Here is a 72,089-nt window from a genome sequence, read left to right on the forward strand (position 1 = left end):
TTCTCATTCAGTCAAATAACCTGTTAATTAAATTATATACAAGGATTTCTTGATTAACACAATCTAACAAAGGGGAGTAACTCTCGTTTTCTTCACTTATTACGAATGTGTACTAGTGTTTGCCTCCTAGATACTCAGGAGCAAAGAAAAGACACATTTACTTATAAAAATATTTAATACATTTATATTGGTATTATTTCATTTAGTTTGTTTGCTAAGTACTCAAAGGCAGAGGAGAAGATTTTCAAAGCATTAATGCATTTTTGCTAATTAATCAATAGAGCCCCATCAAAGCACCAGAACCTCTGACCCAGGGGCATGAAATTCACAATTTTAGAAGATGCACTCTTCCTCATCATAACTATGTACTTAGTTCCAGGGAACAGAGGAGAAGATTTTCAAAGAATTAATGTATTTTCACTATATTACCATTAGAGCCCCACCCTAACACCAGAACTCCTGACCCTGGGGCCATGAAATTCACAATTTTGGAAGAGGCACTCTTCCTCATCATAACTACGTACTTAGTTCATCAGCTTTATACCCAGGAGTAGAGGAGAATTGATTTTTGAAGAATTAATGCATTTTCACTATATAATCATTAGAGCCCCGCCCTAACACCAAAACCCCTGACCCTGGGGCCATGAAATTCACAATTTTGGAAGAGGCACTATTCCTCATCATCACTTTGTGCTTAGTTCATCAGCTTAATACCCAGGAGTAGAGGAGAATTGATTTTTGAAGAATTAATGCATTTTCACTATATAATCATTAGAGCCCCGCCCTAACACCAAAACCCCTGACCCTGGGGCCATGAAATTCACAATTTTGGAAGAGGCACTATTCCTCATCATAACTTTGTGCTTAGTTCATCAGCTTAATACCCAGGAGTAGAGGAGAATTGATTTTTGAAGAATTAATGCATTTTCACTATATAATCATTAGAGCCCCGCCCTAACACCAAAACCCCTGACCCTGGGGCCATGAAATTCACAATTTTGGAAGAGGCACTGTTCCTCATTATAACTATGTACTTAGTTCATTGGCGTAATATCCAGGAGCAGAGGAGATTTTTGAAGAATTAAATGCATTTTCACTATATAACCATTAGAGCCCCGCCTTAATACCAGAAACCCTGACCTTGGGGCCGTAAAATTCACAATTTTGGAAGAGGCACTTTTCCTCATTATAACTATGTACTTAATTCATTGGCTTAATACCCAGGAGAAGAAGAGAAGATTTTTGAAGAATTAATGCATTTTCACTAAATAATCAATTGAGCCCCACCCTAACACCAGAACCCTGACCCTGGGGCCATGAAATTCACAAATTCGGAAGAGACACCTTTCCTCATCATAAATATGCATATTGTTTGTTTGCTTGATACCCAGGAGCAGAGGAGAAGATTTTTAAAGAAATAATGCATTTTCACAATATATTCAACAGAGTCCCGCCCTAGCACCAGAACCCTTGACCCTGGGGCCATAAATTTCACAATTTTGGTAGGGGGCTCAATGCTTATTACAATCATGCCAACAGTTTGATTGCTTGATGTCCAGGAATAAAAAAGAACAATTTTAAAGATCGCATTAATTTTAGTGGTTTTGGCCCCTTCCCTCAGGCCCCGGGGGGGGGGGGGGTAGGGACCATGAAATTCACAAATTTTGTTCCCTTTTACTCATAGATGCTGTATGCCGAAATTGGTTGAGCGGTTTCAGAGAAGAAGCTGAAAATCTTCAAATGTTAACGCACGATGCACGACGACGGACGCAAACAGATAGCAATAGGTCACCTGAGTAAACTCAGGTGACCTAAAAATGAATGGGCAAAGAGAAATAACTGCCTAGAATGTGCCTATTGTAAACTGTGAAAGCTGCAATGAGTCCCTTGGGATTAATTAACTTAAGTTTCCTCTTGAAGAAAATCCAAAGCTTTATCTTTATCTGTCACATTGAGATTAATTACCAAGCTTTTTCTGCAAATGAAGTTTGTTTTGAAGTTAAGGTCAATTCTGAATGCTGTGTACATTCTCTGAAATGTGGATTTAGATAATGTTCTTTCTTTATTTTGGTTAAAATACCGCACACAATGAGTTATGATGTTATTGGATTTTAAAAACAAGATAAAGATAAAGATCTATCTTTTTTAATTACTATTTTATTTTCTTCCTTTTTCTTCCTTTCTCTTTTCTTTTTCTTTTTTTTTTTTATTTTTGGCTGCCTTATGTAAATTCAAGAATACTATTCATTTTAACAGGTAGTCAGATAATAACCCCATTCTATCATTGCTGAAAAATTTCTTATTGTAAATTCAGAAAAGGATGAGAGAGAACCCTGGTATTAATTATCTTGCTTGCTGAAGAAAATTTAGTAGGCTTATCTTTATCTGTCACTTTAAGATTGATGAACACCTTTGTCTGCAACTGATGTTTGTTTTGAAGTTAAGGTCAAGCATTGGTGAAATTTGCATTTACTGAAGGCTGGCTTCAGTGAATACAAGGATACTATTTACAAGTGTTTGAATTTGAAAATACAGTTGCTGTTGCTTATTCTTCTTCATATATTTTTGAATTTTTAAAATCAAGCAAAATTTTTATCCCGTAAGCTGCACCTTTATATTTCTACCCCTCGGCGGGGCCTTTGCTGACTGGTCAGTTATGTAGTTAATTTAAAGTATATATTTTGAGACCAGCAAATAGTTCACGTATTTAAGTTGAATATTGTTGGAAACATCATTTATATAAATAAAAAAATGGAAGTGATCTTAAATCTGAGCCTTGGGGAAGCTAAACAATGGAAGTGGTCTTAAATAATATATGGAGATAACGAACAGTATTCAAGCTCAAAGTCCATTTAGACAAAACAAATCGCGAGCAGGGCAAACACGAACCTCCAAAGACATCACAGGTGGGATCAAGTGCCATGGAGGAGTGAGCATCCCCTGCCGATTGGTCACACCCGCCGTGTGCTCCATGGCATAATCGGGGGAAATCCGTAGACAATTCAGTATGTAAACAATGGCCTAACAATAAGTATGAAAAACGTCAGTCAGCATTTGACCAATGATGGGTTGTATTTGCTGACAAGGTCATTGTATCGACCATAAAACTTGCAAAATGATGACTTCAAACGAGACTGTTGATATCCTTGTTTTATCCACTTGTTTGTCAATAGCTTGCCTCGTTTTATAAATTTTTCATACGAAGAGCTCTTGCTCAAATGGGAGACCAAAAAAACCCATATGCAGGTGATAAGGGTATAATGGTACATAAGTAAGGGAAGTTGACGATTGAAATATTGAAGTCATCGCCTTTATCATAAAGCTTTGTTGTTAGGTTACCATTAAAGTCTTTTTCTAGTAAAATATTCAAATATGAAACAGATGTGTTAGACACTGTGGCATCTTTCATTTCAAGCTCACTGGGATATATCGAGTCGACATATGAATGGAAGTAACCATTGTTTACTTAATTGATAATAAGTCGTCGATATATCTAAATATCAAGTTGAAGGCCACAGCAATTGCATGTTTTCTTCTTCTCATGTAGAAGTTTTTGAATAAATTCTGCTTCATAGGTCTGCTAACAAGGGGGCGCAATTTGTACCCATGAGAATTCCAACAGATTGTTGAAAGACCTGATCTCCAAAAACTATATAGATATTGTCAATCAGAAACTCAAGCATCTTTTTAATATCTACTTCAGAGTACCTGTGTGTACAATCAGAATGCTTTTTTATAAAAATAATTTTGCAAATGACCAATGACAAGGTAAGTATATATACGAGTTCCATTTATATTGAAAAAGCAGCTGTCTATGATGTCAAAAAGACTGAACTTTAATTTATCGTGGGGAATGGTTGTATAAAGTGTTGAAAAGTCGTAAGTTTTGATGTAATTGATTTTGTTAAAATTTTGTGATTCCAAATTTTCTAAAAGTTCCTTGGAGTTTTAAAGTATTCACATCTGATTAACACCACTTCTCGAATATATATTGTTGCACAGTGTTCCTGAAGTTTCTCCTTCATTGCTGTAAATATTTTAGTGAGGAGTAAAAAAAAGGCTTGGTAGAACATTTACTGGAACCCGCTGTATCTTTGTAAGGATTTTTATGGAATTTAGGAATCCAGTATAAGTATGGCAATTCAAATTCATTTTGATCGTTGGGAATATTTAAAAATACTTAAAACTGACATATAGTTTTGAAGAATTTCTTTCTTAGAAAGGGAGCTATGGGTGTAAGTTGGATTACCACTTGCAGAATTAAATCCTAGTTCTTCTAAAATACAATTCAAATAATGAGCCTTACAAACAAAAACCTAACAAACAATGTTGTTACCTGCTTTGTCTTGGGGACAGCTAAACACTGGAAGTGGTCTTATACGTGAGGGATGTAAGGGAGTTAACTCTAAAAACAGAATTCCTTTTGACAGTCTTGTGAAGTCAATTTTTATAATTTTAATAAAAGTACTTCTACTACATATACACATGGAAACTACGCGTTATCGATGAAAATCTGACGGCTAAGCAAAATTATATTTACCAACATAAGACTATGTTCAGCTAAATGTTCTAATTGTGCTTGATAATAGCTTGTCGGTGTAATCTATTCCTCCGTAAACGATTGCTTAGTTACTTGCATTAATTTTTTTTCTTTTTCGAGATGAAAATGTCAGGTTTGTTCATGGTAAATATGTGGGAATACCTTATTCTTCTAAACTTTTCATCTTTCTTCTAAAGATTTTTTGTCAAAAAACATCTTTTTGAGAAAAAAAGCACGTGTTCTCTTTTTGTTCCTTTGAAATATGATTTGGGGTGTGTAAAAATGCTATTGTCTGATTGGGCAGAAAAATATTTACGTGTATATGATGTATATTTATAGCAATTTTCAGTCATCGTTCTTGACTTCCATATTTGGAAATCGTCCAGCAGGCATGTTCACGAAACGTTCCTAAGATATGTCCTAAGATTGTTCCTAAGATATGACTTAGGAAGAAAGTTAGGAACATCCTAAGATCAACCTAGGACATATCATAAGATGTAGCTCGACGGTATCTTAGGAACATCTAAGTTAGGATATCCTAACATACGATGAACACTATTATTTCTAAATATATATAAAATTTGGGAGACATTTGCAGCCAAAAAAAACCTTCTATTTACATAACAAAAAATTTATCCATTTACATGAGACTTCAGTATAATTCAATGTTTACATCTTTAAAATTATAAATTACGAAACCAGCCAATTTTTTCTATCAAAGTGAAAGATTTAATTTCATTTTTATTTTAAAAACGGTGTTTCAGCAATAATATCTACAATATGTTGGATAACTCAAAAGTTAAAAAATAATCGTGAATTCAGTAATTTACCACAATGAAGATTATGAGATGACGTATTATAAAAGTCGGAATTATTTTTTGAAAAATAAACTGATAAAAAATATGAAATGAATTTTGCAGGGCTAGAAACCATCTACTATAGAATTCAAAGGGGGAAATTTTATGTTTCACTATTTTAAAGGCAATGCTTAATCCCCGAATTTTGGAACTCTCAATGGTTTTAATTGATGTAAACCAAAACAATATACCCCAATTTACTTATATCAAGGCGATAGATAAAAATAAGAGAATAATTTGCACTTTTGGTCCCTTACACATATTTTAACGTGTATGAATGTTTTTTTTCTGTCTTTTTTTAATAGCTTCATTGTCTCATCACAGCACGTAGTATATCGGAGAGGGGATGGGGCTGGCTCCTCATTATTTTTCCGAAAATAGTCTCTTACTGTTAATTTAATACAGAATTTTTTATTAAAAGGCTGGTCCCCCAAACTTTCTGTTGCATTATGGACGGACCCCCCCACCCACCCACACATTACATGTAAGTAGGTTTTTGAGTGCGGACAGTTTTTTTTTATTAATTTTTTTATGTCAAAGTTTTTCAGGGAATTTTATATTTTGGCTTGTCAATTATATTTTTCTGCCCCCTTACCCTAAAAGTCAAATTTTTTTTTCTGCCCCCTTCCCCAATTTGAAAAGGGATCTGACGTTCCTGTATTATGAATAAGAAGAGGAAGTGAAAATCTTCAAGTACAAAATTCAGGTGCTTTTTGATGAGGTGAAAAAAAATAAATTATCGAACATTGTAACTAATGTTGCAAAGAAGAGGGCTTGGGATAACATTTGTGAAAAAAAAAGATTTGTGTAAATCATCAGCTTATACGCAGACTAATGAGGAACGAGAAATTGTCGCTTATACTTGCGATACTGAGAAAAATAAGCATCACTACAAACTTAGGATGATCTTAGGATATGGTTTGTTGTCCTAAAGTTAGGACGAACTTCTGGCGAGGTCCTAGATTTAGGAAAGCTTCGAGAAACTGACTTAAGACTAAGATATTTCCTAAGACGCTCTTAGGACACATCATAGTCCTAAGATAACTTCGTGAACATGCCTGCAGACCTGTAAAAAGTTAACCATAATCTTATGATTTCCATCTGCTTTCACCCCCCCCCCCCATCCCCAAACACTTTAGATGACCTGAGTCACTCAGGTGACCTACCGTATTGTATTTCTATCTGTTTTCTTCCGGAGACATGCGTCGTCCGTCATGCATAAACATTTGAACATTTTTAATTCTTTCAAAATTTTCTCTGTTCCTGGGTATTAGGTAGATAAACAAAGTGGATGATTATGATAAGCATTGATGCCTCTTCCAAAATTATGAAATTCATGGTCCCTGGGTCAATGATTCTGGAGTTTGGGTGGTGTTCTATTGATCATATAGTGAAAATGCATTTTTTCTTTGAAAAGCTTTTACTTTACTTTTGAGTGCTTACATGTAGCAGAGAAACTAAGTGCATGGTCATAATAAGCTAGAGTGCTTTTTCCAAAATTGTGAAATTCATGGCACCTTGGTCATTAATTTTTTGAAAGTCATCTTCTTTGCTTATGAGTATTTAGCAGAGAGACTAGGTGATGATGATATGGTTATGATGAGCAGAGTGTTTCTTCCAAAATTATGATATTCATAGCCCTTAGCTTGAGACAGGAGTCCTAGAGTTAGGGTTTATGATAGTGTATGAGAATATTTACTCTGCTATAAGAGAGGTTATTCACCTTTATTATTCATATGCGAGTTAAATATGTCAACATGCGAGATTTGTATGTTGACATGTATGCAACTTATTATCTTGCATGTTGACATAAATATCTTGCATGTTAAAATATAACTCGTATGTTGACATAAATAAGTCGCATGCTGGCATAAATAAGTTGAGTCTTTCTCTGCAAAATTCTACAGGGACAGCATTAATTAATTCAATGTGACGCTTATTCAACAAAGAATGGTTCACTGTGTGTAAATTAGCAATTGTCATTTGAATACCAGGGATTTGTTCTGAACGTCCTTGTTCATTAATAGACATTATCAAATCAACTACTACTTCCTGATAATGAGGAACTTTTGTTGTTTTCTATAGCATTACGTCCTCCTTGAACAACCTCCATTAAAAAGAAAATAAATTTAAACCGCGTATACTTTACTGGAAGGTGATATGCTCCAAAATATTTTATTGTTTTCGATGGCAAAGCCACTAGGCCTTCAAATGTTTTGTTTGTTTGTTTCTTTCTTTTGTTTTTTTTTTTACCTTTAGCTCAAGTTCAAGTTGCTTCTGATAAAAAACATATTTAAACCTCATATTGTAAAAAAAAAAAACATATTAAAACTCCATATTGTAAAAAACATATTAAAACCTCATATTGTAAAGCAAAGGCAAACTGCAATTTAATTAAAAAAGTAAAAAAATAATTAGTTTTACGACCTAGATATAACTTATATAGAATCAAATCATTACTTGAACAGGAACAGGCCACTGTTTGTAGAAATAATAATTCATATCAAAACATTCAAAAACTGGTAGCAGAAATTTTGTAAGGGTGTCACTATAATGCTGTGGTCATTTGATAATAAATATTCATGAAATCTTTTTTTACCACACACTCTTGGATACTACAGAAAGAAATATTTTGTCTGATACAAAAGCAAAGCATACATGTCTTGGGATCAGCAATCTTTAATTGTATTCAGACATGGATGTGTCGTCAAATGCATTTCTATTTTAGGATTTATATAACATGTTCCAACAATGAAGAAATGTATTACACTATTTTTAAATATGTGTTAATATTTAATCTTCTAAGAAAATTCTGTTAGACGATGCTTGTTTAATTGGAGATCTCTCCTTAAGTCAAAAATTTTGCCAGGTCAAATATTGAAGGAAAGCGAGGAGAAATCCAGTGGTGGCTGGCGAAGATCCGCCCGACTTGGTGCTTGTCTGTGTGGCCTTTGTTGATGCAGTAGTAGTTACCGTACTTTCCGAGGCTGTTGTCGAATTTCCTTCTGAAGAGAAAGTAAATATTATAACAATTCTAAATAAATACCAGTTCAATTTATTGTTTTTTGGGAATAAAACTCCGTTTACATCTTTTCACTTTACTCAAATTTTTGACAGTAAAATATAAACTGAACCAGTTAAACACAGACCTGAATTAGCACTCACAAGGAAGTTCATCAATAATATTGTCGCAATAGTATGAATAAGATATTTTCCCATCTATAAATTTAAAACAAACATAACTCGATTACAGTTAAAAGAAAAGTCATTTTACCGAAAGAATATATATATATATATATATATATATATATATATATATATATATATATATATATATATATATATATATATATATATATATATATATAAAATCAACGAAATTCTTTGAAGAGAATAAAAAAATCAGCATTACTCATTAAAAATGATATTCCAAGAAATTGTCCTCAGTGTTCAATTGTTCGACTTGCTAATATTTAAAAAGAAATAGAATGATTTTTTTGGCACTCACCAAGACATTTACATTCTGGAGAATATATAAGGACAACACACCTTTGATAAGTTTCTTAACCATTCTAATACTGCTGCTTACCTTGATAGTGTGGCAAAATTCTATATCCGGCAATGAATAAAAATTAAATTTTATCACTTAAATTAGTTTGTCTGTTAGTCCAAGTCCTCTCTATCCAAAAAATAATCTGAATTAAGGAAGATAACTTAGGATCTACGATGACAAATACCTATAGAGCTAAGTGATCTTTTACCGGGTTTACGAGATCAATTTACATACAAATGTAAAGTTTCCTGGTTTTGCTGTAATTTTAAGTAAGTCAAGAAAATGAAGAAAACCCCCTCAGAAATATTACAGTTACATGATCTAAAGATGATGAAAACAACACCGATGAATTGAATGACAATAGATATTGTCGAACTGTATGTAATTAAACTCAACCGGCGCAATTTATGCATCTATATTGTGAACCAATTATTCGCAATATGTACGAAAGCCCAGAAGGCTCATTCGAGATTCGAGTTTCTAAATACGGGATTCGAAATTCAAGATTCGAAATTCGAGTTTCGAGATACAAGATCCAAACTAACCAATCAAAAGGCGGTTTAAGATTCAATTACTCCCCTTTGCTAAGTTTTGACCTTCAAGAAATCGTTGAATTTATTCAAACTGAAGAGGTCATTTGATTATATTACAATGCAAGAAAGAGTGTTATATATATCAGAACGAAATTAGAAAAAAGATTGGGTTTTTGATCTGCAAAGTTACTTTAATTTATATAATAACTTCTTAGATATTATAATAGATTTATATCAAGAATATCTATATCGTATTATCTTGTTTGTTAATAGGGTTTGGGTCATTATAATAAATATTGTTAATCGGATTCAAAGAGCAAAAGGGGGGGGGGGGGCTTATTGTAGTCGATGAGAATTATTAGTGTGCTATTAAACAAGTGACTAGCGTTTAATGATGAAAAGTAATAAAGGTTTCAAAGTGGATATAGTTTGTGACAAGGTATTAGAAAGTGACCAGTAACCAATACGGGTTTCAAAGTGGATATAGTTTTGTGACAAGGTATTAGAAAGTGACCAGTGACCTAGTTTGTGAAACCAAGAGACAGCCCCTTAAGTACGGATGGCTAAAATATACATGCTTAATCAAGATAATGATTTCTCTTTGTTCAGGCCCGTAGGAAATAATAAAAATGTAATGTAAAGACCCCCCCCCCCCCAAAAAAAAAAAAAAAAACAAGGGTTATCACGGTTATTAGACGTTATTTTTGAAAGAACGCAAACATAATAAATTTGCTATGTTTTCTATAGTATATTATATCGGTAAAAATATAAGGGGAATGTGTGTGTGTGTGTGGGGGGGGGGGGGGCACGTGCCAGGGTCCTATGGCTATGGTGTTTATTTTGTTACAACGGTAGACAAATGTTCGGTTATCAACATTCAGTGTCAATCTTGCGATGCATGGGCAAAATAATTATATATTTGATAATTATTTATAAGGAAACCGCTCAGGTCTCGCAAGATGCATAACCAATCAATACACAAGTTTCAATACATGATGTAATGGCCATAGAGAAAAAAAGATATAAAAGTGTTGAATAATGATAAAAAAATAATTATTTTAACAAAACAATGAACTCTTTATACACCTTTAGGACTTCGAAAAAATCATATAGCCTAAAGGAGTTCGTATTAAAATTATTTAGTTCATGTATGCCTTTTTAGTGTACACAGGAAATCTTGAAAGACATCGTAGTAGAGCTTTCTTAATGTTGTGTATTCCATATATGCAATAAAGCTGTAGCCTACACATCATTTTCTTGATATAAAAAAAAATGTTTATTTATACATGTGTTTGGTTGAAAAATGGGTGGAAAGTTGATCATAATTCTTATTTATTTACCAGTTACTAGAATATTTTTTCATTCAATGCAATAAAAGTATTTTTAGCAATCCACACTTTTATGCCTATCCAATTTTTACAGTATACAAAACTTTTGATTTTTATAAGTGGTTAAATCTAGAATTGAAATGTTATCTTGAAGTCTATTAAAAATGACAGCCGCAGGAGTCTACGATTAGAACAGGGAATAGAAATTAGGAAATATGTTTGGAATTGTAGGAAGTCAAACATAAAACATTTTAAAAATTATATTTTGATTATTCAGTAAAGAAGTTTCCATAATTTCCAAGCACTGTGTAAGGATTTTAAAATTTCTCAATTTTATTAGCAGTGGTCATGAAGATTTTAATTTCTGAACAAGTAATACCTTTTCAAAAAGCTTGCCTGACTAAGGCAATCAATATCTATAGAACCTACATGATAAGTAAAAAACGTTTACATGGGGGGGGGGGGGGGTAATTAGTTATGAAGACGTTGCACAAAACATCATGCATTAATTTTAAGTTGTTTGCTACTCATCAGAGCAATGGAAAAGGAACAAATTTTAAAATGTATATATTGTTTGTATCTCATACAAAATATGGAATGTACAGTACATATACATGTATGCATGTGGATAATGTTTTGAAATATGAGTATAGTTAATTTAACATGATATTGAGGATTTTTGATACATATAACATTTTTTTCTTGCATTATTATTAAAGCAAATGACCCATTTGTTATAAATATATTCAGTGATTTCTTGATAGCAAAAACTTAATAAAGGGGAGTAATCAAATATTGAATCTGCCTTTTGATTGGTTAGTTTGGATCTTGAATCTCGAAACTCGAATTTCGAATCTCGTATTTCGAAACTCGAATCTCGAATGAGCCTTCTGGGCTTTCGTACAATATGAAAGATATAATGCATATTCCAACACTTGGACGTCAATTCAGTTTGAATGACGCTATTTTGACGTTACAAAATGAGCCCGAATTTTGTGCGCGATGTCTGTACACATCCTCTGAAATGAATAACCTGCTAATATTACAACGACTTTTATGATGTTTCAAAATATCGGATATTGATATTTACAGAACTGACACGAAGTGTTTTAGAAATATACTGAAACACAAACTTAATTTGAAAGAAAAAAAAATCACGAATCAAAGTATTGATATTAGAAATATTTGAGACTTTGAAGTAGACCTTTAACAGATGCCAATAACCCGACTTCTGTTTTTTAACAATCATTTACGCGGCACCTCAATGACAACAATTCATAAAGAGATATAGTCAAACAAATAGACTAAGAATACATTTCACTTAAGATGGTCTCTGTTTATTAGTCGACTACCATTTTGAAATGACTGCATAATTCATTAATTTGATTTTAATTCTTAAAGACAGAAAACCGAAAGTATTCGAGTTTTATACTTTAGTTTTCATCAATAATTGTTCGTTAAAAAATGACAATTTTTTTTTTACCGGAATAATTGTCTGACATAATAAATTGACATAACACTATCTCTCCTTGGTGTGTTTTCATTGATTTACTACGTAGAAACATTAAACACTTTTTGTATATGTATATGTACATGTATATCAGTGAGTTGGATAGATAGGAGTATTGAGGGATAGCATTAGGAGACAACAGACGATGGATAGAGAGAACAGGGAATGGAATGGGGCGACAGGCGATATCAGGGGATTACAGGACATAGATCGTTCATAGCGAAATTGTGATGCCAGGGTCTAAAACGGTAATCTAACGGGAAAATCAGTGCAGTAGGGTACATGCTTGAGGTTTAGATCTATATGTTCCCAGGAACTGAAAACATTCTTTAGCTTTGCAATTTCCAAATTTTATGGAAAAGGGAGTTTGATTTCTTTTTGCACTAGAACTGTTTAACTATATAAAAAATGGATTTGATTCAATGCGTTCGATTCTTTGCATCTTTCTGATTGTTATACATATCTGATAAAATCCAGGAAGAAATTCCACGATTATAAGGCTGAATAAAAGTAGTCAGAACTAAGTCCCTCTTAAAAACAAGGCTCAATTGTATAAACTTAATAGTTGATTTCTATACTACTAGTATAAGAAGTCCCTGATAAGGATTCATATTTTGTTTTTCATCGGTCGGAATTTCATTCTGATCTTTTTTTGTGTCATTATATACATGTAGACATAGAACAAGTTTCCATAGGCCCTTATGGCCTGAAAACAAATACAGCATTACACTTGCTGAAATATATCTTGTTCAATCATATAAATTATAAAAACAAATACATGTATTAGTAATAGTATTACTTACATAAGTAAGTGTTAAATTGATCACTATACTCTAAACATGCAGCATGACGTCACAGAAAAAAAAAACTCGCATGTGGAAGAAACAAAACATCATTTTGGCATCGCAATGTACCTGTATAAGCGCATTCGTCGCAATGTACATGTATAAGCGCATTCGTCGAGCAACAACTATTCGCTGAATGCAATATATTTCCTAGACAGAACATTATTTTCGACATTTTATAATCGACTTGAAATATTTGTGACGTCACAGTTTGTTCAAAATTTGTATTCTTTTTCCCGAGTTGCTATCTTCTTAATTTTCTATCACTAAATTTCTGAATTCGATCGTCTTGAAATTTTAAGACAAAAGTTAATGCTCTTCACACCTACCTTTATGACAAGGTTATACGTACTTGTAAGCTCCCCCCCCCCCCCCCCATTTTTGCAAAGGAGAGACATCAACAGAACATGCTTTATAAAGTTTTAGCATTTTCTAGTAAATTAAATAGGGATTGCAAAAAATGAGTACATATTTTGTGCTTTTATTTTTTTCTGCAGATTTCAGATTTTAAAGACCGAAATATTGCCTTTCAACATGAAATTTGGCAATACTTAAGAAAATACTTTGCATCACAATTTGGGTTTACACAGATCATTCTAAACTATAATTCAGTGGTTACATTTTTATTATAATTTTAAAAAAGTACAAAACGTAAACATATAATCTTTAATATTCATATTTGAATAAGCCTAGGCCTATATGTTGGTTGACTGGTATGCCTTTGAAATCGAACTTGTCAATAACTTCAGATCGTTATTCTCAGTAATAGTGTAACAAATGTAATAAAAGTCTTCCCATAGCCATGATTATGGCAACAAAAACACTTCCGGTTGCACTAGTCCTTGGACCACCACCTCCATTATTGTCCGTACCAGTTGCATTTGTTGCTTCTGAAGAAAAATAAAACTTAGATTTAAATGACATAACACAATAACTGATTTTTAAGACTAGTAACTTTTTTTTTCTTTTTGCAAATTGTATTTCAAAATATGTATTTTACCCTTGGAAAATAAGCTTAAATGCAAAAGAAGGTATTCTTTAGCTAGCTGCTTGAATACATAGAACTTCTACGGAACAACTTTAACTTATACAAAGTACACGTAGATTTGCATTTTTTTCAATCATGGAAAAGTTGTTATAAAAGTAGTAGAAATGAAGCTACGGGAGAATTTTTAACGCAAAATGAAAAGGCTTAATGATGTGAGAAAGAGAAATTCGTTATAACATGAAGTAAAAAGGCTTAATAAATCAGTCCAATAAATGAGTAACAATGCGCATCAAAGGCATTATAACGCAAAACCAAAGGCGATATGATGGAGGAAAAAGCCTTATCATGCCTTTCATGAAATATAGGGAGATAACGAACAGTACTCAAGCTCAAAATATCCATTAAGCAATACAAATTTTGGAGCAGAGCAAACACGGACCTCTAAAACATCAGAGGTGGGATCAGGTGCCATTGGGGAGTGAGTATCCCCTGCGGACCGGTCACACCCGTCGTGTGCTCCTTGTCACGATCGGGAATTAACGGAAAAATCCGTCGACAATTCAGTGCGTAAATAATGGCCTAACAATAAGTATGAAAAACGTCACTCAGCATTTGACTCAATGATAAATTGTATTTGCTGACATTCATTGTATCGACCATAGAAATTACAAAATGATGATTTAAACGAGACTGCTGATATTCTTGTTTCATCAACTTGTTTGTCAATAACTTACCTCGTTTTAGAAATTGTTCATACGTAGAGCATGCTCTTGCGTATCGAATCAACTGAGAGATATAAACCCCGTATGCTGGTGATGAAGGTATATTGCTGCATAAGTAAGGGAAGTTGACGATTGAAAAGTTAAAGTCATCACGTTTATCATAAAATTTGGTTGTTAGATTAACATTTTTTTCTAGTAAAATATCCAAATATGAAACAGATGTGTCAGACTCTGTGATATCTTTTATTTCAAGTTCACTGAGATATACCGTATCGACATAAGAATGGAAATAACCATTGTTAATTGACAATACGTCGTCGATATATCTTATATATATATAAAGCAGTTGTTAATGATATCAAAAAGCCGACTTGAATTTATCGTGGGGAATAGTTGAATATAAAGTTGAAAAGTCGTAAGTTCTTATGTTGTTGATAAGGTTATTAACGCGGAGATAAAAGGCCTTTCTCTTCGTCTTATTGCCTTAAGGACATTGGCAAGGTTCCTGGTTATAGTATAGAATTTTTCAATAACTCTTGAGTAGGTTTAATTGTACTAAATAGGCTATATTCTGGATTGTTTAACCTACCAAGCCAACCTTCTTTTTTAGATTTTGTCAAATCAGTGTTTTTGCAATTCTCAATGCATTTCCTATGTAAAATGTTGATAAAAGGGAGCTACATAATTTTTCACCATAATATTTTTCAAAAACCCACTTATTTCATATAGTTTTTGTATTATATACATTATTGTATCTTCATTTCCTATGACTTCTAGATATTTTGGCTGAAAATATATATATAGAAACAGGACAAGAACATACCGGCACCGAACTTTATTTTTGAGTTACTTCCCTTAACAGCTATAATTACATATTATTCATAATGGTCAAGAGAGTCAGACTGGTTGATTGATTCTATCATGTAATTGACTGAATTGATTGAAACACATAGTCATAAAAATATTGGCATGGATTTATTTCAAATTTTATTCGTAGTTACTAAATGCTGCTTCCTTCATACAACCTGAGAACTGATCTCAGTCGGTCTACCTTTCAGCGTATGTCACATCTTTGCCCTTCCCAGCATACTGAGCATAACTATGGTAAATGACAACCTGTTGGATCTTGGTCCCCTGAATACAATTCACAACAAAGCCATTACTAATTTTCTTTCTTGCTGTATAGATGATTCTACCCGTTGAAGGAAGTACATGTGCTTTTGTTTACCTCTGTAAACATATGCTTTATTGGTTTTCACCGCTTAGAGAATTCTACACGGGAGATCACTCTCAATCACTATTTCATAAGTGAAAAAACCCATGTATTAAACCTTTTTTCTCCGGAAAACCTTGACTTGCCAATGTCCTTAACATCGTATTTTTCATAGCCTATGATTTTTTACTTTGCTTTATTACTCCTTTTTAAAATTCGCATTAACCCCTGTTCACTTCGCTTATTATACCTTTTGAAAGCTAGGCATAATAACTTTTTTGTGCCTTATGCTTTTTTTTTTTTTTTTTTTTTTTTTTTTTTTTTTTTTTTTTTTTTTTGCGTTATTACGCCTTTTTATTTCGAGTCATCACGCCTTTCGTGCATTTTTTTTCACGCAGTTTGATCCTTGTAGGCTTTCATATCTCAGTACATTTTCAGCTAGAGCAAGGCAAAATTGTAACTTGTATTTACAAAGTAATTACCAATTAATCATATGGTGTTTCAACAGTTGCTGATCATTGTCACCGTGTTCAGCTAAAACAATACCTCAGATTCTAGATTCTTGCAAGTTTTGTTTTAAATTAAATTGATTTAATGCAAAATTAAGTTCTGATGATGCTTCAAAAGGTTTACATGTTCATTATTTTATTATGATAATTTTGCAAATGTAAGCCAATTGATAAATGGAATTTGTATTTATTATTGCAATCATAATCAGGGAACTTGATCATCAAGTTTTATTATTATTTGATATCGAACTTTAGAAGAAACTTATACGCATAACTCAAATAATTATTCCTTTAGTTCAGTAAAATCTATTCAAAATACAATATTTAAATGGTATTTATATGATCTTTTGTTATATTTATTCTCTGTTCACTTGAGCTGAAAATTCCAGGTAAAGGTAAATTATGTTTTATTACATTCATCTTATTTTAAAATTAATTACCGTAAAAAAAAATTAATTACAAAAGTACAGTTCTCATTTTCTACCATCATTTTTCAGCCAAGGCGAAATAGGATGTATGTTTTACATAGTAATAAAAAAATTATTACTACGTAGTATGAACAAAAATTATAACTACGTAGTATGAATAAAAATTATAACTACGTAGTATGAATAAAAATTATAACTACGTATTTATAATTTTTATTCATAAAACGTACATCCTCTTTCGCCTTAGCTGAGAAATCCAGGTAGAAAATGGAAATCATTCAATTTTTCTCTTACATTTTGAGACCACTAATATTAAAGGCAAACATCCATATTTAATAATATATCAACTCCAAATATTTGTTTGTGTTTGTCAAATGACATAAACAAATATTTCTTACATTATTTTATATTATTTCTTGCATTTCTTACCTGAAAGACCAAACAGCATTACAGAAAATATAAGGAGGGAACCAACAATAATGATATGTCTTTCCATCTGAATGACAGGTGTAAAATTCTTTGATTTGCTGTATTTGTTCAACAGTTACTGTCTCCACAGAAAGATCTCTTTCAAAAAATTGATGAAAAAATGTCAATGTGCTCTAGGAAACCTCAGTGTTGCTGTCGCCAGTTTTATTAAACCAGGAAGATATTTCCATTTTATAGCAGTGGCAGAAAATCCACCTTTTAACATTCATATCCTTAATGAACACGTAATGAAACTGTAATTATAAGGTATGCATTGAAAAATGTTTTAATAATTCTAACAACGGATTTATTCTTGGTTTTCATAGACAGCTCTTATTGATCATCTGCCAACCTGAGACTAAAACGGATATGACAAACGTTTCATTAAGTATACAGATTTCTTTGCGATGACCATACATTAAGGTATTTGGTGATCAAAGAAAAGAGGTCCACAAATATTTTAATATATTTTCAAGTTTCAGAACTGTTGAATTCAGCTTTTAGTACAATTCTTTGTTACCCTTGGACTTTCAGTAAGGCAAGACATTCTCGACGCTAAATAATTAGCGTCTTACAAATGGTGAGCCAGATTCTCATTGGTTGCTAGCGCATCAATATTCATAACATATTGAATTTATACAGTTAGAGAAAAGAAAACGCGAATTTGTGGAGTGTCCACGAGTTGTCTAGTTTACAATTTTTTAAAATAAGTATGAATAAGACTTCGTTTTTCAATGACATTTAGTTATTTAACTTTTTTGTGGCAATAAACAGTTCCTGGCGTGGGAGCACTTGCGCTTGAGACATATTTAGGGTCCTGCATTGCAGGCGTTCACTTTGAAGTTCAATAGATACTTTCCAATACGTTTGTTCAATAGGAGAGGTCAGGCCCGTAGCAAATGTTTTTTTTTTTAAAGTAAAGGGGTGGATTGGACAGATTCTTAAAAAAATGACTAGAAAAAAGAGGAAAAACTTCCCCAAACTGAACACCAAGTCTAATTAAAACCCGCTTAATATAGCATAAATTTAGATTTTAATATTTCTACAGTAAAATTATTACGAGGTTAAAAGTTTTGTGATGGACTTTTCAAGAGGGACTACCGTCGTGAATGATGATCAACGGTTCCTGTTAGTCCTATTAAAAGGCATCAAAAGACTAAAACGTCTTTGAACTATGAATATATAAATCTATAGAAAACTAGTCATACATACATACCCTTTTCAAACTGCATACACATACATCCCCCCCCCCCCGCCCCCTACATCCGTCTCTCACCATCGAAACTTTATTCCCTATTTTAACTACAAAGCAATAGTGTGGTCTGATGTCGTATTTGGAATTTTGGTTTAAAAATCGGTTAAATTACATAGGTCGCCAAAATGACATTTTTACGTAAAAGAATATCAGGGCATAGATTTCAAATTTACAACGGGGGCCAGCACTTAATTCTCTACAATTTACCTGATCATTATTTTTTGTCAATGAAAGTTAGTATTCTAGAAAGATTTACCATCATACCAATAGCCCAACATTGATTACACCTTTCCGTAGACAACGAGAAGAATACTGAATAGGAAAACTAGGCACGGCCTTTCCATATGATAGCAATGACAACATCGATAGTGTTGGGAATCTTTCAAGTCAGTGTAGCAATGGGAATGTGATGGGACTTTTTAACAATACACAGAGACGTTAGCGTAGTCATGGACATCAAACTTAAAATAAATCTAAATGTCTCTTTTTGATTCAATACTACCTTATGTAAATAAACAGTTAGGTCTTCATCACATTCGCAACAAACTTTACTCTGTCCCTTTGAAAGCTTTAAATGGTCTATTTGTAAAAGACAAGGAAGGTCCGTATTTGGATTCTTCGACACATGAATACAGCCTTGGATCTGCAATTATGGATATTGCAAATCATAGGGTTTTTTTAACCGCCACGTTTTACGGAAGAGAATACTGCTCAAGTAACCCGTTTGTTCCTTAAACTCCAATTGCCAATAAAGAAATTAATGCAGTAAATTTTAGTAACATTCTTAATCACAATAGAGTCCAGTCTTGTATACCACGATATTTCAAGTTGTAGTTCACTCCTTGTATTTGTTACAAATATGCATCGACAATTGCTTCCAAATTTTTTAATTACAAAAAAAAAAAAAACAACAAAATTTAGGGAACCCCGATCTTTCAGCTGGGGTCATATCTTCATAAATGTTATGGATTCTGAAGATTACTCCAGGTCATGGGCCAAACGTGAAAAAGAAGACCTTGACATTTGTAAGAATGGATTAAAAGTATCTGATGGATGTTAAAATCTCGAATTAGGCGGCTGAGGGGCAATATGAAAACCATCTATCCTTCTGTCTTCAGTAATTCAGAAGTGAAAAAGAATTAGATCGATTACACGATCAATATGTACTGATCAATCCCAGCTGAAAACAGGTAACAACGTTATCTTTGTTTGCAAGCTCATTATTTTAATTGTATTTTAGAGGAATCGGGATTTAATTCTGCAAGTGGCAATCCAACTTATACTGAAAGTTCTCTTTCAAAGGAGGAAATTCTTCATAACCATATGTCAGTTTTAAATATTTGTAATATTCCCAACAAACTAATTGAATTTGAATTGCCATACTGAATTCCTAAACTTCACAAAAATCCTTACAAACAAAGATACATAGCGGGTTCTAGTAAATTTCAACCAAGCCTCTTTCTTACTCCTCGCTAAAATATTAACAGTAGTGAAGGAGAAACTTTAGGAGTACTGTACAAAAATATATGTGAGAAGTGGTATAAAGAGATGTGATACTTAAAAACTCTAAGCAATATTTAGAAAATTTGAATCACAAAATTTTACTAAAATCATTAACATCAAAACGTTCGACTTTCTTCAACACTTAATACAACCCCATGATTAATTAAAAAATCGAGGCTTTTTGACATCATAGCTGCTTTTCGAATAAAAATGGAACTCGTAAATTTACCTACCCTGTCATTAGTCATTTGCAAAATTATTCTGTTGAAAAACATTTTGATTGTACACACAAATACTCCGAAGTTGATATTGAAAGGATGCTTATTCACAATATCTATGTAGTTTTTTGGAGATCAAGTCTTCCAGCAATCTGTCGGAATTCCCATAGATACCAACTGCGCCCTTTTATAAGCAGACCTATTTTTATATTCATATGAAGCAGAATTTAATCAAAAACTTCTACATGAAAAGAAGAAGTCTCTTGCTGTTGTCTTCAGTTTAACATTCAGATAGATCGACGACGTTTTCTCAATAACAATATTCATTTGCATTCATACATTGATTTGATAATTCCTTTGAACTCGAAATAAAAAATACCATAGAGTCTGACAAATCTTTTTCATATTTGGATATATTATTACAAAAATAAGTTAATGGTAAAAACAACAGAACTTTGTGATAAATGTGATTACCTCAACTCTCCTATCGTCAACTTATTTATGTAGCATTACCATTATTACCTGCATACTGCTAAATGACTTGTTTTCGAGGGGTCAAATTTTTGTGGTTGAAGGGAAAATTCAATTTACCGTAGATTATTTCGAGGACTTCTTGATATTCTTAATTTTTTTCGAATAAAAATATTACATTTTTTAAGAATTATTTCCAATTATTTAATCATATCCTATTAAAAGGCTGAACTATACTTTCATAACTTTATCCTAAAATATCCTTCCCTTTTAAGGGGACCGACTGGAGTTTTCAATGCGCAATACTTCGCACATCATTTTAAAATCAAGATATTTACAGTTTTAAAGCAACTATTTTTACATAACTTATCAAATTCCGTAAATTCCGGCATATGTTTTAATTACATTTTTGGACACTACTTGGAAATGTTGCTGATGTTTAGGTTATCTTATTGGATTGGATTTTGTGAAATGGCATGACATGCAAAAAAGGCCGAATCTTTTCCCTATGTCAGTCACACCATGTTTGCTGTAGACTGTTTCAATGACAAACATCAAAAACTTTAAAAATTAAGTCTTTAATTTTTGCTCAATCCAAGAAGTTTTAGACGCCCCTCTCCCAGGCACTGTCTCGGACTTGCTGGGGTTATAGACCGACCCAAGTCGCCTTGCCTCGCTACAAATCTGGGCCTAGTTACGGCCTTTTTAGAACAGCACATCCTTCCGCCAAGTCAACAAGGCAAACTATATATGAAATCATGTCCTCTTGAACTTTGTCAAAACTTAAGTTACCTTTCTTTGTTCAAGTAGTAACTTTGTAGTTTGTTTGTTAAACTCCCTTTTTCACTCATATAGTCCAAATTTTCACTCATATTGGGACGCCACCACTTGCGGTGGAGGGCTGCAAATTTAGATCTGTACCGGCATAAGGGGCCTTTGAGCAGTGAGCGATCGTTTTCCTGCCAACACCTACTGCGACACGGGACCTCGGTTTATACTGTCTCAATTGGAGGACCGTTTTCCACGTCCCACAGTGAGATCCGAACCCGCGATGTAAGGATTAACTCCTTACTCCTCAATTCTAGAGCAAAGTTCTAACGACTGCATCACGCGGGCGACTTAACTTGGTAGTATGCCCAAAAAAAAAAAAAAAAAAAAAAAACCAAATAGTCTGTATCTTTGACCAAATTCCTACATAACTCAAAATCCAACAGATATATCTCTCTAAACCATGCTCTTTTTCCTTTAAAATTTCACAGACTTTACGTTTATATGTATACAACTCTTTGAAATAGCATATACACAAACAAACTTGAACAACAGTAGTGCCTTTCTGTTTTATAGGTATAGCTGTGTTGGGAAACTGCTATGAACGTTGTTGCATCTAGAGTTACATTTTGTAGTGAAGATGCAAAAAATCCTCTAAGTACAATTCAACCAGTGGCATAATTTTTGCTAAACATAAGAGCACACAGTTTCACTTTCTTGTTTTGGTATGTAGATGCTTTTCAATGAAGTAAGTCGTCACTACTGATCAATGATAGATATTTTATACACCTATCTATGTTATCTTCCAATCTAGAGGGTACAATGTAAAATACGAGTAAAACATTGTGGTTTTTCATCTGCAAATTTAGAGATATTATAAATAATAATATTATTATAACCACTATAATCACAATAAGATAAAGTAAGTCCAAGGCTTTTTATTATTAATTCTAATCATGCAACCAGCAGACGTCCTCAACCACCCCACCCCCACCCCGGACCAATGTTTTGACTTCGTGTGTTTTCGTAATTTGAGTATACAAAAAGACTGACAGAGAAGGGTACTTAAAAAATAATATTTAGCTTTTTATCTCTACTTTAAAAGAGGTAGATCTGTTCTTATGATATTTTTTTTTCTTTTATGTTTAATGAACCCTATATAGAGTATAAGCACAATATAAGAATATTTTACCTTTGTTTTCTGAAGAAATCTAGATTAGACTAAAAGATAGATAAACTTGAAAAAAAAACATGTTCGTAAGAAAATCATATAGAAAAATATATCAAATGTATAAAGTACCCCATCACCTTATACATTCGATCTGATCACACTGTTGCGGCAGGTGAAAATACCTTTAGACACTTGATATATCGGTTCAAAAGGTTTATATACATGTGCATATATTTGCTTTCTTATTTTGAAAAAAAAAATCGATAAACAAATGGGTAAAACTATTATTATACTTGAATTCTTTATGCTTTTAATTCTTTGAGATTTGTAGACGATTTTCAAAGGCTTATTACGATTTTTTTAATAACATTAAACATGGACTATTTTACCGTAAAGTGATATCAAATGTGATTTTTTTTTCTTGTTTATATTTTGAATAAAGCAGATAAGGCAGATTTGGGTAGACTAAGACAGATCTGTCTCAAGGTAAAACATGCAGAGAGTCCCAGTTTTTAAAATAAGATCTTTATTTGCAGATGTCAAATAAGGCTATAAGATTTCAGTAAGTCTTATCTTTCATTGAACGATCGAAGGTATAAAAATTTTACACAATTTATTTTGAGGAGCAAAAATATTTCTATCACTCCTTTCCACAGTACGTCTCCTTTAGTATAAATCCGAAACTCCTCTCCGTGTAATAATTCCTAAATTTATACTGATTAGACTCAATTCATTTGCTGTGTAATGTCAGTTTGAGACAGAAACACTATGGAGATGATATAAATGTTGATACATTTATAAATTGGTGACGTAAATAATTTGAGTCTCAAAGTATTTGGGGTTGTATATCCTTTTCTGAACAATAGTATAATTATAATTATGAGAGAGAGAGAGAGAGAGAAAGAGAGAGATTGCTTTAGTATTATGAGGTGATTGACCATATTGAATACATTCTATTTGATTATTTGTTTGAAATGAACTACATTTTGCCTTGAGTCTATTTGTTGTCAGAAGTGATTTGGGTAGACTGGGGTTTTAAAAAAAAAAACAAACTTGATTTCAACAATAAAAAAAACAAAACAAATTAGTATCTTTCCTCCATCATAAACTCCGGTCATTGAAATGTTAAATACACTGTTCTTATTTATGATAAAAGAGAAACGTAATGTTTCTTAAAAAAATATTGAAAAATAAATTTTTAGAAACATTACGTATGTGAAACACAAATCATAAGAGACTTGAGGGTCATCTGAGTTTCAAACAGGACAGTTCTTCCCATACTCTTGAGAAATAAAAAATAATGTAATGATAAGCATAAGGTTTCAAGTGACATGTCTTCTACACTTTTGATAAGCCTAATACTGTTATTGAAATACCATAAATTGAAAGCACATTATTAGTAAGACAATTTGAGAGAACTCCATTTTGCTTACCAATTGTTTCTGATCCGTTCCTCTTCTCACAAAGGAGTTTATCATAAACACTCCACTTATGGATTTCAGACTATTTGCGTTAAGCATTTTTTTTTTCAAGATTTTCATTTCATTGACATTTTCAAAGATTTCAATATCATTAAATTAACATGATTCAATGCATAAATATACGTACATTATTACCTACTATCTAATTTTAATCATAATGATTATAAAATTGATTCCATTAGCCATTTCGTTTGGTCGATACAATGCCCTTGTCAACAAATACAATTTATCATTGAGTCAAGTGCTGACTGACATTTTTCATACTAATTGTTATGCCATTAATTACACACTGAATTGTCGACGGATTTTTCCGTTATTTCCCGATCATGACAAGGAGAATGTGAAAGTTTTGCATCATAATACTTCTACATTGTATATAAAAAATTTCAAATGTTAATTGTTTTTGCAGTTGCCTCTGGTACTTTTTAATATTCAAATTTAATAATTTTTTTTTTAATTTATGTCTACTTTACTCTTAAAAAATAATTTCATCTTCTCTTCCGGACATAACTTTGCATTAGAAACCAACGTGTACGTGTACTTGTACGTGTAGGTGAGAAAATATGTGCATTACGTCATCACTTTTGCTAATAATGAAATTCTATACCTATCTATGTACTTGTAGATCGCCGATTACCCGTAATAGTAAACTTGTAGCGTATATTTTATTATTTGTTGTTTATTTCAATCAAAGTTTGTGTTTTTACTGATACAAGGACTTTCATGTATTTATGGTAGAAATATTTTATCAAGTATAAGATAAAGTAATCATGTTTCAAAACATTATTTTACGAATTCAGGGTATAAGTAATCTTTTTAAAATTTATTTTTATAAATATTTGCATCTAATAAATAAAATCAGTGATAAACATTATAAATTTAAGAAGATAATATTACCCCGCCCCCCCCCCCCCCCCATGAAATTATCCGAAGATAAAGGCTTTTGTATTTAAAGCATAAATTTACAAGTACACGTACAAGTTATGTTGCATAACGAGAAAAGTGACGTAAACGCGGACTTGTATTTCTAACTTGTACTATACACGTACATGTACACGTAGGTATGCGAAACCTCTATAGTATGTCAAAAACATAACATGTACCCTTTACATTTTTAATGTAAACTTACCTTTGTCAACAGTTCTGCGATGATGAATAGGTAACGTCTTTTATAACTCTGAAGCAATGAAGCATATGAAACGCCTCGGATGTCTCCTTGATTGTTGAGCTACGTAGAATTTCACGGTATTGATTCAGTTTCATTCTTCAAGTAGTTTATACAGACCTTTTCACTCATATTGATACGCCACCACTTGCGGGCGGAGGGCTGCAAAGTTAGACCTGTACTCAGCACTTACGGCCTTTGAGCAATGTGGGATTTTTTATTACCAGAACCTACAACGATAGGGATCTCCGTTTAAACGGTTCCTTCCGAAGTACCGGTCTCCACGTCATGCTGTGGATTCGAAACCGCGACGTGAGAATCAACTCCTTACTCCGCGGCTCTAGAGAAAACGCTCAAACCACTGCGCCACGCAGGCGATATAAAATTGAGATCGGGGTAAACACGGACCCCACGAAACACCACAGGTTGGCTCAGGTATCTTGAAGAAGAAAATATCCCCTATCATCCAGTCACACCCGCCTTAAAACCTTTGTCTCAAACACTTTAACTGAGTGACTCAGGTGACCTATTGCTATTTGTTTTCGTTCGTCGTCGTCCATCGTGCGTTAATTCGAACATTTTCATCTTCTCTGGAACTGCTGATGGCATTTAGCATTTATTGGTGAAGGGGGGCAAAAAATGTTATTTTTATGGTCCCTGTTCCCCTGAGGCCTGGGGTGGGGTTGGGCTAAAACCATCAACATTAAATTTGATTTACTTTAATAAAAACTGGTTTATTATAGTAAAAACTTTGATACTATAGTAAATTATATTCAACTATAGGGGTCAATCACAGGGTCAAGTGTTCTTGGATTGGGCTGGGCTTTCTTAATCTTTAAGGGATATTTTTACTCTATTGAATTTATTCTTGTTTATTATTCACCTACAATAATTAACTAACTGTAACTAAAGTAATTAATAGTGAACTGAATAAAACATGGTATAAGAATTTTAATGTATAATGAAAAAAATACTTTTATAGTTTTCAATGATCAGGTAGACGTTTCGATTACTAACTCTTCTTTTACTAATATTCTTACAGGACAAAACTTCTATACAAAAATCTGAACTGCAAATCTTCTAATGTTGTCTACGGAATAGAATGTACCCTTTGTAGGCTTATTTATGTTGATGAAACCAAGGATTCACTTAATAAAAGAATATCCGGGCACAGATTTCAAATAATCAACGGGGGCCAGCATCTTCTATACATGTACTTTGTTCACCTGATCATTCTATTTTATCAATGAAAGTTAGAAATCTAGAAAAGATTCACTATCATACTAATAGCCTATCACTGAGTACATCTTTCCTTAGACAACGAGAAGATTATTGGATAAGTAAAAACTAGTCACGGTCTATGGATGCAGTGACAATGTCGATAGTGTTGGGAATCTTTCCAGTCCACAGTGTAGCAATGTAAATGTGATGGGGCTTTTTAACCATACACAGAGACGTAAGTGTAGTCATGGGCATTGGTCTTACAATAAATCTATTATATAGACGATGTCTCCTTTGATTCACTTCTACCTTATGTAAATAAACAGTTTTATCTTCATCACATTCCCACCAAACTTTGCTCTGTCCTTTTGAAACTTTCAAATAGTCTCTTTGCGTTTCACTGTAAAATGAAAATGCATTTTGTTCGTAAGGAGTTTATTAGGGACACAAGTATGGAAATAAAATAAAGATAATATTTATATGTTGACTTGATATATCCCAGTGAGCCTTTAATAAAAGATATCACAGAGTCTGACACATCTGTTTCATTAGTCGTTAATGATAACCTAACAACTTTATGATAAACCTGATGACTTCAACTTTTCTACCTTCAACTTCCCTTACTTATGTAGCAATACACCCTTATCACCTGCATATGGGGTTTATGTCTTACAGTTGATTCGATTCGCAAGATTATGCACTTCGCGCGCACAATTTCTAAAACGAGGCAAGCTATTGACAAGCAAGTTGATGAAACAAGAACATCAACAGTTTCTTTTACAGTCATCATTTCGCAAGTTCTATAGTCGATACAATGACCTTGTCAGCAAATACAATTAATCATTAACTCAAATGCTGACTGACGTTGTTAGGCCGTTATTTACACATTGAATTGTCTACGGATATTTCCGTTTTTCCCGATCATGACAAGGAGCACACGGCGCGTTTGACCGGTCAGAAGGGGATTCTCACTCCTCCATGGCACCTGATCCCACCTCTGTTTTAGAGGTCCGTGTTTGCGCTGCCTGATTTGTATTGTTTGAATGGACTTTTGGGCTTGAATACTGTTCGTTATCTCCATATTTCATTTTAAATAGTAGATAAATAAAAATGAGACAAAATTACCAACAGAGGCTAATGTTATATGCTCAGCAATATTGATTTATTTAAGTCTGTATGGTGAAAAATGGGTGTGTATTAGGTCTGGCAAGTACAGGCAAGTAAATAGATTTATGATCTGTTACTGAGTACTTGGCTATTTTGTTGACCCCTGATCATTGTATTTCTATTGCATTTTGATAATATTCCTTCATTTATAAGTTTGTGATTAATTTTATACATCTGTGGGTCCTATACAAAGAGAATTTATGTAAATCTCCAGATTTTTAATAAAACCTTGTAATAATTCTCAGTTCACGAGACGGTACTCTTTAATAAAGATTACTTTTAGAAATAAGACATATTTGTTGCTGAATGATATATCCTTACATATGTAGTTCCTGGGTTCATTTAACGGGAAAATGATTGAAAATTATTAAATTTTGAAGAATAAATATTCACCGCTTTAATATCAGATTTTCCTCCAGATTTTCAACGATGAAAGTGATTTCATATTGATTAAATATCAGTTCGGTTTTCTCGAAAGAGAGTTCACCTGACACAATGGCGTAGTTATCCTGCAACACAAAATTTTTTGGTAGAACGTGTTTGAGGTTTGTCATTTATTCCTTAAATGTTGCCAAGATGTTTATGCAGGATGTGTCGAATTGATTTAACTTTAATGTACATCAACCATATTTTACCTATATAACGTCATCAAAATATGCAAAGCTCATATTTTAAGAAGGAATGACGCATCTGTAATTTTTTAAAATGGAAGTTTTATCTGGTATATCTGGAACAATTTAGTCTATCTATTTGCAAAATGGCGTGTGACATGTGTATTTATTTTTTTTTTTTTTTCGAATTTTGTTTCACATGAAGTTTAAAGAGTTGAATCATAGTTTAAAAAGAACAGGGGTTTGTTTTATCGCTTTGATGTCAAGATTTTTGTCCTTGTCAGTGTCATTGGAAAAGAGAAAGTAAGTTATGCTCTTTCTGAACACAGTACATGTATACTTGTATTTCTTTGTTGCTTTCAAAAAAAGGTTTAAATGAGACTAGAATTTCTTTATCTATCATTGAAAAATCGATAAGATCAAGGATAAATCATTTTAATTCCTTATCAATTTTTGACTATCAAAATATTTCCCTTAAACATATTTACACTCCCTAAAGTTTATCAAGCCTCAGGTCATTCCCCTCGGTAGCATGTGACATTATATTTTTGTTTTATCAATTACGAAGATATAAAGAGCTGCATGATAGAAAGTTAGCAAAAGTAAAGGCTTGATACATGCTAAATATATTTAGAGTTTTTACTGTTTATTGAATAATATTTCATATTCAAAGAGAACTTGGCAGCAAAACAAGCCTAAAGAAGCATTATTCTTATCCGTGCTAATTCGAACAAATTTTGACACATGCTATTTTTGGGGGAAAAACAGGGGAAAATTAAGTTTGTCAGTAAAAATGTGTACAGAATCTATGACATTATGTCAAATATAAATCTGCTTTTGCTTAAGGTTGCATGAGTTGTAAATGACATCATGATATAGCCTTACTGAAGAAATAAAATATGAATGCACATTAGATTACTTTGCATTAACTGTCATGTGAACGCAATTTAATTCGCAAAAGTTTAATTATCATAACTTTACTTCGCAATATTTACTGCGAATTAAATATTTTATGCGTATTAGTTTGAATAGGACATTAATACCTAATACACATTCGTGTGAACAGGGCACTACACACTATGACAATTATGCCTATTATAAGCTGTAGAAGTGTATTGCCAGTTAAAACCTGTCAAACTACTCTCACAAATACCTTAAACCACGATCTAACTTACAATGAATATACAAAATGTGAATTTATAAAACTTTAAGTTAAGTATTGTATTTCAGTTGTTTGCAGTTATTGACATTACGGAGAGTAAATTGGATATTGAAATAAAAGCCAAAACGAGGAACGAAAAGTTTTGTTTTATGTAAATGACTCACGCCTTTCTTAGCAAGTTTAATTTTTAAAAAAAAAAAAAAAAAAAAAAGATCAACACCACAGGATTAGAATGACAATTAAAAACTTAAACTTTAAAATTTAAACGGTACTTTAAAAGTAAACGCCCTCACAAAAGCAAACTTCCATAAAAAATGAAAAATCAACATTCATTGCGAAAAATCAGAATCAAGATTATCGAAAACACATGTAATATGCACAATTAGCACTGGTCTATCGCCATATGGAAAAAAAGTAAAATTTTGTACCAATATAATTCTAATTTATACACATATATCAATTTTTAAAAACATTTAAGTTGATTCCAGTCCGTCACTGTTGAGAAATGCAGTGGATTGTGGACACCATTTAAGCTACTTCAGTTTTAAAACGCCGTATACTCCTAAAGATAACAAGGATAACAACACACTTCCGGTTATTCCTGCTGCGCCACCGCCACTTCCTCCTGGTTTGCCTGCTGGTGGTTTGCCTGTTGATGGTTTGCCTGCTGGTGGTTTGCCTCCCCCTGCACCAGCAGGTGTATCAGGTGCTGAACTATTACTAGCGCCATCACAAAATTCTGATAACAAAAATGACGTATTTTAAGATTGCTTCTTTGGACAATGATTGGTGGTTATTATGCAATGATTATATGTAAATTTCGACAAATTGACAAATACATCAATTGTCGAGAGGGGCGGAATCACAAAAAATGAAACATAAAATGTACGATCAAATTTAAAAATATAAAACGTACCAAGATTAACTAACAACGCTACAATAAAGAAAACGGCAAAAAACCCGAACGTCTTCATCTGAAAGTAAACAGAAAAAAAAAACATTAAGTATAATCGGTGAACCAAGCATCTTTACTTTTAGATGTTATTAAATTAAAAAAAGATATAAGTAGTATAAGTTGTTTGAAAGCCCTACCATTCTGTTTGTTATCAGTAGCGATAATCGTATGCAGAGGATTTTTATAAGGCACCATTAAAACGCCTACCAGATAAAACTGGCCAGATATTGGCCAATTATTATGACACTTTTCCAAAGTGGAATTATGCAAGAAAATAAAAAAGAAAAAGAACGAGCGATTTTGATTGCTTTATTGAATTCTAAAAGTCCGGTAGATTCGTATAAAATTTGAATCGATTAGGCTTTCAAGACTTCTTCGATGCACAACATGCGAAAATTTGTTATATAATGTCTAAAAAATTTAAAACATTCATGGAGCTTACAAACGCCGGACATATCCAGGAAAATCATGTTTTTTCAGTAGAATAGTATATTTATTGATTTTTTAACATTATTCATAACTGTAAACTACTGTTTTTGACTTTATACATTATAATATGAACTATTATCAACTTATAGTTTTTTTAAGGTTCACTATCTACATACACATCATTGTTTCTGTAGTACAGCCTTATCTTTTCCATCTAATTTCGGCTATGACACTGACAAAAACCTCTATTAAAAGTAGTTTCAAAGCATTCGTGAATACTTCGACGCTTCTTTTCTTTACAAGATTGCATTTTTTTTCAAATCTAAGTTTTTCGCTTGTAGAAATGAATAAGATCGACAAAACCTAAATTACCTCCACATGTTTGTGTCGCCTGCAGAGCAGAGCGACACAAAGGTATCACTTTACCCGACGTCTGTCTGTTTGCATAGCTGTCTGTCTGTCCGTCCACGGTCTGTCAGACCCTATATCTCAAGAACTGTAAGAGGTATGGATTTGATATTTTGCACATATTTTGCTTGGTACTATGACTTTTGTAAATTACCATTGATACCGACCTCGTGATCTTTGACCTTAACCTTTGACCTACTGTTCAAAATAGTTTAAAGTGCCGATATACAGCATATTTTTGTCATTTAAATGGTAAGTCAATGCTATATAGCATGTGCACTGTTTGTCTTAAGGCAAAATGAAAAATACCAGCATTACAATTCACTTGACCTTGACCTTTGACCTACTTTGCAAAAAATATCTCGGGCAGTTTAATAAAACATAATATGACTTTGAGAGGCAGGGTTTATATAATTAGCATTTATACATGTTTATGAGCTCATGAAAGTGTATTTTGAAACCGTGTGATATTCAGTTAATACACAAACTTATATTTAAATACTATGGAAAATAGGGATCGGTATTCCACAATGGATTGTAGACTGAGAATTGCAGTAAAGACAGTCTGAAATCTCTTTTGAATGACTATTGTAAACACGTTTAGCTCATGAAAAAGTACTTTGAAACTGTATGATATTCAGTTACCACACAAACTTATATTAAATACCATGAAAGTACATCGGGATCGGTATTCAACAGTGGATCAATTGCAGTAAAGACAGACTGAAATCTCTTTTGGAGGACTGTTGGAAACACGTATTATAAAATGACAAATAGTTATTTCTAATAATTTCAATGTAATTATTCATTTGAGGGTTATGGAACCATATTTCCTTTGATTGTCAGATTCTATTGCAGTCTTATGCTATCTATGGATACCATATTTTCTGTGCAGGCAATTGCATGAACTATCAGTCTATCATGCTTATAGTAAATAAAAAGCTGACCACTCTTAAATTTATTTACACCTTTCATGAAGCTACAAAGCAGGCTACACATACGTTCCTTGGAACACTCCAGTTTATAAATATTAGAATGTTATCAGATAGACCCTATCAATACTTTCATATCTTTGTTAATTTGTGCCCTTTTCAATATCGTCTTATTTTTTTTTTTACAAGGACTTACATATTTACTTTGAAAAAGTCTTTGTCAGCTAAAACGAATTCATGTAAATCTTAAAAAAAATGCTTATACTAGTAATATTTTTTGTTCACGGTCGGGAAAAAAATAAGACATCTTGATTGGTGAACGAAATTATTGATTGATTGATTAATTGTATCTTCTTTTACGGTCCGTTGAGCAGTGTTAGTTCTTTATCGTGCCAACGCCTACCGTGACACGGGGCCTCGGTTGTGTGTCGTCCGAAGAACCCACAACTTTCACTTCAAAGTGTCAAGCGCTTGGCGAAGGAACAGTTGCTATTATTGACTTAGGTCAGTTGCGGCTGTGATTCGAATACACGACCTTCCGATCACGGAGCGAGCGCTCTACAGATAGAGCTACCGTGATTTTCAACGAGCAATATGGTTTCATATTGATTTATACATATAAATTTGGTTTTCAGTGGAAAAAGGGTACATTCGACACAATGGCATGGTGATATATATCTTATCTTATATATCTATATGCACGTATTCGGTGGAACCCGTGGTCATTTTTCCTTAAACTTCTGTTTACCATGATGTGTGTGCAGTGAATGATGTGTTAATCTGTGTCAAAATTGACCATATTTTACCTATATAACGTCGTCAAAAATGTGCAGAAATCACATTTAAGTAAGGAATAATGCATCTGCAATATTTATTAATTGAAAATTTTATCTGAGAACAATTCAAATGTTCTTTTATTAAGAACAGTTTAGTTAATTAATTTGCATAATGGCATGTAACATGTGTTCTTATTTTGTTTCACACGAAGTTTGAAATTATTTTATCGATTAGGTTGTCAAGATTTTTGTTCTTGTTAATGTCATAGGAAAAGAAAATGTAAGTCATGCACATTCTGAGCATAGTACATGCACTAGTATTTCTTTGTAGCTTTCAGAATAAGGTTTAGATGAGATCAGAAGCTCTTTATCTATCGTTGATAAGATCAAGAATGATTCATTTTATTTCGTTATCAAATTTTGACGCTCAAAATCTTTCTGTAAATCGAATTTTACCTGTTCAACAATTTATCAAGGCTTGCGACATTCTCCTCGATAGTAATGTAAAAGGTGAAAATAATGAACAGTGATCAATCTCAGAAATCCGGTAAACAAAATGAATCGCAAACAGGGCAGGAACATGGACCCCTGGAAACACCAGAGGTGGGATTAGGTGCATAGGAGGAGTAAGCTTCTGTCTTCACCGGTCGTAGGTCTGTTAGCCCTATGTATTGATCAGGTAGATAGAGTACTCCATAGTCAAATTTAGCATAAAACAATGACCGTACAATTTGAATAAAACATTTCAGACAAAAAACAAACAAACAAACAAACAAACGACCCAATGATAGATTTTACTTACAAACAAGGTCATTATAACGACCATAGAATCTGCGAAAAGCCACTTTAAACGGGGTTATCATAAACACCATAGTGCAGGTAATGTTTGAATATTTCAACAAAAATGAGGAAGTTGACGATGGAAAAATTGAAATCATTCATTTTGTCCTATGTTTAGTTACTAGCTGGCAATTATCGTCTATATAGTCAGTAAAACATCCAAATATGAGACAGATTGAAAGTAACTATTGTTAATTGATAAAACGTCGTATGTATCTTAATGTTGAGTTGAAGGCCACAGCAAGAGTCTTCTTCTTGTCATGTAGAAGTTTCTGAATAAATTCAGCTTTATAAGAAAAAAAAAGAAAACCAGGTGGGTTAATGAGGGAGCGCAATTAGTGTCCATCGAAATTCCAAAGACAGTTGAAAGTCATATCCGGTCTCCAAAAACTACATAGATATTGTCAATGAGAAACTCCAGCATCTTTTTAAAATCAAATTTAGAGTATTTATATGTAGAATCAGGATGATTTTTAACAAAGTAATTTTCATCTTTGAAAAATTTGAGATTTTAATTTTTTCAGAAGCTCCTTGGGGTTTTCAAGAATTCACTTTTGATTTACACCACTTCTTGAGTATGTTGTAGTTACGATACCGACAGATTACATTTTTACAGTTTGTTACAATATTTGTTTACACTTGTGGAATATTAGAATACTTTCTGTTTACGAAGTTTTCCTTCCTGTCAATATCCACAATATCGTATCGATATCGAATCGCTTTGTTCAATGAATTATGGTTACCACCCTAAATATTGTGTTTTTCAAAATGTGAATCACTTGAATACTATAAATTTATGAAGTTTTCCCTGAAGTGTCGATATCGACGATATTGCTTCAATATCGATTTATGTTTGCTCAGCCCTTGGTTGGAACCGTCCTTGTCATTGTGTGTCTATGCTTAAATTCTTTACATTTACGAAGATTGTACTTGCCATCGATATCGTCGATATCGAATCGAATTATCTGTATGCAATACGTACTTGCATATGTACTTTCTGATTATTAAGTTTACACTACTGTCGCTGTGCTCACTGAATTAAGGACCTTTTAAAATGATAGCTCTTAGGTCGTCATTTTGACATATATTTACATCAATATTTATGATGTGTTCAACTGGACTGTAGTTAAAAGAAGAGGAGGAACATATATACATGTATAAAAGGTTGTTACCCTTACGATTGTAAACAATGAACAACCTATGTACTGACAGTCGAATCAATGTTGAAGAGATTGGGCATATGGGGCATGTTTTAAGTAAGCCTAAAAAGTCAATAATGAATGAGAAACCAGAAGTATAGACTTTTTCAACTTTTATCATGCAGATTTTCTGTGCTTTAAAGTTTGAAGAGAAAAACCCCTGAGTCTCAGCTCTTCAATGAGTTGAGTCTCTTGAATGTTGTATACAAATTAGCATCTGGATGTATTACTGAAAGAATAAAAATTTTCTTAGATAAGTTAATACATGGAGACCAAACTGAGTTTATCAAAGGCAGATTTATTGGTGAAAATATTAGATTAATATACGACATCATGCATCAAGCTGAATTAAGAAAAATACCTGGTCTTCTACTGTTTATTGACTTTGAAAAAGCATTTGATACAACTTCATGGAATTTTGTACACCAAACATTATGTTTTTTTAAATTTTGGTATATCAATTAGAAATTGGATAAAATCTTTCTATAGTAATATCAAATCATGTGTTATTCAAAATGGGATTTTGTCCAAATATTTCTGCCCTGGGAGAGGTTGTAGACAAGGGGATCCTATTTCCCCTTACCTGTTCTTACTCTGTGCAGAGATATTAGGTATTTTGATTAGAAAAAATAAAGACATAAAAGGTTTAACCATTGATGGTGAAGAGTATAAGTTATCACAATATGCAGATGACAATTCTGTTATTTCTGATGGTTCTCCAAGCTCATTAGATGGAATTACAAGGGTATTAGATTATTTTGCTGCAAGGAGATGGGCGAACATAGCGTGCAGAAAGCCTATAGCTTCAGATACATAAAAATCATGTTCATTTTGTGAATTTAGTATTTAGAGTAAAGTTCTTATTATTGAAATTTATGAAATTATGATAAACAAAACTTTTCTGAGGAAAATTTTCTTGGCAAAGTTTATTCTTTTATTAAAAAAATTAATGTGGTATTCGTGTGGTTCGAACCCTAACAATAAAAATCCTGAGTATCATTTTCTTTCGAGACTAGCACGCTAACCACTAGACTACACAAGTTCTGATGAAGTGTGGCATTTAAATCATGTTTGTGATATGACCCTTGACTTAATGGACTTCAAGTATTTCTCGAAAAGCTGCGAATGTTATGTCATAAAAGTATATTTTTAATGTATAGTGGGTCATTGCTCCATATTTTTGGTAACCAAAAATTGTATATTTTTATGCTAACTTTGAGGATTAACTTTCAAAAAGGTGGAGCGAAGACCCACTCATATCGAAAAATAGTATTATAGTATGAGAAAATGTCTCTTTTAGCCCGCTTTTGTGTGTGTCTAATATTTCACAGGCAAATAATTTCAATCTTTGCGGGATTTTTGCAAATTGTAGATATTTTACATAAAATATATTTTTATATGACGAAATATCAAGGAAAATTTTGATATAATTGAAATTTAATTTCTCATCTTCATGTTTGTCACACTATTGGCTTATCGCTCGTCATGTTCACCCATCTCCTTTCAGGATTAAAGATAAATTTTACAAAAACAAAACTGATTTGGATTGGAAGCAAGAAATTTTCAAAAGAAGTGTTTCATCACTCCAGATGGAAGTTTGATCCAAATAATGCAACTTTCGATTTATTAGGGGTTCAGTTTTCTATTAATTTGCATGAAATGGTAGAAATGAATTATAAAGCAAAAATAGAAGAGATTAAGAAAACCATGACACAATGGAAAGCTAGAAAGCTCACTTCTCTTGGAAGATTGACTGTAATAAAAACATTATTAATTCATAAACTAAACCATCTAATCCTAACTTTACCAAATCCCAGTGAAGAAGTGATAAGTGCTTTTGAAAAAGAATTGTATAATTTCCTTTGGAATAAGAAGAATCATAAGATTAAGAAAAATGTTATGATTCAAGAGTACCGATATGGTGGTCTAAAGATGATAGACTATAAAGATTTTGTTACATCATTGAAGGCAAGTTGGATAAGACGGGTAATACATTCAAAAGCCAAATGGGTCAGCTTACTTGAGGCAGAATTAAAAACAAGTATAAATCATCTTTGGGTGCTTGGAATTGATCATATTAAGAATTTAGGCAATAACTTGAGAAATAAATTCTGGAAAGATGTATTTTTTAGCTGGTCTAAAGTATATCAGAATGAAGCTATGAATGGTTTAACACTCCAGCAAGAACATCTTTGGTACAATCCAAAGGTCACCATTGGTGGCCGGTCAATTTTTATTAAAAGATATTTTAGTTCTGGATTTGTTTTTATTAAAGATTTCCTTGATCCAAATGGTAATATTTATCGTTTTAATCATATACAAAATAACTTTAATGTAAAAACAAATTATATTGAATATGCAGGACTAAGAACTGCTATAAGAAAGAGACTAGCATGCTTTAAAGATTTCAAAACAATTTCAATTTCCAGACCACTTATTCCTGCTAGTTTGCTTATTTTTTTCAAGAGTAAAAATGGTGTAAAGATATGTATAATTTTCTCATTAAAAATAAAAAGGGTGAAATAACTTCAGTTATAAAATGGAGAAAAGAAGGAAAACAATTTTGCGAGGCATCATGGGAAAAAATATTTGAGCTACCATTTAAAACAACTCAAGAATCTAAACTTCAATGGCTACAGTTTCAAATTTTACATAGAATAATTCCTACTAAAAGTTATCTTTACAAATTAAAATTAATTGATTCACTATTATGTTCCTACTGTGATACAGATATTGAAACTATTGATCATCTCTTTGTTGACTGCTTCTGTGTTAAAGAACTTTGGTTGGAAATTGAAGAAAGCATTTTTAATAAACTAAAGCGGTTAGTTTGTTTCGATAAGAAATCAATCTTGTTTGGTAAATTTACAAACAGAGAACAATACAAGTTTGAGAATCTTCTTATTATGATTATCAAACCGTATATTTTTTTCAAGTAAGTTAAAAAATCCAATAAAATTAAGCATTAAGGAATTAAAACATGTAATTACTGACAGAATTAGAGTTGAAAAGATTTTACTGTTAAAAAACTGTAAATTTGAGGAATTTACAAGACACTGGCAGGAAATTGTTGAAAAATTGTAAGAACTCAAAAATCAATTTTTATTAACAATATTTGGAAGGTTCAGTGCCCCTCCTTTCTCATCCCTCTTCCCTCCCCCTCTTTCCCCTCTCCTTTTCTATCTTTTCTTAACCTCCCAAAAAATTCTTTCACACATTTTTTTTCTTTATATAACTGTGACTGTTTGTATTTGTAATTTGTGAGTTGATCGTATTTTATTGACACTTTTGATATTTCTGGCGGGATTCATCCCTGTCTGTTGATCTTACGCTAGTCACAGTGGCATGAACGGCTGCAATCATTTGTCAAAGCAGCTCTTTACCTAAGCTTAATTATATGTTTATTAGTTTCCTGAGCCATAATGCAATTGAATGAAATTCATACCAAACACTGAATCTTAAAGGATATATCATCCTCTCAATGGCAAAAAAGCTTTTTATTAGGGAAACTTAATGCTGGTATATAATAAAGTTGAAATGCTTAGGTTGTAAAGAAAACTCTACATAACTTTCTCTGAAAATGTTGAATTTTAACAAAAATGAAAACAATATTAATAGTGAAAAACCTATTACAATGACTTTAAATAAAATCATGAACTCTAACTTTTCTATCGTCAAATTCCCTTATCTATACTGCAATACATGTATACTCTTATCATTTGCATATGGAGTTCATGCCTCCCATTTGGTTCGATATGCAAAAGCATGCTCTACGTACGAACAATTTCTAAAACGAGGTAAGCTATTAACAAACAAGTTGATGAAACAAGGATATCAACAGTCTCGTTTGAAGTGAATGTGCAATATAGAACATATCAATATTCCTAGACTTGAGAGAAAAAGCACTTAATTACAATAAATTACATAATTATTTGAAATTGCAGCGGATATTTCTGATTGGTTTATATAATTAAATGAGAAAAACACTCAGAATCCACAATTACTGAATAGTAAACCGTCCTTAACCTTACACTTCCATATGATTCTGTACTAATGATTTTAGTCTTTGTTATCGCTATTTGTCCACTATTTGAATTTTAAAATCACAAAGAAAATAAGGGCACATAAAGTAAGCACGCCATTTCCGGCTATTGCACTCGAACCTCCTCCACCGCCTCCGGAACCTCCATGGCTCCCGCCACTTCCACCAGAACTTCCAGGGCTTCCACCGCCGCTCGATCCTCCACCACCGCTAGATCCTCCACTGCTAGATCCTCCTCCACTTGATCCTCCGCCGCTTGATCCACCACCGCTTGATCCACCACCGCTTGCTCCACCACTTGCTGCTCCACTACTCCCTGATCCAGCACCAGAGGTTTGTGCTAAAATCCCTTTAAAATTAATCACAAGCTAATTATTAAATCATTAACTCATATATTATTTTTTCCTATGACATTTTCTATTAAAAATTGATCATAAAAATAAGTCTCTTTTTACCCTGTAGACCCTCTTTAACGTTTCACATTTTGACGTTTCCCACCTGAGGGTCATCCATATTTGGTCAAAGCATCCTTTGAGAAATAAAATTCAATTTGCTTAAATGAAAGGCAATGATCCTCTCCAAGAAGGATAATTGATAGATAGTTAAACACGATTATTTAATACATTCTTTTTAAGAACCACATCAAATAATTATAAGATTACGTAGAGAAAAGCATTCAAATCTTCTTCTCAAAGACATCAGGATAACAATTAATCATAGTTATGCAAACATCCTTATGAAAATTAAATTCAATCTTATTCAAATCAAGGGCTAAGGTGGGGCCATGAGAAGGGGTTTAACGTCGAAAAATTAAAAAAAAAATTGTATTAAAAAAAAGAATTCAAATTAATAGAAAACATTCCCATGTATAGTTCGCATTAAAAGGAATTTGAATCATGGTGCATTAAATTTGTTTAAATGCAAACATTAACCATTTAACGATCATAATAAAATCCTTCCTTTTACTAAATATATAATTAAACGTTGAAAATTATCGTTTTAATCTTTAAAAAAAACTCCTCTTTGGTACCATGCCATAGTGAATCATGTATGTGTTTTTTTAATGAAATTATTTATTTAAATGTATTTTAAAAAAGGAGAAAATGTGATATATGTGTACGTGATTATTTTTTCTTACTATAAGAAGTCAACATAAATTGAAAGTTTTTTTTTGTTAATATCCATGTAACAGAAGCTATGGATGACTGAGATAATATCAGTGCAGCGTTTAACTAATTTAGACTTTAATAAATTACTTACACTGTATTCTGTTGCTAAGTAATTATTCACATTATGCTTATTGTAATGATAATTTATACTATGAACTGGATCATAATTTAACGTAATAAATGTCGATATTTTAAAGGGTAAAATTCTAAGATTACCATGTAACAAAACGTTTGCGTGGATGTTATTTATGCGGAACTTGAGGGATTAATAAAACGGTTTGGTTTGTTGTTTATCAAGTGAACTTTATTCATCACCAAATTTGCAAAAAAATTCCTAACATTTTCACGTTTACTACGGAAGCGTATTAGTGCCACGTAATATTTTTCTTTAAAGTTGGTAATTCCAACTTTAAGTTTGGTTTTTCCAACTTTAAAGTTGGTAATTCCAACTTTATTCTTGGCTTTTCCAGCTTCAATCTTGGCTTTTCCAACTTTAATTTGAGATCTTCTAGCCCTTGTCCTCAGATTTTTCCAATATTTTAAATTATTACCAACTTAAGTAATGCAAAATTAATACACTGAAATAGATTGGTGAGCAAATTTAAAATCTGTGTCAATTCTAATTTACCTTGACTTTCCCTATGTCCTTACATATTACTTCCAACTTTTAATTAAAAATATTTCTTTTGGTTCACCTTATATAATTATACAGAGAATAACTTCATGCAACTCCGTACATGACATGATTTCAACCAAACCTATTTAAAAGATAAGACATATATATATATTGTTTTGTATGAGAGAATAAGCGTAAACAAATGAGACCATTATTAGGTGTTTGATATATAGGATGAATCAATAATATATTACATGCTACAGATACAACAGAAATAAATGTATCAATTCTGTAAGTGAAAACACAATGAAATAATTCCTCTTTAATTATGTATATTAATTTCATAATTAAATCGTTTCTTTCCATTGCAATTACATGTTTACGAGTCCAGCTACAAAGTTTCTGAATATAACGCATAAAGCCATATAAAGATGGAAAAGCCAAGATAAAAGTTGGAATTACCAATTTTAAGGTTGGAATTACCAACTTTAAAAAAATATTACGAGGCATTAATACGCTTCCGTAGTTCACAGTGTAATGAGCCGCGTGAGATTATCAAAAATAAGAAAACTTACCTTCATGAACAAAAATGATGGAGATAAAAAGCAGGACAAATATCTTTTTGTTCAACATCTAGAAAGCAAGAAATAGCCAATTGTTACTGCTGAAGACGAGCATTTTATGTAAAAAAAAAAAATTAAAATAAAAAATTAAAAAAAAAAAAGATAATACATGTCTCAAGCCGTTTTTCTCTCTCTCTCTTTCCCCCCCCCCCCCAAAAAAAAAAAAATAATAATAATAAAATAATTGAAAACAGTATAATACTTAAAAATAAAAAAAAGAAGAAGTGAGCTTCCATAAATGACTTTTAAGCAGCAAATTTAAGGTAGGGAAGAATGTATTAAAGAAAAAAATATTACTTGAACAGTAGTGGAACGGTCCAATGAGAGACAAGCTACCTCTGATCTTACCTTTCACGACCACAGGCCCCTCTCCACAGGTTCAAGTATTTAACTTTCTTTTATAGCTTTCCAAATCTCGTCATAAATGACAAGATAAACAATGCCGAAGTTTATTTACGTTCGGCTCAACTTTTTTAGTTATGTATATATTTAAATCAAATCGAATGTCCTTTCCTCCGTGCCACCAAACACTGACTTTGATGTACGGATAATCAATCTAATAAATTAAAATATATGCAGTGTTACTTACAAGAATGATTACATTTAAATTACAAAAAGTGGACCGGGTAAATTGCGAAAAACTAAAGTACCGAATATACCTCCCTTAGATTTATTAAATAATTGTTTTTATCGCAACTTTGTGAAATTGCAGGAATTGAAAGACAGTATTGATGAAGGAAGCCGTATTTTGTGAGAGGGCCATAACAATTCATGAATATTCATTGATATTCAAGGTTTGTACAATTTATAAATCAGTAGTACATGGTGAGTGCATTTTTTGGGCCCTCATTTTTAAAAGAATTGTAATTAAATTCAACATATTCAGATTTTGGGCAAGCCTATGCTCAGGATAACCATTTTGAAAAAAAAAGTACAAAACACCGTCCGTTTCCTTCAGTGTACACGGGTATTTACATATCATTGACTTATGTGAATATTTGAATTTTCCACGTAATTCGTAGACTCAGATAAACTAGATGTGAACATAACAAAAACTCAATAGAATTACGTGGCTTCAGCTCCAACCAACATTTCGACGAAGGCTACAAACACAGAAAACTTCCTTTTTAATTTTTCAACATTGAATTATTTGTTTGCCAAGTATAGTTACTTGTGCCAAATACTGATCTTTTTAATGATTCATAATCATTATCAACCTTTACCCTCTAAAATATGGATTTTTGCATCAAAGGCTGAAAAATCTTCGTGTCAATGATTCAATATACTACCAGCATCATAAAAATATTGTTAAAAATAATTTGTTCTACACAAGCATTTACTTAATTATAAGAAGAGAGAGAGAGAGAGAGAGAGAGAGAGAGATTTATAAATTCGATATGTCAAAAATCTCTGTACATTTCTATTTTTCTTATTCTACATGTTTAGCAAAAAAAAAAATGTTTGCATACATGTATTTTATTTGGTTCTAAATTCCAAGCATTCGCACGCCATGCGTTGCTTGCGATTGTATCTCTCTCTCTCTCTCTCTCTCTCTCTCTCTCTCTCTCTCACACACACATTTAAAATATTTTTTTTTAAATAAATAATATGTATTGATCTGTTTTAAGCAAATCTGTTAGATTTTGTTTACTTAATTTTCGTTACTTTAAGGATATACTGTAAACGTATTTTTCCATGGAATAATATTTCTGCGGGATCACAATTTCTATTCAATCCGAGAGTAGAAAATTACTCGCATTTCTTCTATTGCCATTATATATACTTAGTGCATTTTATATACGCTTTGACAAATTTCCGCGGAAAATTTTTGACTCCGTATGTAGCATAACATACCACGCGGTAAAAGTACGTCTACAGTATACGAGAAGCCGCCAAAATGGTTTCCATTAATTTTAAGGAATATTGCTTAGGGGAGGGACTACCCCTCCATGATTCTCTGCCGCATTTCTTTTCCAGACCTGATTCTCCTTTATTCTTTTTACACGGCGTTACATGTCTTTTGAGCGAATCTTCGTTGAATTTGCTTGAATAAATTTTGATAAAGATTAAAACAAATTCAGATTTATTTTTACAAAGTGATATATATCTAATTACAAAGACTGTTAAATAATTATTTTTCAAAACTTTTTTATCAGTATTAAGAAGACTGTATTCAAATTGAACATTTTTTTAATCGTAAAGGACATTTGAATGATATTTGATATCTTCAAAAAAAAAAATTATATTTCTTCTTCAAATGGACAAAAAATAAATTTATTAATGGACAAAAGTAAAATTAGAGAAAAGTCACATTTGTACATAATAACATTTTTTTTCGTAGCTTTTTTCTGATATTAAAAAAGCGATATTAGAAAAACAAATATGCTGAAATTTTGATTAACATTAAATATGAAGATAAACAAACAGTTATCATTCTCGAAACTCGATTTTTACAATACAAAATTATGGAACTCTCAAATCATAAGAGGGATTAGGTGCCGCGGAGGAGTAAGAATCTCCTTTCTACCGGTCACACTCGACGTGTAGTCTTGTACCCTTGCTCGAGTAAAAATCCGTAGATAATTCAGTATGAAAATAATGGCCTAACAATTTCTGACGTTTGTCAACAATCGATTAAATGACAAATTGTATGTGAAAACAATGTCATTGTAGCGACCATAGAATTCGAGAAAAAGTTTACTTTAATCGATATTGTTGATATTGTAGTACCGGTATATAGAGGAAATTCAATGTTTTGTTTTTGTATATGGAATTTATTTCACAAGTGGGAGAGGATTTTTTTTTAAAAAAATTAATACAAGTGCGAAGCATGAGTGAAAAATATAAAATCCTGTCTCACGTGTGAAATAAAATCATATCCAACTGCAAAACATTGATTTATTTTATTATTACATTTTCTTGATTTCTTTTTGCCTCTGTCTTTTCTTAACGTAATGTTATAGGCTGTGATGTCAAAGTTAAGCGGTTGAGAGGTCATAGCTTAGCAAATGTAAGATTGAAAACATTGTAACATTGATTTTAGCAATATTTTTGGGAGGAAATTGACAGTTTAAGTTTCTATCAAGATGGTTTGGTTTAAATTACTATCTTTATCTGATGACATGCCAGAAATCATTTTTACTTACTTCGATATCCTTTCACACTGTGAGAGAATATCATTTTGGTATCCTTTCACACTGTGAAAGAATATCACTCTTAATCAATAAATAAATCACAGTATTTCACCATTGAAAATGTACTAAAATCAATTTATCAATAGCCTGCCTTATTTTATATATTTTTCGTATGTAAAACATGCAAACATGCTCATGCATATCCAATCAATTGGGAGTTATAAACTCTATATGTAGGTGATAATAGTTTATTGCTACAAAAGTAAGGGAAGTTAACAAAAGTAAAGTCGAGGTCATCACGTTAATTATAAAGTTTAATTTTCAGTTTGCCATCAATGTCTTTTTCTAGTAAAATATCCAAATTTGAAACAGATGTTTCAGACTCCGTGGTGTCTTTTATTTCGAGTGCATTGGTATATCGAATCTACATAGGAATGTAATTGAAAATATTAATTGATAAAATAACTGCGATATATCAAAATGTCGATCGAAGGCCACAGCAAGAGACTTCTTTTTTTCACGTAGAAGTTTTCAAATAAATTCTACTTCATATGAATATAAAAACAGGTCTGCTAAAAACGGGACACAATAAGTACCTATGGAAATTCCAAAAAATTGTTGGAATACCTACGAAAACTACATAGATATTATCAATGAGAAACTTAAGCATTATTTTAATATCAACTTCTGTGTACTTGATACATGCCGAGAGATCAAAGTGAATGCAGAGGAAAACGATCAAAATTAACACTTATGCTCAGAATTATTATTTATTACAATAAACTTTTTTTTTCTATTTCATTTCAATTAGGAAGTAATGTCCGAGGAAAAATTTCAAACATTTCGTATTCACTCAATTTATTTTAATCTGTATTGTATTTCTGTTGCTAATTTATCTAGCTGACATTGTTTTGTCTTCACACTGAAGAAGTTAAGAAAAACATCAAATTGCATAAAGCCATATGCATGAAACATGTTTCGTAAATATCTTTCTTAGGTTCTGAACAGTATTTCAACTACCTCATCTTCACCACACAGTAAAATCCTAAAGATAACAAAGTCAATAAGACACTTCCGGTTCTGTCTCCTGCGGTACCTCTGCCACTTTGTGTGGTAGTCTTTGAAGTAGATCTTTCCGTTGCAATAGAAGTACTATCAGTGCTAACAGCAGTAGGCAAGGGTTTTCTAGTTGTAGAAGTTTTCGTAGTAGGGCCACTATCAGCACCATTACAAAATCCTGACCACAAATGAAAATAATAACATACTCATCAGATTTTAAAAGAGGTGTAAAATAGGTATATACGATGGTTGGTAGAAAAGTTCGCGGATAAGTTCTATAGTGAGCGCGCTATTTGTAGCGCTATTTGCATGAAACCAGTAAAACTGCAGATAAAAACTATACGTATTTTCCAATAAGTATGCAAAAATTTGGTGTTTTCCGATGATCTTTAAAAATCATACAGGTATATTATTTAGATAAAACATGACTCACGGAGCATGTCACTTTTTCGGACATTTACATTAAACAGATATTTTTGCGAAATTAAAAATTGCAATGTTGTAAGATTTGTGAAATTTCACCTGTCGCTACAATATTCATTAAACGTCATCTGGCGAAAGTTTGAATTGAATTGGAGGGGATTCGACTTTTTTATCGTTAATTTTAGAGGATCAATGCGTAAAAACAAAGTCTAGAATAGCAACGTCATTTAACGTCTTGGAGCACCTAGCTATTAAAAAAATTATGCCTACAGAAAGGAAAATCTTCGAAAGAGACGATATATAAAATGTTTTTAGATGCTGCTGGGGACTTCCTACACGTATCTAGGACCAAAGTGTTGAAATGGTAGTGGCTTTGTAAGAATGGAAGGATTGATACTTTTGATGATCAACTCCTGCGATACCCCAATACCCCGCGTACATTGACGTTGCGCTTGTTTCCATACCTGATCGCTTAACTGCGCAGACATGGATTTTAAGAACTTACATTTTCGAAAAAAGTAACATGTCTTGCTATAGTTAATATGCAATTTTTAAATAGGAAAAAGACATGAAAAGTCTATAGAACTGAAAGAAATTTAGAGCTGTGAAAAGCTTAACAGGTTTGGAATCAGGTTGTCACGTCACCTAACGTCAATTGATTGCTCCGTAAATCCTATGGACGCACTGTAAAAATCATTGTGTTTTTTTCAAAATTTTAATAAATGGATCTGATTTTTACATACTAATAAACAAAAGATAAGCATTTAATCAGACATACGTCATTTTTTAAAGTGCACAATAAATTTTCCGTAAATCTGTGTCCGCGAACTTTTCTAACAAACCCTCGTATACATGCACATCGTGTAATAGCTTTTTTTTTTATTAGCAAAAGCAAATCTAAGAAGAAAACGCTGAGATTTTTTCTCTATATCTTCAATTTTCAAAGAGATAATTGCATTATAATAATCGATTGTTTGTTTAACTTTCAATATCTGCCGAATGAGACTAATAAAAAACATACTTTCATTGACAATCATACATGCCACCAAGACAACTGCAACAACCACAACTTTCTTCATCTAAAATAGTAATGAATACAAAACGGAATTTACTATACTAGGAAAAGTGTGTCCTGAACTTGTTTAATAAAATCGAGATTTTTCCTTAAGAAAAGAATTTCAATTGTGCAAATAAATATAAAAGACCTAATTGTGAACAGTGTATACATTTCAAAGAATATATGCAGTATCTCTTGCAAGTTATCATTTTATATCAACTTGGTTGTAAATGTTGTTTGGGAAAGACATGTGTACAGTAAGACATTTTTTTGGCCTGATATGGTATTTTCTTGTAATATTTGTATACTAGTATGTATCTGTGGGTTTACTTCACAGGAATCGTGATTTGTCATTGAAATTGGATAAATTAATGCGATAATATCTCGTGTGATAAAATCACATCAAAAAGATATTTTACTAAAGAAAAAATAAACAAACAAACTAAATATCAAACTGTCAGAAACTTTTTTTCTTCAATTGCAAGAATACAGATATTGTAAGCTACTTATTTGCTGATGCTGAAGCCATTAAGACTTCCATATGATTACTAGCAAAATGCATAAAGTATCTTTAACAAAAATCTTACGTATCATTCGTGAAAATCCGATTAATACATGTATGTCTGTAGAGAAATATTTTATGATTGCCTTACCTTTTCTATTTCATACAGCATAGCAATGTGTAGCAGGTGATGTTTTATATAGCACTGACTTAAGCCCCATCTTGTAAACAAAGTCGAATTATTTTTACTCTTCCCTTTATGAAAAAGTATGCAGGTATGTTTATTTTCTGAATACCATATCATATATCTGACAAGTTCATCTATTTAAGCAGCGTTTTTGATGTTTCTTGCACGAATTTGTATGTTTACGGTTAAGTAGTAAATTTATGACACTTATTTGGTTAACAACATACATGTAGAAATCAATCTAATTAAATGTAACAAACAAAATATTAACATGATTGTATAAGCTGAATAAATAATTATACAGATACAAACTGTGTTCGCAGAAATATCTGATATTAATTACCATAAGGTTTGACCCTCTCCATGTGCGGATCTAGAGGGGGTCTTGCTTTTCAAGAAATTTCTGTGTTGGATTTTTTTTTTTTGGACTGGGGTGGACACCCCACCCCCGGAAAAAAATCCTGAATCCGCGCCTGCTCTCATGTACAATGTTAATAAATGAACACAGTTTAGCTTAACAAACATGCATTTCTGATTGAAAACAATTCATTAAAAATAATATTTGGTTTTGAAATAAAATATTGAAATATAAACAACAGCATAGAATATTATGAAATCCGTCTCCTATCTCCCCCCCCCCCCCTTTCAGCTCTTTAAAGTTTTTTTATTTAATATTTCAGATTTCCAACAGATTAATTGTTGGAAGACCTGGTCTCCATAAACTGCATAGATATTTTCAATCAGAAACTCAAGCATCTTTAAATGTCAGCTTCAGAGTACTTGTGTGTACAAACAGAATGTTTTTAACAAAATAATTATGCAAATAACAAATGACATCAACTAATCCAAAATGTCAGATTTTCACAAAAATAAAAATAAAACAATTAAAGAGTTAATATAATTCCAATTTTATTTTCAAAATAAGCTATGAATTCAACGTCAATGCTAACAACCGAAGAGAATATTTAATTTAGAAAGTATAATAATATTATAGTCTATAACCAATCCCACACGTGAGAATTTTAAAAAGTAATAAGATAATTAATGGATTTAACATAATTTATCAGTTTTCTTTTCACTACCCATGATGAAATTTGATGTATTGGTGTTCTTTATTAAATCTTATTTACATGTAATACGAGTACACCCTTCCTGTACACCCCTTACATGCCCACTTTATCACTTACATAAATTAATTAATTGTTTTTGGCGAGTATCACAATTTCAGCTTCCGGTTTTGATCGGGAATTTATGAATTATGAAAGTTCTGAATCTAAATAGATTTTTTTAATGATTACCAAACACAATTTACATTCCAAAAAATCAGTGAATTTTTTTTTTGCAACATTCTGATAATATGAGTAAGCCATCACGTCATAATTGAGAAATTCATTCCGGGATTAGAAATGCAAACCCAGGGAGTGCTTAAATTCAATATACTGTATAGATTTAGAATCATCACAAACTTTGGAAATCTTTTTTTAGGTTTACAACAACACGTACCAGGCAAAATATTTGCATGATTTTAATATTTGATAAGCTTAAGTTAGATATTGCAATGCATGACTCCTGAGTTGAGATCACAAATTGGGACTGGGTTGTTCAAATTTTTATTATAAACGAATGAATTATTACACTTTAGAAATATTTTTCTTTAATATTTTCCATCTAAAAGTGTAACGAATTCATATAACAATGATAATGATGTAGATGTGCTTTGACCGTTTGTGCTTTTCGGAAATAGTGAAAGTGTTAATAGGAGGGTTGATCCTAAAGTGATGTCACATCTACTGTAAAATATTTAATAATCGAACATTATCAAAAAAATTATATACAAATGCCCCTATCTAATTTGAGTTTTGTCTTCAAATTTCATTCGATTATATAAAACACTTTTTAAAATATTGAGATAAACACGACGTAAGGTTTTGTCTATCGCTGCAAGAATGTTACCGACGTGTAATGTTTTTACCTTTCGGCACTCATTTTCAGTTCATCCGCATATTTTTTAACCTCTCATGGGCATGTTTAATAAACTTCACTGACATTTTGCTTTATATACGGTCTTGTTTTGAGTTGTATTATTAAAATTATTTGAACCAAGTCCAAATGTTATTTTTAAATTCATTCCTTTTTGAGTAAATCTTATGTATCATCAGATTCAAATGAGTGTCAAAGAGAAACGTAATGATGACGTCAGTAAATTCTAGCCTTGTGACGAGTCCTAAGGTTGTGTTTATTTTAATATTTTAAAAATTTTTTGCATATATCTGAATGAAATTTTAAGGCAAAAGGCAAAATCGATAGAAGAATTACTACATAAAGTTTTATTGAAATTTTTCGATTATTAAAGATTTTATAGCAGATGTGACATTAGGTTTGGATCACCACTCGTACATTGAACATTGATTTGAAATACTGAAATGTAACGATAACAAAAGTATATAATCATGCTAAAGGACGAATGATATAAACTTTTTTTCAAAATTCATGAAAATAACTTAAGTCATGTTTTATATGTAAAATGAACAAGTTTAACGGCAGAGATTTAAATTTTTCATTTTAAGTTTCATTATAATGTCCTATAAGGTGATAAAAAAAATTGTATAGATTTAAAAGGATGGTTGAAAGGAAGGTTGAATTTGGAACATCATATAAATAAAGTTTACTATTTCTTAATATTTGAATATTTGATACATGTATTTACATCATTTTCAACTATAAAATTGGTTCAAAATATATGTAAATCCAGGCATCTTTTTTGTATCATCTGTCCTTAAAGTCTTATTATATAATACAAATTGTGAGCAGAGCAAACACGGACCTCTGAAAACAAAGGCGGAATAAGGTGCCCTTGAGGAGTGAGCATGCCCTGCCGACCGGTCACACCCGCCGTGTGCCTCTTGTTTTGATAGGGTAAACGGAAAAATCCGTAGATAACTCGGTGTGAAAATCGGAGACGTCAGTCAACATTCGACCTAACGATAGATTGTATTTGCAAACGAAGTCATTGTATCGACCATAAAAGAAGATGGGCGCACATCTCTATGGCTTGTAATCTGCAATAATCATGTGTACATGAAAAAATCGTTCATAGTTTAAATGTCCAGACAGATTTATAGTGCAGTGACAAACCTAGAAAAAGACGCTTATTTTTCGAGTTTAATGCACCGACATATCCTACGACTGAAAGTCATATTTTATAAAAGAGACATCCATTCTTATGCATTTTCGCCCGATCTTAGAGTTTTCTCGAGTCAAACTTTTTTTAATTGCGAATAAAAGTGAAAAGGGGGGGGGGTAGTATATTTTGTCTGCCGATATTATTCTTCACAAGTTTAAAACATTTGAATTACATAAAAAAGTAAATCTTTGTACCTGATAGGATACTTATAGCTATAAGTTAATATTGTCAAATCAAATATGAATATTATTGTTTGTTTTGTTTGTTTTTAAGAGATTGTGTGTTTCAACAAAATACATTCCACGTAGTTACATAATGTAATAAATTACGAACATTTAGCTAAATATTTTAAAGATAATTATTCAAACGATGTTTTATGATCAAATTAGACCTAAGGATATTTTTTTTCTCCGTGATCTGAAATTTTTAAACGTTTTATGTAACCGGAAACGAATTATAGAATCCCAGCACAACCTGTGATAATGGCATCGATTGATTACCGATCAAAATATTGTTAAATTTATTAAATTTTCTTCTTCTCTTAATCAAAAAAGGCTGTAAAGTTTCATTGTATTAACCTTAAAGTTTTAAAAAGACAAAATTCAAATCTAAATGTGCGCTCGAACGAAAGCACTCAATTTCCGGAGAAAATATGCAAGTTTTAACAAACTTTCAAATTTTCTCCTTAAGACGCTAAATGAAGTCTGGATTTCAATCAACAGGCATTTGAATGTAATTATTCTGTTTTATTTTTCTATTAAAGAAGACGTAAAGGTCAAGCATGTTACTTTCATTTCATGTTTCTGTTTGAACAGTGTCTTGCATGATTAGAGATTGCTTTTCTGTATCGTAAGCAATGCAAATGCGATGAATGCTAAGTTGTATGAAATAGAAAGAGAAGAACTATATAAAGTGTTACTGAAACATTCACAAAAAATGTAGGCAATATTTGAGTAGATCATTGAAAGTACTATATATCATAAAGATCATGCATCACTTACTTTACTTCCTCTTGAAAAGGGGGGGGGGGGGTTACACATGTACATTAAAGTGATTGGGGTATCTCCGGCACACTCGGGGTGCATATCCCTTATCCGCAATTCCTTTTGCAAATTTATGCTATTTCATATAGAATCTTTAATACAAACTACCTAATAATACGCACCTGTTATTTTACGTTTCCATCGGAATCGGGGTTTCCCAGAATCCATCTTTTATTCTGAATCCTCCTATACAACTGAATAAAATTTTATTAGATTTTCACGCATTTAATCTTTCTTTTAAACCGTTGTATTGTGAACTTTTAATTTTACGTCTTGATCAGAAAGATATTTTGGATTTCTTATATCAAAACATGGATTTTGCCATTATTCTTGTCAAATGGGGTATCCATTTTGTTAATGCAGGTAGAGTTTGACTTCTACTCGAGTACTCTACTGTATATTAAATCACTTCCTGTGTATAGGGATTAGGAGACAAACGGCCACAGGCAGACTGCTAGCCCGGTTTATTCCCACTTAGCCAACATTTTGAAAAATCCTATTCCCACTTAGCCAACATTTTGAAAAATCCTATTCCCACATAGCCAACATTTTGATTTTTACACCTGAGTGATCAACAGGCTATAGTCTGTTTTCAGGTATATGCGCTTTACCTGAGAATTACTACCTTTGAAAAAATAGTGTAAAAATAAATTCAATTGAAAACTTCAGTCAAAACATAAAAATAAAATTTAAAAGTTCTAGAAAAAAAAGAATTAATATATATAAATGTAGTAAAAAATAAATATAAATCTGCATTTTTTTAAAATTAAAAATGAATATTGATAAAAGAAAATATTGAAAATTAATTAAAAATAAAGTATTTTAAATGATACCAAAAAAAAGTGTATATTACATTGTAGAAACAATTTTGAATAATTTAAAATATATTTATCAGTTGTGATTAAAAATTTTTATCTGAGTATGTAATATTCGACTGTGATAATGATCACAGTAACAGAATCTTTTGATACAAACTGATTCATTATCTGATTTAAAAAATCAACTTAGAAAATTTCATACTTGATATTCACAACCCTGTCTTTTTTAACTATATATGATTCTAATAGGGCCTATATATTATTTTATATCATAAAAATGATTTTTTTTTCGGGGGGGGGGGGGGGGGGGAGGATTCCTGTCATTTTGTTTCATTTTTACTCTACCATGGAAAATGTTTAAAAAAAACTATAAATTTACTGAAGAATTAATGTTTGTACATTTTTTTTAAAAAATTTTATATACAGTTTGAATATTTAATTCTATGTTGCAGCATATTAAGTGTTTTCCATTTAAACTTTAAAATTTTAGGCTTGATTCAAGTTGAGCTATAATTTATTTAAAAAGAAGAAGGATATAATGATTAATAATTTAAATATATTCAATGATCGATTTTTGAATATTTATTTTATAATAAATATATTTAAAAACGTTTCCCGCCAAAGGTGTTACAAATGTGACAAAGAAAATTAAAAAAACAAAACAAATTGTGATACAACACAGAAATAAAGAAGGATAAAACTGTTAATTATCAAAAATAATTAAATCACACTGTAATTAATATATCAATTATTATTATATTTTTAAGGAAAGATATTTTTGTACTTGCACTGAAACTCAATTCATCACAAAAATATTACATTCATCATGGTGTTCTTATATGTACATGCTACAAATTAAATAAATTATTTTATTCGGCTTATACATGTAGCTTAAAACTAGCTAGCCCCAAAGGCATTCACATCTGTACAAAATAAACCCATCCCTCACCTGGAATTTACCACCCGGTAAAAAATCTCTGCCTTTAAACCCTGAATGAATATCGATGGTATTTTTAAAGAATCACCTTCGATCGGACGAAAACTCCTTTTGGAGTGGGAGTATTATTTTGTGAGCTCAATCAAGTTCCTATTCTGCTTTTCAAATGAAACATATCCTTGTAAAGTGATGTAGTTGAGAACAAGGTAGAGATTACAGCTTCAACAAATGCATATCTCAATAAAATAAAAATGCTTTCTTTTTCCGTTTCATAGAATTTCTACTATATCACCGATACAAGTCCAAAATCTTTCGGCTCTTAAATCCTCACAATCGAGTATATAATAGGCAGAATTTACGAGTTTAATAACGCTTATTCGAAATCTCATAAGATTACCTTAACCTTTCGAAACATAGACAAGAATCAGTAATTTTTTTTTCAATTTGCATGAGGGAGACGAAAATTATCAAGAGTTTTAGCACTCGGTTTGCTCTTGTCTTGTGACAACAGGTGTGATCCCTAAAAGGATCCTATATGTCCAAAGGCCTTATGCGCCGAGCATACACCTGTATATTTCGAAGTATAAGAACCCTTGGTAAAACTGTTTTCATATTCATAAAGTTGTTTAACGAATCTATAATTATAAACAAAACAAAAAACGTTAATCATTATGCTTTAACGTGTATGACGTCATATAGATGATCAATATGCTTCAGGAACAGAAAATGTCTTGTTTAAAGTTCAATATATTCAAAATTATTGAAGTTTAATGTTTAAATAAAAATATTACTACAAAGCAACAAAACTCAAAATTTAGTCATATTTCGTATTTTGGGGGTTGGGGTGAAGGGGGGGGGGTATTGTCCTTTTTTGATTTCCTAATTACTGTTTATACATGCACCTGTCTTAATATTGACTGATTGTACTTTATGAACAAAAAACCTGTACAACAGCACTGAATTAAATCTACTCCAAGACAATTAATTTTACGGACAGACAGACGGACATTACAGTTCAAATTTTCCTTCTTTTTCTATAATATCGATATTTTCACTGTAAGAATCAATTTTCCATACAAATTTATTGCAAAATCAAAGAAAATTTATGAATTCCTTAAGCTTTTTTAATATGTTCATTATTATGGTCAGATTTCAATCACTGATCTTTAACCTCCTATTTTTTTAAATTTTGACCATAGAATTTTCTATGAATCTATTAATTGCTTAATAATATACCTTTCCAAAAAAGTACAAATTAGCCTTAGGGTAGGGTGGTGCATTAATTTCACAATTTTGATGGTCTTGTCACTCCACTATTAGTGGGCTGACCACATCTAGTTGTACAGACTTTATTAAAGCTACCACATACAGAGAAATATTGACTTTAAACATATCCTGTGTATCATTAATTTACAAGTATCTTATCTGTCCCTAGTCTGTCTCGTTTTATAGATTGTTCGTAGAACCTAGCTCCTGCGAATTGACTCAGCTAAGAGACATAAACACCATATGCAACAAGTATATCGAAGTCGTCAAGTTGATCATGAAGTTAAGTTGTTGGTTTGGGTTTCTTGGCTTCTTCGCTATTGTATTCAGAATATTTATAAGGACTAATGCTTTATATAAAGTTGTTAAGGTGTGTGAAAGGACTTCAAAGAGAACTGCAAATTATATTTTTAAATGTACATCCATTAACTGGCAACATCAATAACAATTTCCATTTTTTTTTATTTCTTAAAAGACAATTTACAAGGGTACTTAATGTTTTTGTCATGTAGAAGGAAGTTTGTAATTGAATCTTAGTGTTCAACTATACAGTTGTTTATTTATTTAATCAAGTAGATTGCTGGTTTCTGTACGAGTGTCCTTTAACCAATCACTATTACTTAAAGTAGTGTTTGATTGATTTCAGAATAAGATTTGAATAATACTATTTAAAATCTAATTTTTGATAAAAAAAATTTTTGGAATGATCGAGGATATCTTTTTTCTGTTATCGATTTTCGACACATTTCCACATATCACTATCTCCCAAAGCTTGTCAGGGTCACTTCCAGTGGTAGTAACCCAAATATTTTTTGGGATAAATTGTTGATTTATCACAAGCTGTAATATTAATGTCTTTCAAACAAAGAAAAAATGTTATTCTCTATGTAGACATACTGGAGCCATAAATCTTTCTTCTACCTTTTTACGTCCATTTCCAAAAACTTTCAAAAGAAAGTTATTTTTATATATTATGGCTGTGGCGATCCTGATCACAAACACCTGTGTCCTAGGCACTTCCTTTTTTTTTTTTTTTTTTTTTTTTTTTTTTTTTTTGATAAATAAATAAGAAAACGAGTAAATTTATAGTGAAAAAATAAAAATAATTGATAGATAAGACAAATCGAAATAAAATGAAGGGAATTTGATTAAGTATGCTGAATTCAACTAGGTTCATGTCAAATTAGACATACGCAAAATAATTTTGTCTTTGATAGAAAATTGCGTACATGCCTTAATAGTGCGTATATGACTGATGTTGGTTTTAGAACGGAAAACATTGAGCTACACTTGCAATTTGGTTCGATTTATGCAAAAATAGAAAATTCCTCTTTTTGGCTTGCTAGATAAAGCTTGAGAAGGGATAGTATGGTTATAGTTTGACAGATGTGTTCGATTTGAACCAATTTATTTCCCCCAGAACTGAAAGAAGACGGACCCATGCAAGAAAATGTTTTTGTGTTGCCTGTTATGCATTTTTACTCAGTCCAATATGTAAGCTGATAAATCTGTTACAATCTATATTTGTTGAACCGTAGGAGAAGAAAAATTGATATTTTGCATAATTTCCTTGACAAAAGAGATTTTGTAATTTACTGTTATTGGCCTTTGGGCCTTGAATGTATCCTTTATCTTAAGTTTCAAAAATATTCCACAATGTATGTACGAAACCATATTGGTGTCAAACTAAGGGGAAATTTTCTAAAAGTGTTATTACCAAAGTGAAAACGCGTAATAACTCCTTTTGAAAAGGTCAATCTTTGATAAAATTGATATCCGTGTAATTTTTGGCAATTTAGAGGTAATGTGTTTCTTCCTTCGGGATAACGTAAATAAAAGCAAGCCACGCCTACTGAAAGTCCAGACTGTTGACAGATTGGTAATATTTCATTTGACAATGTTTTTGCTGTTTTTGTATTTTTCATGCCAAAAATTAAGGTCACCTTACTCGAACCAAAGTGCGAGTTATCAATAAAATACCCCCCTATGTTTGATACTAGTGTTTATTTCTCTGCTTCCATGGAGAAAAATCCAGTTTTCGTGCTGAAGGTAAATATTGAACAAATACATACATGCACTGCATAGCATTAAACACATTGTCAAGACAGGGCCTTTATAGAGGAATGAATAAGTCCAAAAGATAGGGACTGATTTCTGCGTATCCGTTAAGGACGAGGCGTTTTCCACCTCAGCCAAATCAACTTAAATCTTCCAAACTTAATGTTAATGTATTAGTCAAGCAGTTTTGTGTAAGTTTATCATAATGTAAAATAGTAATCCTTTTAAATTCAGAAAAAAAGTTTTTTTTTTTTAAGATCTTGTCTTCTTAATTTAAAATATAAATATTATTGATCAGTGGAGATAGAGAAAAGAGCGCACACATGCTGAGCATTGGCATGTATTTTGAGTGCATTCTAGTTGATTAACTGAAGATCCGGCTTTAAATAAAGTATTGGAGTGTTTGGTTGTTGTTTTGGATTATCACAGTTTGCAATATTTAGACAAGTTTTGTCAAAAGGGTCATTGATGTCCTATCAACGTGTACGATAACAGATTAATATTGTCACAAAAGGCGGAAATAACAGATGAAAAATAATAAATAAAACAATCATTTGTGAAATTACAATTACTCATACATATTGTAAAATATATTTGATGTACGTGTGCCAGACGCTGAATACTAATTTTTCAAGCAAGAAATAATTGTTAGATATTGAATAACCTTTAGATTTATTAGAATATTGATACAATGCAAAGATATCATGCCAAAGATGTAAATATATTGTTACATTACACATATATCAAACTAATGTTTCAGTGCACAGATATCAAACCATTGGAACATTGTACAGATAACAAATTATTAGTAAGATGCACAGATATTAGACAAAAGTGCATTGCACAGAAACATTTATCAAGAAATTGGTACAATTCACAGATACACTGCAAAAATACCAGCCCATTAGTACACTGCAAAGATATCAGACCATTTGTACATTGCATAATTATAAGGTCAATCTGAAATATGTTTTGTTGCCATTAGTACAGCATTGGTACCAAAGTTTAGGCATATATTTTAAATCAGTCTTAGCAAGTGATCTATTGAACATCAAAATTACATTTCAAACATACTAGTATATATAAATACTTTGAGGAAATCAAGGACTTTCTGACTACCATACTTAGTGTTCAAGATTCTGTTGTATATGGGCACACCATGTCTGTTATTCTTCTCTCGATGATACATGTATAGTAATTTTACCAATAAATAGTACAGTATGCAGTACGTATCAACTGAAAATAAGTATGTTCTGCTGACTTTTACAAGGAAATGTAAACATTTTATATAACATTTTTATCTAATTAATGTTGAATGGAAACTTGCACATTTTATTGGTAATTTACCTGATTATGTTGGGGGGGGGGGGGGTCATCATGATGGCACAGATATATAGGCCAGACATTTTTAGAAGGAATAAAATTTCTAAAAATGTGCTGTTTGAAAAAAATTCTACACCTTTTTTTTAATTTTTTTTTTAAATTCAAAAACTTTCCCAATTGAAAAAAATAATACTTAATTTCAACGAAAATTGTTCAGTCCCTAGTTGTCTTTCAGATTTCTTTCTAGTTTTATAGGTCATATGTTTTTACCCCCTTATCGGGATAAATTTTTGATCGATTTTTAACATGTCATCAAACTAGAGGTCTAATAAAATAAAACAGACTTTGACAAATGACATAAGATTAACATAAATTCCTCTAAAGGCTCTTTTGAGCTGATAAGAAGGTAGTAGAAAATTCAAAACAGAAAAATCAATTAAAACGAAACTATTTATTTATTTATTTATTTGGAAAAGCTTTTTTTTCTATAAGCAATTCATCTAGAACTTTACTAGAAGTGAAAATGTGTGTATTATTCCACAAGTTAACATTTTAATAAATTAGTGTACTGAAAAATATGTCTTTTAAAAATGTTTCCAATCAAAGAAAAAAAAGTCTGGCCATGAATTAACTGATGAACTGAAATTTGTTTATGCTTAATTCAACATATTATTTTTATCAAACAAATCTAAATCCAAAGCATGCTTTATTTGTTGCGTTTTACAAATATAGTATCGTTGCAACATTGTAGAAAAAATAGATAACCTGTTTAAGCGGGTTATCTATTTTTTCTGGAATGGTTGAAGATATAATACCCCATATAACACAACAAAGAAAACCATTTTATAGTTGATACCTATATCCGTCTTTAAATCTATACTTATAAATTGATAAATTTTGCAAATAAACTCCTAAATGGGTGCACCAGAGTTCTTATATACTCTTCTAACAGTACACTAGATACAAGATGATGTCAGTAAACTATATTTAGATTTCACACGCATAGTAAGTATCGTACATTGAATTAAAAGTCTACTTTCATTTTCTTTAAGCAGCCATGAAATAGCAAAAACGTGAGTACGGTGGCGTTTCCGGTTGGCGGATCTAAGTTACTGACAATATTTAATGAAACTGACAACAAGCAATCGTTTATTTATTTCATAAAACGTCATCACTGAATTATTCAATCAAAACTTGATTCAAATGATATAAAATAAATAAGTCGTGATAACCGATTAAAAAGGGAAATGTGCAAATTATTTTCGTCATTCACCGATCTTAATATTGACGGAAGCTTCTGGAACATCATATAGCATCGAGCCCGATGGTAAAAAGAAAAACGAGGCGATTATAGCTGCATGGGCATAAAAAAAGCTTTTATGTGAATGGTCATTGAAATAATGGTAAATCATTGATAATACTACAAGTTGTGAATATATTTATATATCGAAAGACTATTACATATACATGTATGTAGGAGGTTTTCTTTTAGAAATTTAACGGTAAAATTTGTACATATTCAATACGGAGAGCATCGTGGAAACGAACCCAAAGTACAATTTGTACTTTGTAATAAAAATAGAAAATTAATGAAGAAGGTATTGTTCAAATACAATTAAAGCTGTAAAATATTGTGCTTGATATATATTTGGGATTTTTTTCTGAATACAGTCTTTTGTATCAAATACTCGGCCTATTCATGGGGCGTTACAACCTAATTTTTACACAGGTACACGGGTATTGGTTTATAAATATGTATGTACCTTATTGATATGTAAAAAAAAAGTAAAGTACATTTTTTACATATCAATAAGGTACAAACATATTTATATACCAAGACCCAAGTACCTATGAATTTTTACCCCCCCCCCCAAAAAAAATTTATCAATAAAATGTGCATATTCGCTGCTTTTATCCTTGACGGAAATGAAAAAGAGCATCTGAAGTACAGTATCCATAACATGGTATAACAGGTTTCACAATAAACGTCAAAACGTAAAAGTTTTTTTAAAAAGAAGGGGGGGGGGGGTTGGAGACGTACATCAACTTCATGCGGGATTTTGAACAAAGTCCTCCTATAAGCCTGTAGGCTGTCAGTAGAAACTGCAATATATTTTCTGTCGGTAGTGGAATAAATTTTAATTCCCCGCGCTTGCGCGGGATTTCATCTAGTTATTTATATAAAAATGGGTAAAAGTTTGTACTAAGATATCGATCTGAAGGGTACATAAATTGAAATTTCACGAAACAGTTGACCTTTAAAACTTCTTTCATATTTAGATATTTGAAGTAATAGATGGCTTAAAATCTGTTATTATCGCCCCATATGACAATAATTAGGTAAGGCTTCAGTGCATGTGACTCTTGCAGGTTCGTTCTATGAGAGGAAACGTCAAACTGAAATGAACGTTTGTTTCTTTTCCGGACTTGAACTTAAGGACCCTCTATACACTAGAGGAAAATATTTTTTGGACATTGAGAAAATTATAGTGTGTAAAGGTGTATGTATTGAGCTTATCTATCACATTTTCATTATAGGGTGCCTTGCATTTACCCCCAGGAAAAATGTTCAAAGACAATGAAGTACTGATGAACATAAATCACTGTTGTTTACTTAAATGGGCAAAATACCTAGAAATGAAGTGTTCTATCTATTTATCTTGGCCTATTAAAGTGTTATGAATGCTTGATTTGATCACAAATTAAATAATAAACTGTACATTTCAATTTATTTTATCCTTGATCAAAGGGCAGATCACTCTATCTGCATAAAAATACCACAAAATCAGAACTCTCTAGTGTGCAGTGTATAGAGGGCTCTTAACTGCTTGATTTATATCCATTCATATATATAATTTAGGGATGTCAATTTTGTCAATAATTCATATTCGAATATTCAATGAAAGTATTCGAATATTCGATAAAATAAAATCTGTTTTATTTTGAATATGCATCATCCTACTCTCATGAAAGGTTTAGCGTAGGTATACTTATATTGGAAGTAAAATTGTATGATGATTTTTTTGTAGGTGTACAATAAGAAATTCCTTTTGATATTTGTCAATGTTTGAAATAAATAATTGATTTAAATGTAGATAAATATAACTTTAACAAATGAAACGTGTATTTATAGTAGCTCCAACTGAGGAACCTGTCGTCTTACAAAAGGCAAGATAGTCGTAACGGTATACTGTTCAGATTTCAATACGTGTAATAAATGACAATTATCTGTCTAATAAGAGATATGATTATAATCTTTGATACAGTGTAAACAAATATTTCCATAGACAATTTTCCTAGGTAATTAACTAATTCAAGATTATGTACAACCAGAGATAATCAAGTAATTTACACATTTATTCTGAAATTAAGCTCTTTACAATGTTAATTACAGATTGATTCCATCGGACATTCATTCAATGATCAATTAATTTTATTTTGATAAGTATACTCTTCACGCCTTTCAGACATTCTTAGATTTTATTTGTTGTCCTTACTCGAAACAAAATACATGTTATTTAGTAGATACATAAGATAAGAAAGCAGTAAAAGAAATCAGGCGATCGAAATTGATCGCTAGTAAATTAAACAGGGATAATTCCAGCACTGTTCTAATCAAAACTTATTAATCACAGTACTTCTTTTTATGAAATCTGAAAAACACCGAATATTCGAATCTTAAATTCATATTCGAATATCAACTCATCGAATGAATATTCGAATGTTCGAATATTCGTTGCCATCCCTAATATATATATATATATATATATATATATATATATATATATATATATATATATATATATATATATATATATATATATATATATATATATATATATATATATATATATATATATATATATATATATATATATAAAGTATATTTTGAGCGCCATCCATGAATCGAACCTTGGAAGTTGAAATTAATTAAAAGATCAACCTTTATGTCAGTCAAAATCGATACTGATTTTATCATTAGTCCATTCCTGTTCTGAAATAAAAAATATGATACAGTGCCCTTCAGGGTTTATTTTGCTGTATCACCGCAAGGAATCTATATTGTTCACAGTGGAATATCATCAGAGACAAGATCAAATAAGCAAGAATAAAAAAAAAAAATTAATTTTTTTTTAAAAAACAACAACAAACATAGAATACAGAATATAATTTGGCGATTTCTGAAAGGTTTCTTGAAGAAGAATGAACGTGTTTTTTGTCGACATGCACAGAACATCAGAAACAAATCCTTTATTTTATAATTTTATATTTTATATTCTTGACAGCATGAAAAGAAAAAAAAGAAGAAGTTTATTTGTATCGGTTAAAAATCACGCTAAAAGAATATTTATTTAATCATACTGTATTAGCAACTTTGAGACTGAAATTTAAAGTTTTGAATCCAGGCAAAGGGGGACAACTCCGACCCACTATGTCGTCTACACAAGAATTACGGTTGCAACAATGGTCACAATACTCCAAAGTCCAAGACTGGTGATGGCAGAAGAACCAGCGTATCCCAGTCCTTTAGAATTAGCAATCATTACTGGCGCTCTATTTTTACAACCCATGCCACAATTTGTGATTAAGCTGTTCCCAGAACCTGCTCCGCCCCCTGGACGAGGTGTGACTCCTGGTGTTGCTGGTCTTGTTGATGGTGGCGTTGCTGCTGGTGATCGTGTGGTGGTGGTGCTAGGGGTGGTGGTGGTGGTGCTAGTGGTAGTTGTAGGTGTAGTAGTACCATCAATCACAGCTAGAAATACCACATATACATGTATCATTAATGTATGACGATGTACTATTTAACTTGATTACATGTACTTTCGAGATCTACATTTATATAGGACCATCTGTGTGGTGGATAATGATTATTGTATATTTCCTCGTATATGTGTATTATACATATATCTACAATCTACATATATTTTAATGCATACATGCATATGTATTACACTGACAATTATGCTCTTTGAGGCTTATTAAAAGTTTGACAATTTGTAAAGTGTCAATTTGAATGGATTGCATAAACTGTGTGGTAGAAAATTGTCATGGAAAGTTTAGGTTTATATCATATATGAGACGTGTAACTGGCAGGAGACACCAACTTTTTTGCAAGGTAGAGAGCATGGGGCCAATGAATTTTACCAAACAGGACACCATGGGGTCTTAAGATTTTTTTTAATGAATTTAACGGTTTGCACTGGTCCCATGCTTCCATAAATTTTTACCCCTCCCCGACACGTCAATATATTATAGAACATTCGTTGAGATATCATTTCTAAAATAAAAGAGTAAACTTATGGTAAATTTAATATAATATCTTTAATTAGCAAATCAGTTGCATTGAAATTAATATACATGTATGCATGTACTCTTACACCATAGTCGGCCAAACTCTGTTTTTCTTTCCTTTTTAGACGTAAGGTCAAATCAAGACGATTCAGTTCATGAAGAGGTGATATGATGATATCTTTTTGACACTAACATGTATAAATGCAAAAAAATATTCTTAATTCTAATACAGTTACCTCAACTGATTAACTGCCACACAACTCTTGAAAAATCTTTGCGATATAATGCATGAGTAACTGGACTTTTTAGCTTTTTTTATATGAAGTTCCATATTATCCATATCCACAGGTCTTAAATACCACTGAGACAGCTCAGTACAAAAATCGCACTTAAAATCATTAAAATGAAATACCGTATAGCGGGTTATTTTAGAAGAGTGAACATTTTGGCTTATTTTAGCGTTTTGGTAATAGCCCGCAAAAATTTTTATAGCTAAAATATTCAGTATTTTCCTTGGCGTTCTTTCTGCAAAATGTTGGAATCCCTCGTCCGCTTAAATAAATTGCACCAAAATTTTTAGCATTTTTGGACAAGCGAAACACTCAATTTTACACCAGCAAAGAAAACCAGCTATACAGTAGATTAGACACAATAAATGTAAGTTTGGGGAAGACTTTAACATTGATAGTGCATTACTCTAGAAGAAACGATGAAATATGGAGAAAATAAACAGTATTTAAGCTCAAAGTCCATCTAGACAATACAAATCGGGAGCAGACCAAACACGGACCTCTAAAAACATCAGAAGTGGGATCAGGTGCCATGGAGGAGTGAGCATCCCCTGCCGACCGGTCACACCCGCAGTGTGCACGTTTTCATGATATGGAAAAAAATCCGTAGACAATTCAGTGTGTAAATAATGGCCTAACAATTAGATTGAAAAGACCGTCAATCAGCATTTGACTTAATGATAGGTTGTATTTGCTGACAATGTCATTGTATCGACCATAAAACTTGCAACTTGTTTGTAAATAGCTTGCCTCGTTTTAGAAATTGTTAGTACTTAGAGCATGCTCTTGCGTATTGAATCAACTGTGAGACAAAGAAAAGTTGAAAAATTAAAGCCATCACGTTCATCATAAAACTTTGTTGTTTGGTTACAATTAAAGTCTTTTTCTAGTAAAATATCCAAATATGAAACAGATGTGTTAGACTCTGATGTATCTTTTATTTCAAGACCACTGGGATATATCAAGTCGATATGTGAATGGAAATAACTATTGTTAATTGATAATACGTCTTCGAAATATCTAAACGTCGAGTTGAACCACAAAGTGTTTTCTTCATTTCTTGTAGAAATTTTTTAATAAATTTAGCTTCATATGAATACAAAAATAGGTTTGCTAACAAGGGGGCGCAATTGGATACCCATGGAGATTCCAACAGATTGTTGATCTACATAGATATATTTGTCATGTTTAAAAGTATACTGAGTAAGCAAAATGGAAATAGAACAGGAGAGTTGTATTTCTTTATTGTATTATCAGAGTTTTGATACATTTTAATTGAATACTTACATAATAGGAAACATGGCAAAATTTAAGAAAGTTGTTGAATTAGAAAAAGCAAGTTAGGAGCTGATTGAATAAACATCGAGAAACCAGCAAACAGTTTTAAACTGTACATGCTACAGTCAGAATGGAATCATAATGACCAAGAAAGAGAAGAAGTCTACGAAGCAGCACATGGTATGGTAAGAAACTGCATAACAATGGAGTCAAACTTTGAACAAATGGAAAGTGGAAGTGGACAGGAAAATAAATGAAAAGAGTATCAATGACTTATTCACAATGAGGAGATAAGTTATCGATTGACTTGCAATTGATATGAAGCATTTTTATTTTTTAGTTTAAGGTCAGACGATACGTTCCTCAAATATCTGTTTTGTATACCTTCGAATTATGAGGAAAATATTCAAAATTTTAATTACCTTTTGATTTCTAAACTGGTTTCTAATTGTCTTTAAAGAAATGAAACACCAAAAAATGTGTTATTGGCTAATTAAGTTTTTTCCAAAAGGATTTTATAGGAAAAACATCCTCTGGTATCTTGCACAAATGCTTGGTAAAGTACCTCATTTTTTTGCGAGTAAACATGTTAAAGTAGCAATACTTCAATGACAGAATCTTAGAAAAAATTATATATTATTGAGGAACGTATCGTCTGTCCTTAATTTGGATTCAACACTCAAAAGATGAATCCCACACCCGAGGGAAATTTAATTTTTGCATAGTTTCCCGATGTCTATCACAAATTTCGTGTCCGGACCATATCGATCCTCGACTGGAATGGATACAAACTTTATATAGTTATTGACTTTTGATGAGGTATACCCGTGGCTCTACTGACCTGTTCAGGTATTGGTTGACTGAGGCCGAAAGCAAGGAATTTTAAAACATTAGATATAAACACTCATAATATAAAACGATGTGTAGCAACCTATCATATTTATTTCAAAAGTTTGACAACTGTTTAACAATAATGTGGTTTTTCACATGACTGAAACTTGTGTAACAACTTGACTCAATATCATACTCTATTTTAAAGATTAAGGTCATAAGGTAATGAGTAAAAAAGTGCTTAGACTATAACTCTGGAGCGCTTATTTGGAGTAAATTCAGACTATGGTTTGTTGTTGTTCAAAACCTTGAGATGGGTCATGAAATTATGATATAAATCTTTTTCGTCAGTATAATTTTAAATAGTTGATTACATTCAATAAGTATTGCATTACATATTATTTATATTATTTTTTTAAATGTTGTCAAGGCCAAATTTTGAAGACAAAGAGAGAAGGAAACATCTGTTTTATTATTTTAAAAAGGCCTAGTTTAGCACAGTTTTTCCTATCTATTCAAAGAAATTAGTATATAGATATGCATTCTCCAATGACATGCTTCAAATTTGATATTTCTACGTTATAATTCCAACCATATTTACCTGATAATATTGCAAAGAATAGGCACAAAAATAAGCCCAGAGTCTTAGATTCCATGTTCTGGAATAAGAAGAGAATAATGATCAGTTGCTAATCTAAATAAAAATAACATTCCTATACATGGGAAATTGCTTACCGTGTTTCTTGAATCTTATAGGCACAGACCAGTTGTCTTTCACCTCTAGGTCTTTCTAGCGTCAAATAAATTTCTTGCAGTAGAAGATACAATACAATCATATCAGAATAACTTACGAAACCCTTTTTGGTTGCAATGGTTAATGAATAGAAAATAAACATGCTTTATCACAGTAAGTAAACAGAATGAGATTATAATTTTACAAACTTCCTGCCTTCAATGTTTTATGTTTTCAATAAGGTATTAACGAACAACCTGTATGCAAGAATATACAAGTACATGTATGTGCATGTAAATTTCATGCAGGAGAAAGGAAAGAATGAAAATAGATTTCTATTTGTATACTTCATTACGGTTTACGCCCCTAACTGACCTTTGGTAGAGGACTAACTAGTAGCTAATGAGGGATCAAGGGAGGGTAAATTGTATTGTGTGGAATTTTTTTGCAAATTTAATGCTCTCTAGAACATATGGATTAACCCAACTATGAACGAATTACAACAGATAATTATATTATACTTAAATTTTATGCAAAAAATCTTTTACCATGTCCAATACAAACACCACCATTGATAATTGTATGACACAGAATGAAGAATTTTTTAATTGTATTTCACCTTGTTACAAATAGGAAGACTATATTCTCTGCTGCTGAAGGAAATATTGTATAATTGTGTAAAATTCCCGTGTGTTCGCATGTACACCCCCTCCCCCCTAAAGAACGCTCTTCAGCATGACCCCTCCTCTCCCCTTCCCCCCACCCAAAAGTTGTTTTTCATGCTTTCATGATAATCTCGATCGGAGATTTTGTTTGTTTGAAAAGGGCGAAGATAAAGAATATTTCAAGCTTTACGTGCATTTCTCTAGATCCTTATTCTAGTAAGCTTTCTTAAGATTCTTATGACTTTCTCTAGATGTCTATGCTTCTATCTAAAATTTGACGTTGTTTTGTTTTTTCTTGCCCCTTTTTCTTCTTCTTCTTTATTGATTTCACGCCTTTCTGTGGGGTTTTTGATGTCCGTTTCCCTATTTCTATTAATCGCCACTTGCATGAGGGGCCGTAATGATGTTGACTGCCATCATGTGATATCACCTATTCAAAAAAGTGATATCGCCTATTCAAACTGATGACATCACCTATTTGATTTGAATTGGTGATATCACTTATTCTGATAAGTGATATCACTATTGGAATTGGGGATCTATCATTTTTTTTAAATTTGAAATGGTGATATCACCTTTTCAAAAAAGTGATATTACCTATTCAAATCAATATCATTCGAATAGGAGATGTCACCTATTAAAACTATGCTTGAAATGTCAACTGCTCCCAAGTTTAGACATGTACTGCATACATTTATTCTATACACGTGATACAGATGCACAAATAACAATAACAGAGAGAAAGTAACAATAAATAGAACAAAACTGACTGCAAGTTAAATATGTATAACTTCACAGGGATCTAGTTTATTTGATCAATCAATGTCGAAATAGTAGAGGATGTGGCTCAAATTAGGTTCAACAAGTCCAGAGAATCTTTTATTGTCTTTATAAGAAGATTGTTGAAGAGTAAAAGAATCATTATCATCGTTTTTAAATCAATGCTCAGAAAGTGAAATTGTTCTTTGGAAGCCTTTTTCAAAAAGTTTATCCTTTACTTTGCATTAAAGTGAAATATTTGGAGATAACGAATAGTAGTCAAGCTCAAAAGTCCATTAAACAATACAAAATAGGAGCAGAGCAAACACGGACCTCTAAACATCAGAGGTGGGATCAGGTGCCATGGAGGAGTGAGCATCCCCTGCCGACCGGTCACACCCGCCGTGTGCTCCTTGTCATGATCGGGAAATAACGGAAAAATCCGTCGACAATTCAGTGTGTAAATAATGGCCTAACAATTAGTATGAAAAATGTCAGTCAGCATTTGACTCAGTGATAAATTGTATTTGCTGACAAGGTCATTGTATCGACCATAGAACTTACGAAATGATGACTTTAAACGAGACAGCTGATATTCTTGTTTCATCAAGTTGTTTGTCAATAATTTACCTCGTTTTAGAAATTGTACATACGTAGAGCATGCTCTTGCGTATCGAATCAACTGAGAGATATATACCCCGTATGCAGGTGATGAAGGTATATAGCTGCATAAGTAAGGGAAGTTGACGATTGAAAAGTTAAAGTCATCACGTTTATCATAAACCTTGGTTGTTAGATTACCATTAACGTCTTTTTCAAGTAAAATATCCAAATATGAAACAGATGTGTCAGACTCTGTGGTATCTTTTATCTCAAGCTCACCTGGATATATCGTATCGACATAATGGAAATAGCCATTGTTAATTGACAATTCATCGTCGATATATCTAAATGTCGAGTTGGAGGCCACAGCAAGTGTTTTCTTCTTTTCACGTACAAGATTTTGGACAAATTCTGCTTCATATGAATACAAAAAAAGGTCTGCTAATAACGGGGCGCAATTGGTACCCATGGGAATTCCAATAGATTGTTGGAAGACCTGGTCTCCAAAAACCACATAGATATTGTCAATCAGAAACTCAAGCATCTTTGTAATGTCAACTTCAGAGTACTTGTGTGTACAATCAGAATGTTTTTTAACAAAATAATTTTGCAAATGACCAATTACAAGGTAAGTATATTTACGAGTTCCATTTTTATTGAAAAAGCAGCTGTCAATTATATCAAAAAGCCTGGACTTTAATTTATCGTGGGGAATGGTTGAGTATAAAGTAGAAAAGTCGTAAGTTTTTAAGCTGTTGATTTTGGTAAAATCTTGTGATTTCAAATTTTCCAAAAGTTCCTTGGAATTTTTAAGTATCCACATCTGATTTACACCACTTCTCGAATATATTGTTGCACAGTACTCTTGAAGTTTCTCCTTCACCACTGTTAATATCCTAGTGAGGAGTAAAGAAAGAGGCTTGGTTGAACATTTACTGGAACCCACTATGTATCTTTGTTTGTAAGGATTTTTATGAAGTTTCGGAATCCAATATAAATATGGTAATTCAAATTCATTTTGGTTGTTTGGAATATTAGAAATATTCAAAACTGACATATTATTTTGAAGAATTTCTTCCTTAGAAGGGGAACTACGAGTATAAGTTGGATTGCCACTTGTAGAATTAAATCCAAGTTCCTCTAAAATACATTTAATATAATGAGCCTTACAAACAAAAGCTAAATTGAAGCTAAATTGTCTTGAAGAAGGGACCATTCCTTATTTGATGTACCGGTAGTAAGAAATGCAAATATTTGATATCTCATTCGAATAAGTGATATCACCAATTCAAAACATAAGTGATATCACCAATTCAAATAAGTGATATCACCTATTCAAATAGGGGATAACAGTTATATTCAATTCGTATAGGTGATATCACCTATTCGAATAAGTAATATCTTCTATTTATTTATCTATAGCTCCCTTTCTAAGGAGGAAATTCTTCAAAATCAAATGTCAGTTTTAAATATTTTTAATACTCCCAACAATCAAAATGAATTTGAATTATCATACCTATACTGGTTTCCTAAACGTCATAGATACAAAGCGAGTTCCAGTAAATGTTCTACCAAGTTTCTTTCTTTAGTCCTCATTAAAATATTAACACCAGTGAAGAAGAAACTTCAGGAGGTATTCAAGAAGTGGTGTAAATCAGATGTTGATACTTAAAAATTCCAAGGGACTTTTAAAAAACTTCACAATTTTAACAAAATCAATAACATCAAAACGTACGACTTTTCAACACTGTATACAACCATTCTCCATGATAAATTAAAATGCAGGCTTTTGACATCATTGACAGCTGCTTTTTCAATAAAAATGGAACTCATGAATTTACTTACCTTGTCATCTGCAACATTATTTTGTTAAAAAAAAAACCCCTTTCTGATTGTATGCACAAGTATTCTAAAGTTGACATTAAAAGGATGCTTGATTTTTTGACTGACAATATCTATGTAGTTTTTGGAGACCAGGTCTTCCAACAATCTGTCGGAATTTCCATTGGTACTAATTGCGCCCCGTTATTAGCAGACCTATTTTTGTATTCAAATGAAGCAGAATTTATTCAAAATCTTATACATGAGAAAGAAAAAAAAAACTTGTGGTCTTCAACTCGATATTTAGATAACATCAAGACGTATGATCAATTAACAAAATTTACTTCCATTCATATGTCGACTCGATATATCCCAGTGAGCTATAAAAGATACCACAGAGTCTGTCACATCTGTTTCATATTTGGATATTTTACCAGAAAAAGACGTTAACAGTACATGTAGCCTAACAACCAAGCTTTATGATAAACGTGAAGACTTCAACTTTTCAATCGTCAACTTTCCTTACTTATGTAGCAATATACCCTTATCATCTGTTTATGGGGTTAATGCCTCTCAGTTGATTCGATACGCAAGAGCATGTTCTACGTACGAACAATTTCTATTGACAAGCAAGTTGACGAAACAAGAATATTAACAATCTCGTTTAAAGTCATCATTTCACAAGTTCTATAGTCGATACAATGACCTTGTCAGCAAATATAATCTAATCTTTAACAAATGCTGACTGAGGTTTTTAATACTAATTGTTAAGCCATGATTATTTACACGCTGAATTGTCTACGGATTTTTCCGTTTTTCCCGTTCATGACAAGGAACACACGGCGGGTGTTACCGGTCGGCAAGGTATGCTCACTCCTCCATGGCACCTGATCCCACCTCTGATGTCCGTGTTTGCTCTGCTCCTATTTTGTATTGTTTGAATGGACTTTTGAGCTTGAATACTATTCGTTATCGTCATATTTATTGGTATCACCAATTCGAAAAGGTGATATCACCTATTTGAATGTGATATCACCTAAATTTCATTTGAATGAGTGATATCACATGTTTAAATTGGTGATATCATCTATTCAAATAGGTGATGTCGCTTTATGGCAATAATTACCAAAACGGCACCTCATACACCTTT

General features: G+C 31.9%; 1 long non-coding RNA gene across 1 annotated transcript; it reads right to left on the bottom strand.

Annotated features, from left to right (window-relative positions):
• Window positions 1-8,058: 8,058 nt before the first annotated feature.
• LOC133196683 (uncharacterized) lies at window positions 8,059-9,086 on the bottom strand. The gene is made up of 3 exons (XR_009722394.1): window positions 8,987-9,086; window positions 8,547-8,616; window positions 8,059-8,402 (listed from the first exon to the last, which is right to left on the bottom strand). It is a non-coding gene; the product is annotated as an uncharacterized LOC133196683 (long non-coding RNA).
• Window positions 9,087-72,089: the final 63,003 nt, after the last annotated feature.

The sequence above is a fragment of the Saccostrea echinata genome, unplaced genomic scaffold (assembly GCF_033153115.1).
Source record: "Saccostrea echinata isolate AGI-Se365-2 ecotype Australia unplaced genomic scaffold, CSIRO_AGI_Sech_v1 ptg000030l, whole genome shotgun sequence".
NCBI classification, from domain to species: Eukaryota; Metazoa; Mollusca; class Bivalvia; order Ostreida; family Ostreidae; genus Saccostrea; species Saccostrea echinata.